At 44.3% G+C, this 72089-nt stretch overlaps 1 protein-coding gene across 1 annotated transcript; it reads right to left on the bottom strand.

Annotated features, from left to right (window-relative positions):
* Window positions 1–47134: 47134 nt before the first annotated feature.
* Window positions 47135–50603, bottom strand: LOC130358125 (gastrula zinc finger protein XlCGF26.1-like). Its single transcript, XM_056560954.1, has 2 exons — window positions 50532–50603; window positions 47135–48357 (listed from the first exon to the last, which is right to left on the bottom strand). The coding sequence occupies exons 1-2, from the start codon at window positions 50596–50598 to the stop codon at window positions 47135–47137; spliced, it is 1290 nt and encodes a 429-aa protein (XP_056416929.1). The 5' UTR covers window positions 50599–50603.
* Between the last annotated feature and the right edge of the window lie 21486 nt (window positions 50604–72089).

Below are 72089 nucleotides of genomic sequence, written 5' to 3'. Positions count from 1 at the left end.
GGTGGTGGCGCTGCTACCACCACCGCTCATCCGCTCATACTCCCGCCAGTGGTTGACTCGGAGATGCTGGGTCAGAGCTGTGGTACCCAGCCGAGCCAAAAACTTCCCTCTCCTCACCCTGGCACGACAAAGCTGGCAGATGGCTATGGTAGGATTGTCTGCTGCCAGGGTGAAGTAAGCCCAGACAGGTGACTTCAGCACCCCCTCCTATCAGATGGGGTGATGCTGACTTGCACCTGCTCGGGCTCGGTGCACACAGGTGGAGCTGGCTGCTGCTGCTGCTGACACCTCCTGCTGCCATCACCAGGGGAGACCCTGACGCTGGTCTCCCTGGTGACCTGGTGCACCGTTTCCCCAGGGTGCCTACCTTCCTCGTCACTGCTACTGTGAACTGATAAGGGAGGTGGCACCCATGTTGGGTCACCCTCCTCTTCGCCCCCAGATATGTCAGACCGAGGGCTAAACTGTGGTTTGCTGAGGGAAACAGCTGACATGGAGCCGCTAACCTGGCTCCGCTGTCCCCTCACTGACGCCTGGGTCTGACTAGATTTCTTGCCCAAAAACACCTGCACCACTTGGAAGGGATGTCTCTGGGGTACTGACAGCAGATACCCCTTCCTCCTCTTCCATTATCCCTTCCAAAAGGTCCTGAGCATCAGGACAGAACTGGATGTCTGCCTGATACAGGGCCTCCCCCAAGATTTCCCTCTCACTGTCGCTGTCAAACAGTAAGAGGCTTGACTCTTGGGGGCTGGGGGTAGGTCCTAAAGGCACCACTGGTGTACTGGTGGTGCTGCTGTGGGGGCTGCTGGGAGTCGGAACTGAGGACTCCGTGGCACTGCTGTGCCCCATAAACTCCACCACTATCGGAGCCTGAGATGCTAATATCGGGCGGCTGCCCGCGGAAAAAAAATCACGGATCAGGCGGACTCCCCTTCCACCTGATCCACTTGTAGGGGCACGAAAGCTACCCCGTGCTGGCAGTGACACAGCACTGGGAGTAACTCCCCTACCCCTGCTACCACGGCCACTTTTATTGCTCATACTTGCTGATGGGGGGGGTGAAACTTTATTGGGGGGGAATGTAAGATGTTTTTTATTTAAAAACAAAGACAAGCACGCAGACAAAGACGTAGACAAAGACTACTCAACTACAATAATTAATTTTTTTTTCATAAGGACAAAGACATAGACAAGGACACAGACAACTACTAAACTAGAAGAACAAAACTACTACAGCTTTTTTTTTTACACTAACTGATGCAGCCACGGACAATGACAACAAATACTAAACGATATGTAAACTACAACTAACTTTTTTTTTCACAAAGACAAGGACACAGACAACAACTACTAAACTGGAACTAAAACTAAACTAACAGCTAAAACTAAACTTTTTTTTGTTTTTTTAAGCTAACAGACAGACGCTGACACGGACGATGAAAACAAATACTAAACTAATATAAACTAAACAATAACTCTACTTACACAAACTAATCTATGACTAAACAAAACTAAACCTAATTTTTTTTCTTCTTTTTTTTTTTTTTTAACACAAAACACACAAACTAAACACACACTAAATTAACCTACCTTAAAGAGATTTACACCTAAACTAACTACACAGAAATCTAACACTAATCTACACTAACCTAGACAAAAAAACAAAGATATGTGCTTTGAAAAAAGCAGTTGGGGCTTTTTCTTTGAATAAAGCAGTTGGGTCTAAGTTGGGTCTATGAAGCACAAAGCTCAAAGCTCAAAGGACGCTGGAAAACTGACAGAGCAGGTGGAGGCTAATTAGACTTATTGGGCCAGGCACCAATCATTGGTGCACTGGCCCTTTAAATCTTAGAGAGCTGGCGCACGCACGCCCTAAGGACCGGGACAGGTGAGTGACTTGGGATGCGATTCGCGAGCGGGCGCGTCCCGCTATGCGAATCGCATCCCCACCGGCAGTGTCAGTGCAGCGCTCCCGGTCAGCGGGTCTGACCGGGGCGCTGCAGAGAGAGGAACGCCGCGAGCGCTCCGGGGAGGAGCAGGGACCCGGAGCGCTCGGCATAACAACTTGTTTTATTAGTAAAATACTTTGTCCATTCAGGACATGAAAATGGTTTCTCTCCTATGTGAATCATCTGATGTTTAAAAACATGTGATTTCAGCCTAAAACATTTGCACATTCCAAGCATGAACATGGCTTCTCTCCTGTGTGAGTTCTCTGATGAATAACAAGATGTGATTTTGTAGTAAAACAGTTAATTTACTCATAGACCAACTTAGAAGGTGGTCCAACAAAATCCTATTTTTCCCACACCACTTAAAATGTTTGTACTTTATTTTTAGTTTTGAACTAAAAAAGCCGGTATAGCCTTGGATATCTGAGTAACAATGGTTAGAAGTTAGACCTCCGCTCATTATATATGACAATATACACATTCAATAGTGTTTGCAGCTCGCCATGATTTGCATATATATGTATAGAAGATATCCTGCTTATTAAAAACTAACTGTTCAGGTCCCCCTCGACAGTTTAGTTACATGCATGGCTTTATTAAGAGGTCCCGGACCTCTTGATAAAGCCACGGACATGGCAAAACTGTCGAGGGGGGACCTGAACAGTTAGTTTTTAATAAGCAGGATAGCCTCTATACATATATATGCAAATCATGGCGAGCTGCAGACGCTATTGAATGTGTATATTGTCATACATAATGAGCGGAGGTCTAACTTCTAACCATTATGACTCAGATATCCTAGGCTATACCGGCTTTTTTAATCACTTGGTGTGTGAGTTCAAGACTAAAAATAAGGTACAAACATTTTAATTGATGTAGGAAAAATAGGATTTCGTTGGACCCCCTTCTAAGTTGGTCTATGAGTAAATGAATTTAAATTTACCCTCCACACATTGGTCTCATTATTGTGTATGTAGTAAAACAGTTACTGCATTCCAAGCAGAAAAAAATGGCTTCTCTCCTGTGTGAGTCTTCATATGATGTAAAAGATTTCTTTTGTCTGTAAAACTCTTCACACATTCCGGACATGAAAATGGCTTCTCCCCTGTGTGAGTTCTCATATGTTTTTCAAGATTTGTTTTGTGCGTAAAACACTTCACACATTCAGGACATGAAAATGGCTTCTCTCCTGTGTGAGTTCTCATATGTTCCATGAGACTTGATTTTTGACTAAAACACTTCACACATTCCGGACATGAAAATGGCTTCTCTCCTGTGTGAGTTCTCATATGATCCACAAGACTTGATTTATGACTAAAACACTTCACACATTCTGGACATGAAAATGGTTTCTCTCCTGTGTGAGTTCTCATATGTTCCACAAGATATGATTTTTGACTAAAACACTTCACACATTCTGGACATGAAAATGGCTTCTCTCCTGTGTGAGTTCTCTCATGAATTACAAGATGTGATTTCTTACTAAAATATTTTCCACATTCCGGACATGAAAATGTCTTCTCTCCTGTATGAGATCAATGTTAAAATCAATACAATGAGTAAAACACAATACAGTCAACACATGTAGATAACAGGATCACTTATTTCTAGGTACTTACAGAATATAAAGAAAACAAACTTTTCCGGTATCTTTCTTACACAAAGGGGAGTGAATCTCAGGCTCCGGGGGGTGAATATTATGGAGATTTACATTGACCTCGCATTCACACCCCCTGAGCTTATGATTCACACCCCTTCTAAAATAAATGTATTGCCCAGTTCATATTTGGAGGAAATGTGCAGATTTGTGGTAAGACAATAAAATCTCTATATCTCAGGACAGGTGACTACATTCAGCCCATTTCCCACACATATACATGTATTTACCAGAAGTGTAGTCTGATACAATTTTATGTCCTGGTAAAAACTCAAATAGATGAAGAAAATGGCCAATACTTGTCACTAGATGACTATGTTTGGGCTATTAAAGTGCATAGGGCCATGTCAATACGTGTATATATATATATATATATATATAGGCCTCTAAATTTGATAAGATACCAATGTATACAAGTTACATAAGGGCAAATAATGAAGTGAACAAGTCCTTACACATCCAGCACCCACCATGTATAGAGAAGACTCAGCTCCTAAGACCGCTCCATGCGTCCTTAATACCGCCATATCATTATAGTACTTGATGGGGTAGAAAGGGTTAATACCCCTCACTGTTTCTTATAGTCAGTTATTAACACATATCTTCCTATATTTTTAAACCCTTTCTATCTCACAGACTCAAAGACAACTAGAACGGCCCTGCTCATTGAATGTGATCAGATTGGATTGACAGGACCGATCCCTCATACACCAATACTGAGGTGTGTGATAAGGTTATTGTCACTGAGATACCTCAGGATAGAACCTCTTAGAAAACCTTCAAAGATTTTACCCAGAAGAGAGGTTACACCTAAAGGCCTATAGTGTCCAGACTTATATGTTTGATCCCCTCTTGAATACTAACACCATATTAGATACTTACAAGTCACATGGAACAGATTCTATATAAGAACAAGAAGATCCAGCAGAGATATAGGATGAAATCCAAGATTCTTTATTCCATTACATTAAAATGACAGAACACAGGTCAGGGAGATAAAGTGACGCATTTCAGGTGTTCATATCGCTCTTAGTCATACTAAAAACTATCAGGTCCTGGCCATGTATATATAAAGATCACATGATCTTCTTCCCGTAGGATTGAAGAAAATATTAACTCTTTAAATACGCAATCACAAGAGAAGAAAGGCACAAATAATACAGAGAATTGCAATACTCTCCAGACAGAAAAGCATACCAAAACATGTAAGGTACTACAGCTCCCAGCAAGCTGAGCAAAAGTAGCCAAGATAGCAATAAAAAAAAAAAGAAATGTTTACTTATACAATTATAATGCTATAATACTTTTCTCTTTTATGATCATGTATGTGAAGGGTAAACATGCTTTCCAATCCTATTTGTAGGAGATCATGTGATCTTTATTTACATATGGCTGCATCCAGATAGTTTATAGCGTGACTAAGGGCAATATGAATGCCTGAAACGCGTCACTTTATCTCCCTGACCTGTGTTCTTCCCTGCGCCCACTCCCTGTCTATGATGCGCGCTATCAATACAATATACATCTCCACCACTAAAAATCAGGAAGAAATATCTTAAGGAATCTCAGTCTGTAATTTATAATGACAGAATAAAACATAAGATGTATGAAAGGCTCTTACCATTCTCTGATATGGGGTTTTCTAGTCCGCTCATTGTTCCTCCAGAACTTTCATGCAAAGATTCCATATTATAGACCTGAGGAAAAAAAACATAAAGGAACCTTAGTTTATCTTCTATCCAGGTGAGCGTTACATCCCCCCTAGAAGGTATGAACCAATCTGCACAAGGATCTCCTCCAGCCCACAGACAATATACACACGGCATAAACAACAAATATGAAACAATTACAATATCTTATAATTCCTTCTACTTCCAGTCACCTCAGAGATGTTCTAGTCACCATACATGGACCCTCCACACACTCAGATCTCTATCTCCAGTCAGTGTCTCCAGTGTCCCAAGTATATTCTCCTGGTAAGTTCCCCCCATATGAACCATGCTGGGGTCTTTTATACCCTTTTCCCCATCAGATTGGCCTCCCCTCCCCCACCTACAATATGTAAAGTAAGAATGATGGGGCCAGAACCTGTCCAACCAGTTTTAGCGTTCTATGGCCTCCTGGGATCAGCCTTCATTTACACATTGTATTGTAGGGTGGAGACATATTGGTCACACCCCTATTTACATCTGTAAGAGATACCGGGGATACTCCAAGACCTTTTCATATGATAATCAGGGGGAACAATCAGCATTTTCCCTCAAGATGAGGAACATTCCCTCCAGACATGACACCATACACAGGACTTTCCATCTTTATCTCACATAGATGAAATCCTCCATATTATATCCCATACAACATATTAGGCCTCTTTCACACTGCCGTTATCATACTGTAAATGATCCCCGTCATGCTCTCCCATTCGAAACTCCTGATAACGGCCGTCAAAAGGGGCCAATGTTAGTTATTTTAACAGAATTTCCGTTAAAATAACATACATTGGCCATCCGTTAGGATCTGTTGGGATCAGTTATTTGATCCGTTAATTCATTATCTATTATTGCTGAATAACGGGTATCAGAAGGCGGGAACATGACGACAGTGTGAAAGTAGGTTTCTAAGGATTTTACTATTTAACCCCTTAACCCCGCATCACATCGCGTCGGTCCTGGCACTCATCAACGGCCGGGACCCGCGGCTAATACCACACATCGCCGATCGCGGCAATGTGCGGTATTAACCCTTTAGAAGCGGCGGTCAAAGCTGACCGCCGCTTCTAAAGCGAAAGTGAAAGTACCCCGGCTAGTCAGTCGGGCTGTTCGGGACCGCCGCGGTGAAATTGCGGCGTCCCGAACAGCTTACAGGACACCGGGAGGGCCCTTACCTGCCTCATCGGTGTCCGATCGACGAATGACTGCTCTGTGCCCGAGATCCAGGCAGGAGCAGTCAAGCGCCGATAACGCTGATCACAGGCGTGTTAATACATGCCAGTGATCAGCATAGGAGATCAGTGTGTGCAGTGTTATAGGTCCCTATGGGATAACAATGATCAGTATGAGAGATCAGTGTGTGCAGTGTTATAGGTCCCTATGGGATAATACTGATCAGTATAAGAGATCAATGTGTGCAGTGTTATAGGTCCCTATGGGATAACACTGATCAGTATAAGATATCAATGTGTGCAGTGTTATAGGTCCCTATGGGACCTATAACACTGCAAAAAAAAAGTTTTAAAAATTGTTAATAAAGGCCATTTAACCCCTTCCCTAATAAAAGTTTGAATCAAACCCCTTTCCCATAAAAAAAATAAAACAGTGTAAATAAAAATAAACATATGTGGTATCGCCGCGTGTGTAAATGTCCAAACTATAAAAATATATTGTTAATTAAACCGCACAGTCAATGGCGTGCGCGAAAAAAAATTCCAAATTCCCAAAAAGCGTATTTTGGTCACTTTTTTACCATAAAAATTTTTATAAAAAGTGATCAAAAAGTCCAATCAAAACAAACATTATAACGATAAAAACTTCAGATCACGGCGCAAAAAATGAGCCTTCAAACCGCCCTGTATGTGGAAAAATAAAAAAGTTATAGGGGTCAGAAGAGGACATTTTTAAACGTATAAATTTTCCTCCTTGTAGTTATGATTTTTTCCAGAAGTACGACAAAATGAAACCTATATAAGTAGGGTATCATTTTAACCATATGGACCTACAGAATAATGATAAGGTGTCATTTTTACCGAAATATGCACTGCGTAGAAACGGAATCCCCCAAAATTTACAAAATGGCGTTTTTTCTTCGATTTTGTCACACAATGATTTTTTTTTCCATTTTGTCGTGAATTTTGGGGTAAAATGACTGATGTCACTGCAAAGTAGAATTGGTGACGCAAAAAATAAGCCATAATATGGATTTTTAGGTGGAAAATTGAAAGGGTTATGATTTTTAAAAGGTAAGGAGGAAAAAACGAAAGTGCAAAAACGGAAAAACCCTGAGTCCTTAAGGGGTTAAGGGTCCATATTTCTTACACATATTTTTTATTTTATTTTAATAGTTTTATTTATTTCCATAATAAAATTATTTACAACATTACAATCCAATAAGTTATCACTCATCAACCCCTCCCTATGCCGCCCACCACCACCCCCCCCCACCATCTAGGTTGTCTCCTCCCATTTCCTCCATTCGTTTTCATTCTTCGGGCCATTTTTCTTCCCTTTATAATAGATAGCCGCACATCTTTTTATCTGTTCTATTTCATGCTTCCATTCTTTCACCTTTGGCCCTTCTGGGGCGAACCATTTCCTCAATATTAATATTCTTGCTATTTTATAGACCTTTAATACCACACTATTTCTTACCTCCTTCTTTAATCCTATCCCTAGAATGGCTGTTTTAACATCAAAGTTTATTCGTTTCCCAAATTTCTTCTCACTTATTTTATAGACCTCCTTCCAAAATTCATTTAACTTAGGGCAACCCCATACCATATGGATCAAGTCCGCCTCTTCAGTTTGGCATTGTGAGTCAATTCACTTTCCTATATTATATAAGAACCCAGGTGTATATGGAATCCTGTGGGCCAGTTTTATCATCGATATTATGTGATTCCTATTTAATGATGAATGCACAATATTCTTAGAAGCCACCCCCCATTCCTCAATCTCTATCTGTCCTATCTCTTGCAACCATTTTCCCTGCTCTTAGGGGGAGAATTAGACCCTTACTAATCCCCTATATACCTTGCCCAGCACTTTTGTTGACGTGGTCTCTAAACTAAATACAGGGCTGGCGTTAGGGCAGGGCAATCCAGGCAATTGCCCAGGGCCTCCATCCCCCAGGGGGCCCCCCGCCGGCTACTCAGTAGTAACTGTTTAAAGTGGCCGCATCGCCGGCTACTTGTTAAAGATCAGCAGCCATGCCGCGGCCACTTTAAAACACTGACCAGCGGCGGCTCCTGCGGGCCCAGACACTCCTCCTCCTGCTTTTTGTATTATTCATATTTCCTTACCTTGCCGCGCTCCGGCTCAGGTAATGTTGTCGGGTCTTGTGCGCCCGTCTATTCATTGCTCCTGGGCTTGTTTATTAGTGCAGAGTGTATAGGGGGAGATGGGGCACCGGGGCAGCTCAGCGCCTCCTGCCCAGCACCGACACGGAGTGTGATGTGAATAAGATAAGCTGTTTTTGGTAAATATGACATCTATCCTGTATATCAGTGTTTCCCAACCAGGGTGCCTCCAGATGTTGCAAAACTACAACTCCCAGCATTGGCTGTCTGGGCATGCCTCACGCCAGCTCCTTGGCACGGCAGACGTCACTCCTCATTCCCTGCAGTGCCGGCTGCTTGTAGCACTCCGGCGTGGCTCCAGGAAATGATGAGTGATGTCTGCCGTGCAGAGGAGCCGGTGTGAGGCAGGAGACAACACTCATCATATCACCACAGCCCACAAGACCGCATTACCTGAGCCGGAGCGTGGCCAGGTAAGGAAATATGAACAATACAAAAAGCAGGGGGAGAGGGGGGACCTAATGTGGGGGGAACTATACTGCCAAACTACTGTGGGGGAATATACTGCCAACCCAATGTGGGGGAACTTATTATGCACCTAATGTGGGGAACTATACTGACAACCTAATGTGGGGAGAATATACTGCCTACCTAATGTGGGGAACTATACCGTCTACCTAATGTGGGGGACTATACTGCCTAACTAATGTGGGGGAGCGACAATCTAATGTGGGGGAACTATACTGCCAACCTAATGTGGGGGACTATACTGCCAACCTAATGTGGGGGACTATACTGCCAACCTAATGAAGGGGACTATGCTGTCTACCTAATGTGGGGGACTATACTGCCAACCTAATGTGGGGGTCTATACTGCCAACCTAATATGGGGAACTATACTGCCAACCTAATGTGGGGGAACTGTACTGCCAACCTAATGTGGGGGAACTATACTGCCAACCTACTGTGGGGGAATATACTGCCAACCTAATGTGGGGGGACTTATAATGCACCTAATGTGGGGAACTATACTGCCAACCTAATGTTGAGGGAATATACTGCCAACCTAATGTGGGGGGACTATACTGCCAACCTAATGTGGGGAGACTATACTGCCAACCTAATGTTGGGGGGGATATACTGCCAGCCTTATGTTGGGGAATATACTGCCAACCTAATGTGGGGGAACTATACTGCCAACCTAATGTGGGGGGACTTATAATGCACCTTATGTGGGGGGAACAATACTGCCAACCTAATTTGGGGAAACAATACTGCCAACCAAATGTGGGGGAACTACAACCTAATGTGGGGGGAACTACAACTTAATGTGTGGGAACTATACTGCAAACCTAATGTGGGGGAACTACAACCTAATGTGGGGGGAACTACAATCTAATGTGTGGGAACTATACTGCAAACCTAATGTGGGGGAACGATATTGCCAACCTAATTTTGGGGATCTACAACCTAATGTGGGGGAACTATACTGCCAACCTAATGGGGGGGAACTACAACTTAATGTGGGGAAGCTATACTACCAACCTAATGTGGAGGGAACTGTACTGTCAACCTGATGTGGGGGGAACTATACTGGCAACCTACTGTGGGGGAACTATACTGCCAACCTAATGTAGGGGAACTATACTGCCAACCCAAAGTGGGGGAACTATACAAAAATATTAAATTGTACTATTTTGATCCCTATAACTTTTTTATTTTTCTGTATATGGGGATGTATGAGGGTCATTTTTTGCGACGTGATTTGTTGTTCTAATCGGTACCATTTTTGTTTGAATGGGACTTTTCAATTTTTTTTTTGATATTTTTTATGGTATTTGAAGTGACCAAAAATTTGCAAATCTGGTTAGTGCACTATTACATCTTTTGGGGCCCCTCTTTTCATTTTGCCTAGAACCACGCTAAGCCTAAAATCAGCCCTGACTAAATATAAAGTCCATTAGTTCATGTCTATTTATTACCCATCTCGGATTATTTTTTTTCCCTCTCAAAGGCACTTTTTATTTGCATGTAAAGAAAATGACTCCCCTGGTTAAGATTGAATTCCCCACACAGCGCTCTCCAGTTTTTGAGCTTAGTCTCTACTACTAAATCCTTCACTTTTCCAAATTCACATATTCTTTTAGTTTCAGGAATTCCGGAAAATTTCTATTACCCCATAATAGTTTATATTGCAAACTCCCTTTAACCCCCATTAGTCTTCTTGTGTATTTCCATACTCTATTTAGCATATTAAAAGGGGATATCTTCATCACAACCTCATGTGTACATCTTCCCCCTTAATTATTTCCAGTGCTGTGCCTCCCCCACTCCCCATTTTAAAGAAAACATTTTCAATATATCATCTTCTTTCACCATATATTCAATTTGTGCAGCTATATAATATAATTGTAAATGTGGTATTCCCAAGCCTCCTTTTGTCATAGGGGGGCTTAAGAATGTATGTTTCATACGTGTCTGTTTCCCATCCCATAAAAAACTATTAATCTCCCTCTGAATTTTCTTTAAGTGCTGATCCCTCAACCAGCTCGGAGCTGCCCTCAATACATGCAAAACCATTGGGAAAATAATCCTCTTTATTAGCAGGATCCTTACTGCCATATTCATACGCAGTTTTTTCCAAATCTGTATTTTAGACCTTACGTTCTGAATCAATTAACAAAGTTCAGCAAATGGGGCAAATTCCTCTACCTTCCTAGATATTTTAATTAGAGATGAGCGAATCGAACTTGACGAACCCGAATTCGTTATGAATTTCATGAAAAATTTGATTTGCAACGAATACGAATATCGCCGCGATTCTATCGCACAAAACGCTTCATTAAACTCCATTTTACAGCGTTCCAGGCTATTATAGAGCTAAGATGGTGGATCCACATGTGAGTACATGGGGCAGGGGATTATGGGAGGGCGGGAAACAGCGGCGGGAATGAAGGTAGGCGGGCTGACCCTGAACCACATGTGAGATGCAGCCTATCAGTGTTCACTGACCCCTGTGATGTCACAGCCCTATATAATCGGCGGCCATCTTGCCTCTCTTCATTTCATCTATGCACTCAGATGGAGAGGACGGGACTGTGTGTGTGTGAATAGCTCATACCACAACGTTACACTACAACTGCTAGTCACATCAGCATTAGGGAAAGGCAGGAGTGCAGAGTGCTATGCTGTTACACTGAGAAGGATCATTGATTGCTAAACCTCCTATTCACGTTATTGAGCATTGCAGCAGAGAGGGGCAGATAGCTGTCAGCTGCCTCATACAGATCAACAAGCTGCCTGAACTTTATCAACCATCTTATCTCCTCATTTTTCATCTCTATTGAGTTTTTTTGGATTTTTTTTTTTGTTGTGCTGCACTGTTGGGTCCTGCTGCTGTTCAGAAATAAGTTATATTAGTGTGGACTTTAGTGCCTTTTTACCATTTTTCACCTGTTACTCGGTCTCTGTGCTAAATTCAGTGTTATACCACACGTTATACACCTGCCGGTGTATTAACCCCTTAAGGACCAAGGACGTACCGGTACGTCCTTGGTCCTGCTCTTCTGATATAACGTGGGGTTACACAGTAACCCCGCGTCATATCATGGCGGGCCCGGCGTCACAGTGAAGCCGGGACCCGCCTCTAATAGCGCGCAGCGCCGATCGCGGCGCCGCGCGCTATTAACCCTTTAGCCGCGCGCTCAAAGCTGAGCCGCGCGGCTAAAAGTGAAAGTGAAAGTTCCCGGCTAGCTCAGTCGGGCTGTTCGGGATAGCCGCGGCTAATCGCGGCATCCCGAACAGCTGACAGGACAGCGGGAGGGCCCCTTCCTGCCTCCTCGCTGTCCGATCGCCGAATGACTGCTCAGTGCCTGAGATCCAGGCATGAGCAGTCATCCGGCAGAATCGTTGATCACTGGTTTCTTATGAGAAACCAGTGATCAACATAGAAGATCAGTGTGTGCAGTGTTATAGGTCCCTATGGGACCTATAACACTGCAAAAAAAAAGTGAAAAAAAAAAGTGAATAAAGATCATTTAACTCCTCCCCTATTAAAAGTTTGAATCACCCCCCTTTTCCAATAAAAAAAAAAACACAGTGTAAATAAAAATAAAAATAAACATATGTGGTATCACCGCGTGCGGAAATGTCCGAATTATAAAAATATATCATTAATTAAACCGCTCGGTCAATGGCGTGCGCGCAAAAAAATTCCAAAGTCCAAAATTGTGCATTTTTGGTCACTTTTTATATCATTTAAAAATGGATAAAAAGTGATTAATAAGTCCTATCAATGCAAAAATGGTACCGTTAAAAACTTCAGATCACGGCGCAATAAATGAGCCCTCATACCGCCCCATACACGGAAAAATAAAAAAGTTATAGGGGTCAGAAGATGACAATTTTAAACGTATTAATTTTCCTGCATGTAGTTATGATTTTTTCCAGAAGTCTGACAAAATCAAACCTATATAAGTAGGGTATCATTTTAATCGTATGGACCTACAGAATACATATCAGGTGTCATTTTTACCGAAAAATGTACTACGTAGAAACGGAAGCCCCCAAAAGTTACAAAACAGCGTTTTTTTTTCAATTTTGTCGCACAATGATTTTTTTTCCCGCTTCACCATAGATTTTTGGGCAAAATGACTGACGTCATTACAAAGTAGAATTGGTGGGGCAAAAAATAAGCCATCATATGGATTTTTAGGTGTAAATTTGAAAGAGTTATGATTTTTTAAAGGCAAGGAGCAAAAAACGAAAATGCAAAAACGGAAAAACCTCAGGTCCTTAAGGGGTTAAAGAAATTTTTTTTTTCCTGAGTACAAATACGCTTTTTCAGTGGCATTATCATTTCAAAGGGCCGACATACAAGAAAATAGTGTACCATATACTACCTTTTTTTTTGTCTCTGTGCTAAATTCAGTGTTATACCACAGGTTATACACCTGCCGGTGTGTTGAAGAAAAAATGTTTTTACCTGAGTACAAATACGCTTAAAGAAGTACTCCGGTGCACACTTTTTTCATTTTATCCCGTCCGGGCTGCAAAATAAAAGAAAACACACTTTATCTTACCTGCCAACGAGCCCCCGGAGCTCCGGTACAGGTGTTCGGTCCCCGGGCTGTATTCTTCTTACTTCCTGTTAGCCCGGCACGTCACTTATCATTGCAAAGGGCCTAAATACAAGCAAATAGCGTACCATATACTAGCTTTTTTTCGGTCTCTGTGCTAAATCAAGTGTTATACTACACGTTATATACCTGTCGGTGTATTAAAGAAAAAAAAGGTTTTCCTGCGTAAAAATACGCTTAACAGTGGCCTTATCATTGCAAAGGGCCTACATACAAGCAAATTGCGTACTATTTAGTACCTGTATTTCTGTTTTATACCACACGTTATACACCTGCCGGTGTATTAAAGAAAAAAAAGTTTTTCCTGCGTAAAAATACGCTTAACAGTGCGCTCATCATTGCAAAGGGCATACATACAACAAAGGAGTGTACTATTAAGTAACTGTTATTCTGCCTAGGGCCTATACACTTTGAAAGGAAAGCTGTAAGTAATCGCCTGCTGCTGTTCTGTACCCTCATAAATGCACTAAGTATGATAGGCAGAGAAGTGCCAGGACGTGCACAGAGAAGGGGCAGAGGCCTACAAACGTCAGGCAGAGTTGGCAGCAGACTTGGGGCTAGTGGCAGCAGGAGTCGCAGCAATAGGCCTGAGCTCCCGTTAACACCCAGCGGTCGTGTCGTCGACCCATCTCTCCTCATCAATTGGTTTGCACACTCGTCCCCATCATCACAAGCGACATCTGACAACCCCAGTCAAGAGTCGGTGGGTTCCTCAGACACAACCCTCAGTTGGCATGGCCCGGGAGCAGTCCCTGTAATCCCATTGCCTATGTCCTATGCTGTTCCCTCTCCCAAAGAAGTATCTCATGCTTTGGGTTCAGTTCCACTATTTAGCGAGGACGATGTAATAGAGGACAGTCAGCATCTAATGGGCAGTCAAGAATGTGAGGAGACATGCGTCCCTTGCTCCGCAAGGCGGCTAAATAGTGATGCGGAGAGTGACGTGGGAGGCGGTGTTTCAATTGCTCAGGGTCCTGAGGCAGACACTGTTGTGGAACACAAGGAGGACATCAGTGACGTGCACACATCTTTTGATGATGATGAAGCCGATCGCAATTGGGAGCCGGATGCAGAAGCCTGGGCTTCATCATCATCAGGACAAGATTGCTCTTTGTCTATGAGGCAGCAAGGCGGTAGCACGGTTGGCAATCAGCGTGGTGGTGGCAGTAGTGGAAATTCAGTAGCCAAACGTGCCAGCGGGAGACCACCTGCTTCACGGCAACCTACCATTCATGGAGGTAGTGGAACAGGGGTTCCTGGAGATGGCGCCAATAGCAGTGAAATAGTGCAAACTATGGGTGGGAAAATCAGCTACTCTGCAGTGTGGTTGTTCTTCATAAAGAATCCGGAGGACATTAGCGTAGTCACATGCAAAATCAGTGGGCAGAAAGTGAAGCGTGGCCAGGGTCCCAATCACGGCACCACGGCCCTCCGTCAACACATGTTTCGCCACCATAAAGCAGCCTGGGATAACCGTGGCTCCGAGGTAGTGGTCCAGCCTGCCGCATCACCCAGTGGCCATCCGCTCCCTCCGTCATCCAGCCAAGGCTCCACCACCTCAGCCGAAGGGAGCATTGTGTCAAACCATCCTTCTTGCGCTACTGCTTCCTCCGCTCGTAGTCAGCCATTCCGCCAACAATCGATCAGCGAAGCCATGTCGAAGAGACAACAGTATGCGCCCACTCATCCAACGGCGCAGAAGTTGAATGTGCTCCTGTCCAAGTTGCTGGTGTTGCAGTCCCTTCCTTTCCAACTGGTGGACTCTGCAGGTTTCAGAGAATTGATGGCTTCTGCCGAGCCGAGGTGGAGAGTCCCAAGCCGTCATTTCTTTGCGAAGAAGGCAGTACCAGCCCTGCATAAGTTTGTACAAGAGAAGGTGAGCCAGTCCTTGAGCCTGTCGGTGTGTTCAAAAGTGGATGGCAGCGCCGACGTGTGGAGCTGTAACTAAGGGCAGGGACAATACATGTCTTTTACGGCCCACTGGGTAAATGTTGTTCCTGCACAGCCACAGCAGCAACTTGGACAGGTCACACCGCTTCCTCCTCCATGCTCTCACTCCCAGGCAGTTGGTCCTTTTACAGTGTGCACCTCCTCCTCCCCCATGTCCTCGGTCTCCACTACACATCCAAATCTCGGTGGCCCTTCATCGTACCCCGTGTGTAGGGCCCAGCGGTGTCAAGCCGTCCTTCACATGGTTTGCCTTGGCGAACGGAGTCACACAGGGGAGGAACTGCTGAAGTTCATTAGGGAAGAAATCCGAGTATGGCTTACTCCACGAAATCTGGAAATGGGAACCATGGTGACCGACAATGGGAAGAACATTGTGGCCGCGCTGCGACAAGGAAGTGTGAACCATTCGCCCTGCATGGTACACGTGTTGAATCTGGTTGTCAAGAAGTTCATCAAGTCTTCACCCCATTGCAAGACGTCCTGACAATGGCAAGGAAACTGTGCATGCACTTCAGCCACTCGTACATTGCCAAGCACACTTTGCTTGAGCTGCAGCGTCAGAACGGTATCCCACAACATAGTCTCATTTGTGACGTTGCCACACGTTGGAATTCCACCCTCCATATGTTGGACAGACTATACGAACAAAGAAAAGCCATCACGGATTTTTTGATGATACAAGCAGATAGGAGTACTCCCCTGTGTAACTTCAATGTGAACGAGTGGCAGCTCATACGTGACACCTGCCGTTTGCTGAGGCCCTTTGAGGAAGCTACATTTTTTGTTAGTCGCTCGAATCACGCCATGAACGACGTAATTCCACTCCTACATTTACTCCAAAAAATGATTGAAAACATGGCTGGTCAAAGCAATGGAGATGTTGCGCCTGCATCAGAAGGCTACATGAGTCCTGTGGGGGATGAACTGGAGGAGGATGATGAGGGGCAGAGCGGAGCACAGTTTACGGTGGATGAGATGGCCGGTGTTTCTGGTCATTGGACAGGAGAGGAGAAGCAGGAGACGCCAGAGGAGGGTTATTATGAGGGAGGCGAGACAGAGGACCCAGACACACCGTGGCAGTCTTCAGTGGAGATAGAGGCAGGTAGTCCCAGTAAGTCACTGTCGCAAATGGCATGATGTATGCTGAGTTGCTTGCGTAGTGACACCCGAAATGTCAAAATTGGTCAGCGCGATGACTTCTGGATCTCCACCTTATTAGACCCTCGCTTCCGGCTCAGAATGGGGGCCTTTTTTACACCCACTGAGAGGGAGGACAAACTGACCTACTTAAGGGAGCTTCTACGTAGTCGGTCGGCCACATGGTTCATCCAATCGCATGTCTGACTTGGGGGGGGCCCTCTGCGCTCACCTTCCACTGCCACGGCTGCCGGGGAGTGGAGGCAGGAGCAGTACCGACTCAATCAGCAGCAGCCTGAGTCTACAGTCGCTGATGAGTAGCTTCCTTCGGCCACATAGTGAAGCTACTCATCAGCAGCAGGTGGTCATGGAGCAGGACCTGAACCAGCAGGTGATGGCTTACCTCGACATGACCCTGCCAACAACTGTTGAAGATCAGCTGGACTTCTGGGCAGCCAAACTCGATTTATGGCCGCAACTGGCGGAGTTTGGCCTGGAAAAGCTGTCCTGCGTACTCTGGGGGACAACTATGCTCCTAATCTGGGTGACATCTGTGCTGCCTAATCTGGGGGACAAGTATGCTCCTAATTTGGGGGACATCTATGCTGCCTACTCTGGGGGACATCTATGCTGCCTAATCTGGGGGACATCTATGCTGCCTAATCTGGGGGACAACTATGGTCCTAATCTGGGGGACATCTATGCTGCCTAATCTGGGGGACAACTATGCTCCTAATAGGGGGAAAACTGAAGCTTCTGGCCTTGGGCCTATAATATTTTGAAGTTTAGCAGTAGCTAAATACACGCTTAATGCAAATGTCAACATTGATCTTTAAATGTAAGGGGTTATGAAAACCTCTTGGGTACTGCGAATGACTGCTCCAGACTCATTCTGTGTCTTTCAGGAACTACTTGCCTCCCTGGTGCCTCTGTCCTTGGGCCTTAAATTTTTGGATGTTTAGCAGTAGCTAAATACATTCTTAATGCAAATTTCAACAATGATCGTTAAATTTTCGGCGCTCTGCCAGGGCCTTCTCCTATCCCGCCTGGGCCGATCCGAGGACCTCACTAACCAACTCAATAACTAATCCAATCGCTTATAGTGATGGACGGTGTGTACAAAGAGCAGGGACTTAATATATGCCAGCTTATGACCCTCACTTACTGGTAATTCCTCATTTTAAGATTAAATAATTGCAATCACAGATCCCTATCACAAACTGGTTTCAGTGTGCAACACGCACCTGTCCTTGAAATATAGAGAGATGCTAATCCGTTCAGTGGAGCGCTAGTGCGGCCCAGGACATCTGAGGCCATAACACACCTGTTATTGCTCGATCTCGCAATTGATCGGGCAAGGTAAGGGGTTATTAAAGCCTCTTGGGTACTGCTGAGGCCTACTCCTGACTGCTCCTGGTGCAATGTATAGGGTAATTAAACACTCTTGGGTAGTGTTATTGTTAAATTTACTGGTAATTTTATCAGTAATAAAATAGAATTTTGCAGAATGCTAACCGTTACACAACGGAACGCTTGTTGTGTGTGATATTTTAATGAAGAAAAATTATAAATAGATGGAGAGGGATTAACTCTGCTTAATCATTTTAGGCGAATAGAATCCTTTTGTCATCTGATTTTTTGGAGACAGATGCACTTACACACATGTAATAATTTTTTTAACCAAATTTCAAACATTGTGTGGTTTATTACTTTTGAGAAGAATGTCTTTGGGTGGTCCACCATCCTGCATTATAGAGTCCTCTGAACTGCTGTATATGCGCTTGTTTAAAAAAAAAAAAAAAAAAAGGTATTTTGTTCGACAATTTCGATAAAATTTTGCGTTTTTTTGGGGTGGATTGTGAAGCCCGGGTGACGGGTGTGTAGTGTGTACTCGTGCATCAGTCAACTCCAGTCTGTGTCCGTTAGGCAATATATGGGTTACTGATGCAGCAGAGGTGGGGCCTTGGTCTTGGAATTTCAATTATTTAAAAAAATTGAACATATTGTGTGGTTTATTATATTATAGAAGAATGTCTTTGGGTGGTCCACCATCCTGCATTGTAGAGTCCTCTGAACTGCTGTATATGCGCTTGTTTTAAAAAAAAAAGTTATTTTGTCCGACAATTTCGATAAAATTTTGCGGATTTTTGGGGTGGATTGTGAAGCCCGGGTGATGGGTGTGTAGTGTGTACTCGTGCATCAGTCAACTCCAGTCTGTGTCCGTTAGGCAATATATGGGTTACTGATGCAGCAGAGGTGGGGCCTTGGTCTTGGAATTTCAATTATTTAAAAAAAATTGAACATATTGTGTGGTTTATTATATTATAGAAGAATGTCTTTGGGTGGTCCACCGTCCTGCATTATAGAGTCCTCTGAACTGCTGTATATGCGCTTGTTTTAAAAAAAAAAAAAAAAAGGTATTTTGTCAGACAATTTCAATAAAATTTTGCGTTTTTTTGGGGTGGATTGTGAAGCCCGGGTGATGGGTGTGTAGTGTGTACTCGTGCATCAGTCAACTCCAGTCTGTGTCCGTTAGGCAATATATGGGTTACTGATGCAGCAGAGGTGGGGCCTTGGTCTTGGAATTTCAATTATTTAAAAAAATTTGAACATATTGTGTGGTTTATTATATTATAGAAGAATGTCTTTGGGTGGTCCACCGTCCTGCATTATAGAGTCTTCTGAACTGCTGTATATGCGCTTGTTTTAACAAAAAGGTATTTTGTCGGACAATTTCGAAAAAATGTTGCGTTTTTTTGGGGTGGATTGTGAAGCCCGGGTGACGGGTGTGTAGGGTGTACTCGTGCATCAGTCAACTCCAGTCTGTGTCCGTTAGGCAATATATGGGTTACTGATGCAGCAGAGGTGGGGCCTTGGTTTTGGAATTTCAATTATTTAAAAAAATTTAACATATTGTGTGGTTTATTATATTATAGAAGAATGTCTTTGGGTGGTCCACCGTCCTGCATTATAGAGTCTTCTGAACTGCTGTATATGCGCTTGTTTTAACAAAAAGGTATTTTGTCAGACAATTTAAAAAAAAATTGCGTTTTTTTTGGGTGGATTGTGAAGCCCGGGTGTGTACTCGTGCATCAGCCAACTCCAGGCTGTGTCTTTCAGGCAATCTATGGGTTACTGATGCAGCTGAGGTGGGGCCTGGGTCTAGGAATTTCAATTTTTTTTTTTTTATTCAACAATTGTGTGGTTCATTATTTTTGAGAAGAAAGTCTTTGGGTGGTCCACCGTCCTGCCTTATAGAGTCTTCTGAAATGTTGTATATGCACTTGTGCTTACACAAAGTTGTAAATTAAAAAAAAATGTATACAATTTTGTTAATTTTGGGGCGGATTGTGAAGCCCTGTGTGTACTGGTGCATCAGCCAACTCCAGGCTTTGTCCTTCAGGCAATAAATGGGTTCCTGATGCCGCAGAGTTGGGGCCTGGGTCTGGGAATTTAAAATTTTTGGATTGCGGATGCTACAAAAAAAGATGGACACACCCTAATCCGTTCAGTGGAGCGCGCCTGCGGCCCCGGACATTTGAGGGCATAACACACCTGTTATTGCTCGATCTCAGGAGAAGGGGGTTCATCATCGGGAGAAGAGAGTTGCAGGTTGCCCTTGAGTCAGCTAGCGGGTTACCAGCACCGGTCGATGAAAGATAGAGACACGCTAATCCGTTCAGTGGAGCGCACATGCGGCCCCGGAGATCAGAGGGCATAACACACCTGGTATTGCTCGATCTCGCAATTGATCGTGCAAAGGTAGGGGGTTATTAAAGCCTCTTGGGTACTGCTAAGGCCTACTCTTGACTGCTCCTGGTGCAATGTATGGGGTAATTAAACACTCTTGGGTAGTGTTTTTATTTTTATTTACTGATAATTTTATCAGTAATAAAATTGAATTTTCCAGAATGCTAATCATTACACAACGGAACGCTTGTTGCGTGTGATTTTTTTATGGAAATTTAAAAAAAATAAAAATAAATACGGACAGGGATTAACTCTGCTTCATCATTTTGGGCGAAAAAAGTCCTTTGGTGATCTGATCTTTTGGAGACAGATGCGCTTACACACATATTGAATTCGTTTTTGTAAGAAAAAATTAAAACATTGTGTGGTTTATTATTTTTGAGAAGAATGTCTTTGGGTGGTCCACCGTCCTGCATTATAGAGTCTTGTGACCTGTTGGATATGTGCTTGTTCTTAAACAAAGGTATTTCTTTAAAACATTTCTACAATGTTGTAGTTTTTTGGAGGGGATTGTGAAGCCCGGGTGTGTACTGGTGCATCAGCCAACTCCATGCTGTGTCCTTCAGGCAATATATGGGTTCCTGATGCCGCAGAGGTGGGGCCTGGGTCTGGAAATTTCAAATTTTTGGATAGCGGGTGCTACCAATGAGAAATCTTTGACAAAAATTTCATATATTGTGTTGTTTTTTTTTTTTTTTGGGGGGGGGGGATTGTGAAGCCCTGGTGTGTACTCTTGCATCAACCAACTCCAGGCTGTGTCCTACAGGCAATATATGGGTTACTGATGCCTCAGAGGTGGGGCCTGGGTCTGGAAATTTCTAATTTTTGGATAGCGGGTGCTGCCAATGAGAAATCTTTGTCAAAAATTTCACATTGTGTTGATTTTGGAGGGGGGATTGTGAAGCCCTGGTGTGTACTGGTGCATCAGCCAACTCGAGGTTGTGTCCTACAGGCAATATATGGGTTACTGATGCCGCAGAGGTGGCGCCTGGAAATTTCAAATTTTTGGATAGCGGGTGCTACCGATGAGAAATCTTTGAAAAAATGTCTCATTGTGTTGATTTTGGAGGGGGGATTGTGAAGCCCTGGTGCATCAGCCAACTCCAGGCTGTGTCCTACAGGCAATATATGGGTTACTGATGCCGCAGAGGTGGGGCCTGGAAATTTCTAATTTTTGGATAGCGGGTGCTACCAATGAGAAATCTTTGTAAAAAATGTCATATATTGTGCTCTGTCATTGTGCTGCTGTGCGGCAGTGATTCTAAGAGCGATGCCGGTAATCTGCATGCTGTTACGCCGAGCGCTCCGGGTCCTCGCTCCTCCCCGGAGCGCTCACGGCGTTCTCCTGTTCGCAGCGCCCCGGTCAGACCCGCTGACCGGGTGCGCTGCGATAATGTCCCCAGCCGGGATGCGAGTCGCGATGCGGGACGCGCCCACTCGCGGTGCGCATCCCAACCCGCTTACCAAACTCGTTCCCCGTCTGTGCTGTCCCGGCGCGCGCGGCCCCGCTCCCTAGGGCGCGCGCACGCCGGGTCTTTGCGATTTAAAGGGCCGGTGCACCACTGATTGGCGCATGGGTTTTAATTAGTGTCATCACCTGTGCACTTCCCTATAATACCTCACTTCCCTGCACTTCCTTGCCGGCTCTTGTTGCCATTGTGCCTGTGAAAGCCTTTCCTTGTGTGTTCCTAGCCTGTGTTCCAGACCTCTTGCCATTGCCCCTGACTACGATCCTTGCTGCCTGTCCTGACCTTCTGCTACGTCCGACCCTGCTCTTGTCTAATCCCTTGTACCGCGCCTATCTCAGCAGTCAGAGAGGTTGAGCCGTTGCCGGTGGATACGACCTGGTTGCTACCGCCGCTGCAAGTACATCCCGCTTTGCGGCGGGCTCTGGTGAAAACCAGTAGCAACTTAGAACCGGTCCACCGACACGGTCCACGCCAATCCCTCTCTGACACAGAGGATCCACCTCCAGCCTGCCGAATCCTGACACATGCTATTCTTAATAACAGTATTATTTCACTACCCCAGCACACTCCATATGCATTTTAGGACACAGCAAAGTGTTCTATACCCCTATAAAGGCTGTATGTAGGCTAGAAATAGCGTTTTTTAACATCAAATCAAATCGGCCGAATCGAATTTTTGAAAAGTTCGCTCATCTCTAGTTCTGACATAAACGCAAAAAAAAAAATACCCACATGTGACCCCATTTTGGAAACTACGCCCCTCACGTAACAAAGGGTATAGTGAGCCTTAACACCCCACAGGTGTTTGACGATTTTCGTTAAAGTTGGATGTGAAAATGAAAAAAAAAAAATGTCACTAAAATGCTGATGTTACCAATAATTTTCCATTTGCACAAGGGAAAATAAGAAAAAAGCCCCCCAAAATGTGTAACCCTATTTCTTCTGTGTAAGAACATACCCCATATGTGGATGTAAAGTTCTCTGCGGACGCACTACAATGCTCAGAAGAGAAGGAGCGCCATTGGGCTTTTGGAGAGAAAATTTGTCCGGAATTGAAGGCCACGTGTGTTAACAAAGCCCCCATGGGGCCCGAAAAATGGACCTCCCCCTTATGTGACCCCATTTTGGAAACTACACCCCTCACATAATGTAATAAGGTTTACAGTGAGCATTTACGCCCCACAGGTGTCTGAGAAATTTTTGAAACAGTGGTCTGTGAAAATGAAAATTTTTATTTTTCATTTGCACAGCCTACTGTCCCAAAGATCTGTAAAATGCCAGTGGGTGTAAATGTTCACTGCACCACTTATTAAATTCTATGAGGGGTGCAGTTTCCAAAATGAGTTCACATGTTGGGGGCAGTCCATTGTTGTGGCACCATGGGGGCTTTGTAAACGCACATGGCCCCTGACTTCCATTCCAAACAAATTCTCTCTCCAAAAGCTCAATGGCGCTCCTCCTCTTCTAAGCATTGTAGTGCGTCCGCAGAGAGCTTTACGTCCACATATGGGGTATGTTCATACTCAGAAGAAATAGGGTTACACATGTTGGGGGGGGGGCACTTTCTCCAATTACCCCTTGTAAAAATGTAAAATTTGGGGAAAAATCTGCATTTTGGTGAAAATTTTTTTTTTTTCCATCTACACATCCGACTTTAACAAAAAGTCCTCAAACACCTGTGGGGTGTTAAGGCTCACTGTACCCCTTGTTACGTTCCTTGAGGGGTGTAGTTTCCAAAATAGTATGCCGTGTGGGTTTATTTAGCTGTTTTGGCACCATCGGCGCTTCCTAAATGCGACATGACCCCCAAAAATCATTTCAGCAAAATTCACTCTCCAACATCCCATTGTCGGTCCTTCCCTTCTGAGCCCTCTAGTGCACCCACTGAGCACTTTACATCCACATATGAGGTACTTCCTTACTTGAGAGAAATTGGGTTACAAATTTTCTCTCCTTTGACCTCTTGTAAAAATAAAAAAATGGCTCTACCAAAAAAAAAAAAAAAATGGCTCTAGAACATGCGAGTGTAAAAAATGAAGATTTAGAATTTTCTTTTTCACTTTGCTGCTATTCCTGTGAAACACCTAAAGGCTTAACAAACTTTCTGAATGTCATTTTGAATCCTTTGAGTTCTGAAGTTTCTACAATTGGGTCATTTATGGTGTATTTCTCACATAAAAGCCCCTCAAATCCACTTCAAACTTAACAGAGTTTGAATTTTTCGTGAAAAATTTGAAAATTGCTGCTATACTTTGAGGCCCTCTAATGTCCTCAAAAAGTAAAAACAGGTCAACTTTATGATGCCAACATTTGTATTTGTGAATCAATATATAATGTATCTGGAATGTCCATTTTCCTTACAAGCAGAAAGTTTCAAAGTTATTAAAATGCAATATTTATTTTCAGGATATTTTGGGATTTTTCAATAAGAAAGGATGCAAGTAACGGCAAACATTTTCCATTATGTTAAAGTTGAATATGTCACAAAAAAACTATCTCGGAATCAGAATAAAAGGTAAAAAGCATCTCAGAGTTATGAATGCATAAAGTGACAATGGTCAGAATTGCAAAAAAGTGCTGAGTCCTTAAAGGGAAAATGGTCCCTAAAAGGTTAAAAAAAAAAAAAAAACTGTGGAGCATACAGCAGCTGATAAGTACTGGAAAGAATAAGATTTTAAATCTGTTTAACGTTCTGGCACCAGTTGATTTAACCTCTTAGGGACGCAGGGCGTACAAGTACGCCGTGCATCCCCAGACCTTAAGGACCCAAAGTGGGGACCGGACCGGGATGCCCACTGAAATCATTCAGCAGGCATCCCGGAACATTGCCGAGGGGGGTCCTGAGACCCCTTCATATTGAGACCGTCGATCTGCAGGGATTCCGGGTCATTTGGATCACATGTGACCCGATGACCCGGAAAAGGAGGATGTCCAGTGGTGTAGTATATACGACCAATCATCCTCCGTACTGTCCTGGGAGGTGGCAGTGTTGCAGTATGGGGAGGAACTCAGTTCTGCCCACCATTTTGTATTCTGGTGCTGTTTCTCCCCCCTCACAGTCTTAAAAGAATCTCCTAGCACCCTTTCTGTGCCCCTCAGCACATTAGATTGCAGAGATAGCTTGGTTTGCAGCATCTTTAGCTGCGTGACCTGTGCCCTACAGGGTGGCTGCGGTCTGACCCCAGCGTGTGGCCGACCCTCTTCCGTACAAAAGATTGGCCGGACACAGTTAGCTAAAGCCCACCCATCGCTGATCATTCCCGTAGTACTGATCAATGTTTTTTTTTGTGGTGCAGGTGCTTTTTTGGGGATTATAAGAGTCTTTTTTTTAATTTTATTTTTTTCACCAGTTAGGTGGTCCGTACCACCAGTAGCTGTCGGTGTCGGTGAATTATCACAGATCAGCTTATTTTTGTTCAGGTGGGTGCTTTTTTTTCCAGGTTTTTTGTGTGGGGGTCTGTGTATATGCCACCGGCCACTGTTCTTGGTTGAGTGGCCAGACCCCCCACTGACTCCTGTGCCCCCTGCCGCCACCAAGCACTAATCAGTGCACACACCATTTATTAGGTAAACCCTTTTTTTTCTTTGGAGCAGGGCTTTTTGCGCTAGAAGTCTTTTTATTTTTTTTAAAAAAAGCTTTTGTTTTCTTGGTTTTTGGTTAAGTTTTATTTTAAATTTTTATATTTTTGTTCAGTTAGGTGGTGGGTTAGGGAGGGTTAGGGCAGCTTAGGGTAGGGCAGATAGTCAAGCACCACACCACCTGCAGCACATACACCAATAAAGTTTTCCCCCATACATACACAACCCCCGCCCTATTAGAGTAGGGAAATGGCCCATGGGGCGTTTTACGGAGGAGGCATATGCCTTACTTGCCTCCTCATCATTTAGTGATGATGAGCCACCAAGGTGGAGGAGACGCCGCCATGCGAGGCTGCAAACCACCTCTGCTCCTGACCCTGTGCTCCATGCTACCCCTGGCACTCATACTAGTCAAACCCCTCAGGCAAGTTTACTGGTGCTTGGTACTGGTAAAATTGTCTGGACTGAGACCAACAGTTCATCGCCGCAAACCCAGGCTCCTTTTTTAGCTAGGCCCTGTTGCTGGTTCCCAGTCGATGCAGCCGAAAAGAGGACTTTTTGGCGCCTCATGCTGTATATGGGCCTAGTTAAAAAACCAAAGGTCAGGCAATACTGGAGTGGGGACGTCCACTACCAGACCCCGCCCTACAGTATGGCCATGACCCGTCCCCGGATCGAGGCCATTCGGAAATGTTTCCATTATGGTGATAATGCAGCATGTCCCCCATTACTTGGGGCCAAATTTTTGGGGCATATGTCCCTGGAAGGGAGGTCTCTATTGTTGACTCTCTGTTAAAATATTTAATATACAATTATAACTCATGTAAGGTATTGAGCTAAGGGTATGGTATTTTGTGATACAAGATGGATGCCGTGACCTTTAGGAAAGTTAAGCTATAGCTGAATACTATAGATAGAATTGCTGAGGTATGCATAACACACTATACTATTCTAAGTTAGTCACAGGCCTACCATATATGTGAAGGGTAGTAATGTCCAATCAGTATGCAAGTTAAGCATGACATAATGTATACACCCATTAGCTAAAGATATACTCAAACCAACCCACTGGGAAGAGATATAGAGAGACAAGTATATTTATGGATAAAAGACTTAGTATAACCACGCCCACATATGTAAAGAACACACCCATAAGTATGGCATTTAAGAAGACTGCGTCACCAGGGGGCCGCATCATTAAGGAGACCTCACTCATTCATGGAGGACGAGGGAAGGACATGAAGAACCAAGGATGAAGTAAGCCAAGCTAAGAGGAAGGAGGCGGAGCCAGACCTGTCTGATGAAGAAGGAAGCCATCTTAGATGAGCTTTCAATGATGAATCCAGCCCACACAAACCTCAGTTGGTGAGATTGTTCTCAGAACATGCCTGCACTTCCTATGGTTATTATTGTAATACTTAAGCAAGGACTGTTATTTACATAAGATTTACTAGTTTGTTCTGTCTGTCATATTTGTCAATGAACCTAATAATAAATGTTATTTTTGTTTACTTAAATGGAAGTAATGCGAGTAATTTATTCCAATGGTGACTGTGTCATTTAATATGACCAGTATAAGAATGTAACATTTTGGCGAGCCAGCCAGGAGTCTGACGACCATTGGAGAAGGCCAGGAAAAGAATTCAGCTGCGGGAAATTGCTAAAGGACGTTTCAGCAAAGCAGACTTGTAGAGTAGTGCAAAAAAGATTGGAAAAAAATGGTCTGCGGCGGCGCTGCCTTGTAGAGATAGGAATGAAGGTTCAGTCTTATAATTAAAATCTCATTTACTGTAACATAAACTGAGATATGGCCATGCAAAACGTATTTCGAGGGTAAGTTCCCCCTTTGTCAATTGCAGGAATTACAGTATAAAGTGCATACAGTGAGGCGCCATTTATACAAAAAAAAAAAGGTGCTAAAAACAAACCTCAGTACTGCCCACAAAGGGGCGTTACGAATAAAAATCACATAAACTGTTAGAATTGCATATGAGTAATTTCCTAAGCATATTATACAAAGACATGTATAAAAACAAAGATATGTATAAAAAATATGTAGTTAAGCAAAATCATGTTAATATTGTATAGATTTTTATAATCTTTTATGAGCGTACAATGTATTACAGTGTATAGGTCCAAAGAACAGGGTTGGACTCTGGATTAACCAAGACGAGGCTTGGAGTCGGATGTGTACGTCATACTTGGTGCTGGTACGCTAGTTAATTCACAAATCACAGTGACCAATCAGCGTGGAGCCGCTCATGACGTCACTATTGCTAGTAGCCAATGGAGCATGTTATCGGCTGGGGGAATGTACGCCGTAATAGTCGCTCTTTTGCATGTCCATATCTCAGTTTATGTCACAATAAATGAGATTTTAATTATAAGACTGAACCTTCATTCCGATCTCTACAAGGCAGCGCCAGCGCAGACCATTTTTTTTGCAATCTTTTTTGCACTACTCTACAAGTTTACTGCCGACCTCTCATCGAGTACCCGGCTGGATCTTGCAGGCTGCAGCCAGAGACCATCTGACCCCACACGGAGGTCTGATATGCACATATCGAGCCATACCCCAGGTAAGTACCACTAGCATTGGGGTTTTGGACCGGGATTATCCCACTGAATTATGCGAGGCGCTATCCTCTCCCTGTCTCTTTTTTCTCTTTTCTACATTTCAGCAAAGCAGACTAAGAGACAAGAGGCTATCTTGTGAGTATTGTTTCAATTACTCTATATTATGGCAGACAAATGTAAAATGCAGGTTTCAGACATGTCTAGTTTTAAGTCAGATGTATCTAAAGTAGACTTAAAACAGTTATGGTTTAACCCCTTAATGACGCAGGACATATATTTACGTCCTGCGCCGGCTCCCGCGATATGAAGCGGGATCGCGCCGCGATCCCGCATCATATCGCGTCGGTCCCGGCGCTAATCGACGGCCGGGACCTGCGGCTAATACCACACATCGCCGATCGCGGCGATGTGCGGTATTAACCCTTTAGAAGCGGCGGTCAAAGCTGACCGCCGCTTCTAAAGTGAAACTGAAAGTATCCCGGCTGCTCAGTCGGGCTGTTCGGGACTGCCGCGGTGAAATCGCGGCGTCCTGAACAGCTGATCGGACACCGGGAGGGCTCTTACCTGCCTCCTCGGTGTCCGATCGACGAATGACTGCTCCGTGCCTGAGTTCCAGGCAGGAGCAGTCAAGCGCCGATAATGCTGATCACAGGCGTGTTAATACACGCCGGTGATCAGGATAAGTGATCAGTGTGTGCAGTGTTATAGGTCCTTATGGGAGCTATAACACTGCAAAAAAAAGATAAAAAAAAGTGTTAATAAAGGTCATTTAACCCCTTCCCTAATAAAAGTTTGAATCACCCCCCTTTTCCCATAAAAAAAATAAAACAGTGTAAAAAAATAAATAAATAAACATATGTGGTATCGCCGCGTGCGTAAATGTCCAAACTATAAAAATATATCATTAATTAAGCCGTACGTTCAATGGCGTACGCGCAAAAAAATTCCAAAGTCCAAAAAAGCGTATTTTGGTCACTTTTTATAACATTAAAAAATGAATAAAAAGTAATCAAAAATTCCGATCAAAACAAAAATCATACCGATAAAAACTTCAGATCACGGCGCAAAAAATGAGTCCTCATACCGCCCCGTACGTGAAAAAATAATAAAGTTATAGGGGTCAGAAGATGACATTTTTAAACGTATAAATTTTCCTGCATGTAGTTATGATTTTTTTCCAGAAGTGCGACAAAATCAAACCTATATAAGTAGGGTATCATTTTAACCGTATGGACCTACAGAATAATGATAAGGTGTAATTTTTACCGAAATATGCACTGCGTAGAAACGGAAGCCCCCAAAAATTACAAAATGGCGTTTTTTTTTTCGATTTTGTCGCACAATGATTTTTTTTTCTGTTTCGCCGTGCATTTTTGGGTAAAATGACTAATGTCACTGCAAAGTAGAATTGGTGACGCAAAAAATAAGCCATAATATGGATTTTTAGGTGGAAAATTGAAAGGGTTATGATTTTTAAAAGGTAAGGAGGAAAAAACGAAAGTACAAAAACGGAAAAACCCTGAGTCCTTAAGGGGTTAAATTAGTAACAGAGTATGAAACTAAGAATAAGGAAATAGATGGTAAACTATTTGTAAATAAAGAGAAATGTAAGCTAGCAAATTTGGTACATATGTCACAAGTTTTCCATGATCATGTTCTGATACATGGGAGTGATAGTATTGTATCCAAAAAAGATATGGCTGTACAATGCAATGGTGACGTAACAAGTCAGAGTCAAAATGTGCTGACATCTGATCTGGATACAGAGTCACAAGGAATGTTTACTACTCAGTGTAGTGAAGACTTAAGGGAGTCAGCTGTTGGCATCTGTCAAAGTAACAGGTCAATGCATTTGTTAACAGAATTACATTATTTGAGTAAACTTAAAAAAGAAATCCCTACATTTAATTAGAAATTTCATGTAGCAAGTAGTTTAGAAGTTTTTGAGGTATATGTAGCCAAACTTGGCCTAACCAATAAACAAATAAATAAATTGCTAAGGATGTGGATTCCTGTGGATATTTGGAGAATTATAGAGTTATATCACAATGTACAGGGAGAAGAATGGTTGGAATGTGATGATGTTAATGTAGTTAGAGGGACTGGAAAGGGGGCAAGGAAAAGGAAGGCCACTTCTGCTTTTGATCTACCAAGTAAAATTGCCAAGTTGGGCGATGATGCGAGGGCCTCAGTATCAGAGATGGCAACCCTAGTGGATACTGGTCTCCCTAACAGCCGGGGGAACAGCTCAACTAGTAGTGTGGGGGATGGTAACGCAGGTAGGCCAAGACAGTTAGTTGTGGTAGGGGTTTCTATAATCAGGAAGACGGATAGAATAATTTGTCGCCAAGACCACCTCAACCGAATGGTTTGCTGTCTCCCTGGTGCCAGGGTTCGGCATGTGGTGGAAAGGGTGGACAAACTACTAGGGGGGGCTGGGGATGACCCAGCTGTTGTGGTCCATGTGGGAACCAACGACAGAATAGATGGTAGGTGGAGGTCCTTGAAGAATAATTACAAGGAACTAGGTGCCAAGCTCAAGGAAAGGACCTCTAACGTTGTGTTCTCGGGAATACTTCCTGTGCCATGCGCATCGCAGGAAAGACAGCGGGAGCTTAGGGAGTTAAATGCATGGCTTAAGTTGGAGTGTCCTTAAAAATGATTTCAGGGACTTAGGCCGCATGCTTAAGGCAAGGACCTCCAAGGTAGTATTTTCTGAAATACTACCAGTACCACGAGCCACACCAGAGAGGCAGCGGGAGATCAGGGAGGTAAACAAGTGGCTCAGAAGCTGGTGTAGGAAGGAAGGGTTTGGGTTCATGGAGAACTGGGCTGACTTCGCTGTCGGTTACCGGCTCTACCGTAGGGACGGGCTGCACCTCAATGGGGAGGGTGCAGCTTTGCTTGGGGAGAAGATGGCTAGAAGGGTGGAGGAGTGTTTAAACTAGGGACTTGGGGGGAGGGAACCTACAGCAAAGAGGGGGAAGATAGTGTAGATAGAGAGGTGGGAATTATAAATGTACCTGGGGGTGGAGCGGAGGGAGGGGTTAGAATAGTTAATAGGAATAGGCTTCATAGGAAAATAAAACTTACACCCTTGAATCCCATTAACCCCAATAACATAAAGGATGGAAATGTAAAGTGTATGTTCACAAATGCCAGAAGCCTAGCAAATAAAATGGGGGAGCTTGAGGCCTTGATACTGGAGGAACATATTGATATAGTTGGGGTCACTGAGACATGGTTGGTGATATAGTTGGGGTCACTGAGACATGGCTGGACTCCTCGCATGACTGGGCTGTCAATCTGCAGGGGTTTACATTGTTTCGCAAGGATAGAATGAACAGAAAAGGTGGTGGAGTCTGTCTGTATGTAAGAAGTGGTATGAAAGTCAGTGTGAACGATGCCATAGTGTGTGATGATTTTGAGGAGGTGGAATTACTGTGGGTAGAATTACAAAAGGAGGGAAATACTGAAAAAATAATATTTGGGGTAATCTACAGACCCCTAATATCACTGAAGAGATAGAAGTTCGGCTTCATAAACAAATAGAGAGGGCCGCCCGGGCAGGTACAGTGGTAATAATGGGAGATTTTAACTATCCAGATATAGATTGGGGTCCGGGGTTGGCTAAAACTACAAAGGGACGACAATTCCTAAATTTATTGCAGGATAATTTTATGGGCCAGTTTGTGGAGGACCCAACAAGAAGTGATGCCTTGTTGGATCTGATCATTTCCAACAACGCAGAGCTGGTTGGTAATGTAACTGTGCGGGAAAACCTTGGTAATAGCGACCACAATATAGTTACTTTTGACTTAAAATGTAGAAAACAAAGACAGACGGGGAGGGCAAAAACATATAACTTTAAAAAGGCAAATTTCCCTGGGCTGAGGGCTGCACTACAGGACATAGACTGGGGGGAGGGGTTCTCAAATACTGATACAGAAGGTAAATGGGACATCTTTAAATCAACTCTAAATAACTATACAGCTAAATATATACCAAAGGGGAACAAATATAAACGATTAAAACTAAATCTTACATGGTTGACAAATGATGTTAAAAGAGCAATAAACAACAAAAAAATAGCCTTCAAAAAATTCAAATCTGATGGGTCAGCTATAACATTTAAACAGTACAAGGAGCTTAATAAAATCTGTAAAAATGTAATAAAAACAGCAAAAATTCAAAATGAGAGACAGGTGGCCAAAGAAAGCAAAACTAATCCTAAATATTTTTTTAGATATATAAATACAAAAAACCAAGGACAGAGTATGTAGGACCCCTTAATAATGATAATGGGGAGGTTGTCACGGGCGAACAAGAGAAGGCGGAGCTACTGAATGGGTTCTTTAGTTCTGTATACACTATGGAAAAAGGAGCTGACATTGGCCAGGTCAGTGCTGGTAACACATCATGTAATGTACTGAACTGGCTTAATGTAGAGATGGTACAAGGTAAGTTAAGTAAAGTAAATGTAAGCAAATCTCCAGGGCAGGATGGACTACACCCAAGAGTTCTTAGAGAGGTAAGTTCAGTAATATCTGTACCCTTGTTCATGATATTTAGAGATTCTCTGGTGTCTGGTATTGTGCCAAGGGACTGGCGCAAGGCTAATGTGGTACCAATCTTCAAGAAGGGCTCTAGGTCTTCGCCAGGCAATTATAGACCGGTAAGTCTAACGTGCATTGTGGGTAAATTGTTTGAAGGACTTATAAGGGATTACATACAGGAATACATAGGGGATAACTGTATTATAAGTGATAGCCAGCATGGGTGTACTAAGGATAGAAGTTGTCAAACCAATCGAATTTGCTTTTATGAAGAGGTGAGTAGAAGCCTTGACAGAGGAATGGCTGTGGATATAGTGTTTCTGGATTTTGCCAAAGCGTTTGATACTGTCCCTCACAGACGTCTGACAGGTAAGTTAAGGTCTTTGGGAATGGAAACTTTAGTTTGTAACTGGATTGAACACTGACTCATGGATCGTACCCAGAGAGTGGTGGTCAATGATTCGTACTCTGATTGGTCCCCGGTAATTAGTGGTGTACCCCAAGGTTCAGTACTGGGCCCGCTGTTGTTTAATTTATTTATCAATGATATAGAGGATGGTATTAACAGCTCTGTTTCTATCTTTGCAGATGACACCAAGCTTTGTAGCACGGTACAGTCTATAGAGGATGTGCATAAGTTGCAAGATGACTTGGATAGACTAAGTGTCTCGGCATCCACTTGGCAAATGAGGTTCAATGTGGATAAATGTAAAGTTATGCATCTGGGTACTAAGAACATGCACTTGAGTCACTGGTAGAGAAGGATCTGGGTGTACTTGTAGATCACAGACTACAGAATAGCATGCAATGTCAGGCTGCTGCTTCCAAAGCCGGCAGGATATTGTCATGTATAAAAAGAGGCATGGACTCAAGGGACAGGGACATAATACTCCCCCTTTATAAAGCATTGGTACGGCCTCACCTGGAATATGCTGTTCAGTTTTGGTCGCCTGTTCATAAAAGGGACACTGTGGAGCTGGAAAGGGTGCAGAGACGCGCGACTAAACTAATATGGGGCATGGAACATCTTAGCTATGAGGAGCGATTAAAGGAGTTACAATTGTTTAGTCTTTAGAAGAGACGTTTAAGGGGGGATATGATAAACGTATATAAGTATATAAATGGCCCATACAAAAAATATGGAGAAAAACTGTTCCAGATTAAACCCCCCCCAAAGGACAAGTGGGCACTCCCTCCGTCTGGAGAAGAAAAGGTTTAGTCTAAAGGGGCGACACGCCTTCTTTACCGTGAGGACTGTGAATTTATGGAACGGTCTACCTCAGGAACTGGTCACAGCAGGAACAATTAACAGATTTAAAACAGGGTTAGATACATTCCTGGAACAAAAGAACATTAATGCTTATGCAGAATTATAAAACTACATCCCTTTCCCTTATCCCCTTACACTCTTCACTTCAATTCCCTGGATGGACGTATGTCTTTTTTTCAACCATACTAACTATGTAACTATGTAACTCTGTAACTATCATGAACGGGGTTCAGCGGTTTACCCGCACCTGTCGGTGAAAGATAGACACACGCTGGCTCAGTCAGGAAGTGACGGTGGCATGAGCTAGGGCCGCGTGCTCCGGGGCTCCGGCCCCACCCCCTGAGCCCTCGGGACGGACGTGGAGCGGATGCTGACCCCAGGATGCCGGGATACTCACAGAGCAACGCTGATAGTAATGCTTTCCTACCCGGACACCCTGTGAAGAGCTGTGGGGCGCTGGACTTGGCCCCGGGAGGAGGGAGGAGTGAGATGGTGGTGGCACGACCCGTTGTCGGACGGGAGGCGGAGGTGGCAGGGCGAATGTCTTCTTTTTTTCCCCTGTGTGCTGCGGAAGGAGACGCCGGAGAGGAGGTGAGAGAGAGGGAGGTGTGGTCTTTGCGGCCAGTTACTGAGAGGAGCTTCGGGCTTGTTCCGGAAGCCCATATATGGTGGCACCTGCCTCACAGCATGTTATAGCTGCGTGGAGGTGGTGAGGGGTACGTGTGGAGCTCCGCTACTCCTTGCTGGGACTTGCTTAGGCCGGACCAGACCCTTTCTTGTGGAAAGGAGAGAGGAATTGAGAAAACGATCGGATGCTACATGTGATAATTATCTCAACAGCGTTTAAGCCGGTGAGTTATCGCTTCCTTTTGGGGGGCAGGACATCTAAGTAAGCAGTCTCCCTGCATGGAGGAGTCTAACATGGGGATAAACTGCTATGTAACCTACTCACAGATTTCCTCTAATAGGTGAAACCAGTTATTAATACCTTGGCAATATTTTGAACAGCAGCAGCCCCCAGCACTGGTCCCATGTGGAATAGACAATATTGGACGCCAGACTCCCTACCTGGTCACTCCTCCTAGCGACTTGGTGAGTGATAGCCGTGGCAATGTATATGACCGGGTCCCCCCCCCCTCTTCCCCCTGCGATGGTTGGTAACTGTGGAGCAGCCATTGAGCTTGCTAAATGCCCTTATGAGGCAGACATGTATATTATCAGCTGATCCCCCCTCGGGGGCTACTTGGTTGCTACACATGGGAAGCGAGTTACAATACTCCTATCTACAGTGGTAGTGATGCTCCTGTCCTGTTTACCTAGACCGAGCCTTAATGGACAACTGGGGTCTTGGGGAACTGAATTTACTGAGCGTTGTGGGACTGGCGCCCCCCTCCCTCCTCCCTTTAGGCATCCTTTACTCTTAGCCATGGTGACTTTTTGCCCATAATGAAATCTGTAAGGACTTTGAGGAGTATGGATGGTATAATTATCGCCACGAAGATGTATCTATGGCCTGTCCTACTGTTAAAACCAATGTTTCTAGAGGACTTATCCCTCCCTCTCTCTCTTATACAGGAGAAACCTGGACTCACGGACTAAATTGAACAACTTGGCCTTAGCAGACCCCCTTTTTCATGGAACTGGACCCTCTCCCTGGACCCAATAAGATTAGTGACTCTGGGGGGAGATTGGACTGTCTATCAGGGGGAGCGTGAATACGCTAACGATTTCTTAGTTGCATATTAGTATCTTATATCTGGTGGTGGATACTTCTAGATCAGGCTGTGATACCCTCTGTTCAAAGTGCACCCCAGAGCCATGTGGGACTGCAAATCCTCACTTTTATATGTTGTAAATAATTGGATGTAAATTTCTGGGTGGGAGGGGCCTATGGTGCATGAAGTTGCTAAGATAATAGGTGACACCATGGTGGTGATACGTACACCCCACAAATATAAAGCGAAGAGAAAAAGCGGGAGAAATGGCCCCTAAGGTGAACCCCAGAAGATCAGGGGGTAGCTCGCCACAAAAAGATAAGGGGGCTATGGGCAAACTGGATAAAATATGGAAGTCTCCAGCTGTGGGTATTAAAACTAGAACCCAGAAGGATCTCTCCCCTAGTAAAACAGGCTCTAGGTACTCGGTCTTGGAAGTGGAAGAAACTGAGGATAGGCAGTCTGTGCCCCCTATGGGAACTCAGATGTTGGAGGAGATCTTGGGAGGGGTAAAAAAAATCTAATTGTGCAATTGAGGAGATAAATAAACAACTGGGTGTGGTATCTACCGAAGTATCTCTGATACGATATGACTAAAATGAGAGATAGGATTTCCAGACTGGAGGAAGAAGCCCCAAAAACAGAAAATAGGATTAAGGTTTTGGAGGAGGAGGTTAATGATTTGAAAAAGGATAAGATAAAGATAAGCTCACGGACCTTGAAGATAGATCTAGACGTTGTAATATAAGGATGGTGGGGTTTCCCGAAGGGGCGGAGGAGGGGGACTCTGCTATACAGTTTCTCAGTAGATGGCTGAAGGACGTGATAGGGGAAGGGCATTTTACCCCAATGTTTGGGATTGAACGAGCTCATCGGGTACCAAGGTGGATACCCCCTCCGGGGGGTCCCCTAGGACAATCCTAATTAAGTTATATACCTCCCAGGATAGGGACACTATCTTTAGGAGGGCAAGAGAGATGAGGGACCTACATTATAATGGGCAGAATATTTTTGTATATCCTGATTTCTCCTGGGAGACCCAGAGGAAAAGGGCATCCTTTCGGGAGATAAAAAGGCGGTTAAAGAATGCGGGGGTGCCCTTCTCTCTGTTGTTTCCAACTAGACTCCGGGTAGAGCATAAGGGAAAGGTAACAATATTTGGAACCCCGCAAGAAGTCTCAGATTGGATGGATAAAGAAGGCATGTAATATAAGATACTAGTGTGGCATTAGGGGTTGGAAGTAATAGCTGAGTATTAAATCTACGTCTCGGGGGGAGGGGTGGGGGGGACCTCTGGGGTGTCACTAGGATAGGAATGCACAGTAGAAGTACAGTGCATTATGGGGAGGGGGGGGGGGGGAAGGGCAGGGGGAAGGGGGAGGGATGGCACGGGAAGATGGAAAGAGGGGTTCTCTTTCTCTTTTTTTTTTTTTCCGTTTCTTAGGTAAATATGTCTATGCTTAAATTGTTAGTCTGGAACGTGCGAGGCATGTCGGATAGAATTAAAAAGTGTGCAATCTTTGATTATATTCGGAGGTGCCTTCCTGCGATCATATGTTTAGTCGAGACCCATAGGTCAAGAGATGAGCAGATACTACCAAGGAAGTGGGCCAAAGAAGAATACCATTCCAGACTCTCTTCTTACTCCGTGGGAGAATCAGTATATGTCCATAGCAAAGTACCATTCGAAACTAAAAATGCAAAGGTAGACAAGTATGATCGATACGTATTTCTCTATGGAATATGGGAAAATAGGGCCGTTATCTTGGCTTTTGTTTATATTCCTCCACCTTTTAGAGTGGATGTTCTGAGGGATCTCGTGAGTTATAGCGAAAGTAAGACACATGCGGCATTATGGATAGTTGGAGACTTGAATAATGTAATGGACCCTAGTATGGACAGATACAAATTAGGTAGAAATGTAGGGGGGGAATGAAACAGCATTGGCGAGATACTGTGGAGAGATGAATTGGGTTGATGGGTGGCGGAAATTAAACCCGAGAGTAAGACAGTACTCATGCTTTAGTACCTCATATAACACTGCTTCCCGAATTGACCTATGCCTTTGTGATAAGAATGCGATGACCTGGACCAGTAGGGTGCAGTATAAAGCTAAAACCCTATCGGACCATTGCCCAGTGGTGGTGGAAATTGGAGGTAAGGCAATGGGTGGGAAAAGGTTGGGCTTTCGGCTCAACCCCCACTGGATAGAATTAGTGGGAGACCAGGACTGGTTCAGACAGGAAATAGAGGCATTCTGGGAGATTAATCATAAGTCCGCAAACCCTCAGGTAGTATGGGATACCATGAAGGCATATTTGAGGGGCCTTTATATATGGCGAATTAATAAAAAGAAAAGGGAATTTTCACAGGAAGAATCAACACTGAAAAGTAAAGTGGCAACATTAGAAGCAGGGATAGAAGAGGATAGTGGGGGTGAACGGCTGTTAGAATTGAAGGCAGCTCAAGAGGAATATAAAGAATATCTACTTAAAAAGGCACAAAATAAACTATTCTTTAGTGGGCAATTTAACTTCTTTGAGAAAGGGAAACCAAATAAGACATTGTCAAGATTGCTTAAAAATCAAGGTGAGGAATGTGGTATTATGGCTCTGAGGAGGGAGGATGGCAGCATAACCACAGAAAGAGAAGAAATAGCCCAAATGGTTGGCTCTTTTTTCTCCAATCTCTATATAAGTAGCAATATTAATAGGGCTGATGTAGTGGAATTTTTGAGGGGAATTAATATACCAAGTCTGACAGAGAATGTCAGGGATTCCTTGGACGACCCAATCTCCCTCCAGGAGCTGGAGGAGGCATTGGCATCAATTCAAGGGAATACATCCCCCGGGTCCGATGGCATTCCATTCCAGATATATAGGATATACTCAACTCTGCTACTTCCAAAACTGTTGGGTATCATTAATGAATCCTGGAGGGGGGGGGGGTTCTCCCTAAATCAATGTGTGAGGCTAATATTAGACTCATTAGGAAAAAAGATAAAGATCCCTTGGATTTGAGTTCATATCGTCCTATCTCCTTGCTTAATACAGATATAAAGATAATAGCGAAAGTATTGGCAAGGAGATTGGATAAAGTGGTGGAGGTAGTGGTGGACAATGACCAGGGAGGATTCAGGTCGGGAAGAACGGTCCATGACAATATCCACCAGGTGTATGAGGCAATCCAGAGTGGATCCCGGGGCCCCCGCTCCATTCTGTCACTGGACGCTACTAAGGCTTTTGACAGGGTGGAGTGGGGATACCTCTGGGAAGTTTTGAAGAGGGTGGGGGTGGGCCCGAGATTCTTAAGCTATATTCAGTTATTGTATACTAACCCTGAGGCGAGTGTAGTGGTGGATGGAATTCTCTCCTACTCATTCAAACTAAGTAGAGGAACAAGGCAGGGCTGCCCCCTCTCACCCTCTTTATTTTTAATTTATATTGAACCCCTAGCGGCTTGGATAAGAGATAACAATGTCTATGAGGGATTTGGAGTAAATAGAGGGTTGAGTAAGATCTTATTATTTGCAGATGATATCCTCCTTTTTGTAACTAACCCACAAGAAAAAATACATCGTATCATTAAGCTGTTCGAGGCATTTGCCTCTCAATCTGAGTTGGAGATAAACTGGAGTAAATCTACTATTCTCCCCCTGGATGAAGATATGGGGAAGATGGTGGGAAGACTATCCGTGCTAAAAAAACGAATGTTTCCCCTATTTGGGAGTAAAAATAGCAGCCACAAATGATAGGTTCGTGATTAACAATATACGGCCCCTATTAAATAGTCTAGCGAAGAGAGTAGAAGTATGGATTAAAATGCCCTTCTCTATGTCAGAAAGGAAGGCGATAGTAAAAATGGTGGTCCTCCCACAGATCCTTTTCTTTCTTAGTGCCTCGCCAATGTGGATCGGCAAGTGCTGGTTCCGGAAGATAGAAGTGATACTGGGTAGATTGTTATGGGAAAGAAAAAGGGTTCGTCTGAAGTACAGATATTTTATGGCCCCTGGAGATAGGGGAGGATTGGATATGCCCAACTTTCTTGTTTATTACTTGGCCGCGCAGTTGGTACGAGTCGTGAATTGGAGGAATTCTAGATATCTGGAGAAGATTGTAGTAGATAAGGAGAAAGAGAACATATATGAGGTGTTGGAATTAGATGATTATGAGGAGAGCGGTTCAAACAACACGTTGCTACTGCATAAATACAGAAAAGTATGGGAAAGATTAAAGGAAGAATTACATATAGAAAATAGTTTGGAGTTCACACCCTTATGGGGTAACAACAAATTTAAAGAATTGGTGGATTGCGAGTCAACTTTTTGGGATAGTAAGGGGATAAAACGATTGGAACAAATATTTGATAGAGGACAACTTTTTTCATTTGAGCACATAAAAAGGGGGTATGACATTGGTGATAATGATTGACTGTACTATTGGCAAGTTAGTCATGCAGTCCATAACACGATAGATAAGGAGGTATATGTAGCACAGAAACACAATTTTATAGAAGCACTAACTCAAATAGAGCACTTAAAAAAAAAAAGGAATATCAATTTTGTATAAGAAATTGAATAAGGTTATTGGAGTAAGGGGGACCGATAGAATTAAAGAAAAATGGTCCGGGATAGTGGGTACTGTGTCCGAAGATGAGTGGGACATTATGGCCCAAAATATAAGTAAGGTCTCTCGTAATTGTTACGCCTAGCGCTCCGGGTCCCCGCTCCTCCCCGGAGCGCTCACGGCGTCTTTCTCCCTGCAGCTCCCCGGTCAGTCCCGCTGACCGGGAGCGCTGCACTGTCATGGCCGTTGGGGATGCGATTCGCACAGCGGGACGCGCCCGCTCGCGAATCGCATCCCAGGTCACTTACCCGTTCCCGTCCCCTGCTGTCATGTGCTGGCGCGCGCGGCTCCGCTCTCTAGGGCGCGCGCGCGCCAGCTCCCTGAGACTTAAAGGGCCAGTGCACCAATGATTGGTGCCTGGCCCAATCAGCTTAATTGGCTTCCACCTGGTCCCTGACTATATCTAACCTCCTCCCATGCACTTCCTTGCCGGATCTTGTTGCCCTTGTGCCTAGTGAAAGCGTATTGTGTGTCTAAAGCCTGTGTACCAGAACTTCTGCTATCCACCCTGACTACGAACCTTGCCGCCTGCCCCCGACCTTCTGCTACGTCCGACCTTGCTTCTGTCTACTCCCTTGTACCTCGCCTATCATCAGCAGTCAGAGAGGTGACCCGTTGCTAGTGGATACGACCTGGTCACTACCGCCGCAGCAAGACCATCCCGCTTTGCGGCGGGCTCTGGTGAAAACCAGTAGTGACTTAGAACCGGTCCACTAGCGCGGTCCTCGCCAATCCCTCTCTGGCACAGAGGATCCACTACCTGCCAGCCGGCATCGTGACAGTAGATCCGGCCATGGATCCCGCTGACGTCCCTCTGCCTTATATCTCTGATATCACCACGGTGGTCGCCCAGCAATCCCGACAGATCGCCCATCTAACCCACCAGCTGTCGGAAGTATTCACCATTGTGCAGCAACTTCAGTCGCAACTTCAGCAGCTATCATCTCCTCCGCCAGCTCCTGCACCCCTTCCGCAGCGAGTGGCCACTCCTAGCCTCCGCCTGTCCTTGCCGGACAAATTTAATGGGGACTCTAAGTTTTGCCGTGGCTTCCTTTCGCAATGTTCCCTGCACATGGAGATGATGTCGGACCAGTTTCCTACTGAAAGGTCTAAGGTGGCTTTCGTAGTCAGCCTTCTGTCTGGAAAAGCTCTGTCATGGGCCACACCGCTCTGGGACCGCAATGACCCCGTCACTGCCTCTGTACACTCCTTCTTCTCGGAAATTCGAAGTGTCTTTGAGGAACCTGCCCGAGCCTCTTCTGCTGAGACTGCCCTGCTGAACCTGGTCCAGGGTAATTCTTCCGTTGGCGAGTACGCCATACAATTCCGTACTCTTGCTTCTGAACTTTCCTGGAATAATGAGGCCCTCTGCGCGACCTTTAAAAAAGGCCTATCCAGCAACATTAAAGATGTTCTGGCCGCACGAGAAACTCCTGCTAATCTACATGAACTCATTCATCTAGCCACTCGCATTGACATGCGTTTTTCTGAGAGACATCAAGAGCTCCGCCAGGAAAAAGACTTAGATCTCTGGACACCTCTCCCACAGTCTCCACTGCAATCTGCGCCTAGGCCTCCCGCCGAGGAAGCCATGCAAGTGGATCGGTCTCGCCTGACCCTGGAAGAAAGGAATCGCCGTAAGGAAGAGAATCTTTGTCTGTACTGTGCCAGTACCGAACATTTTTTGGTGGATTGCCCTATCCGTCCTCCACGTCTGGGAAACGCACGCTCGCACCCAGCTCTCGTGGGTGTGGCGTCTCTGGATGCTAAGTCGGCTTCTCCACGTCTCACGGTGCCTGTACGGATTTCTTCTTCAGCCAGCTCTTCCCTCTCAGCCGTGGCCTGCCTGGACTCTGGTGCTTCTGGGAATTTTATTCGGGAGTCCTTGGTGAATAAATTCCGCATTCCGGTGACCTGTCTTGTCAAGCCACTCCACATTTCCGCGGTCAACGGAGCCAGGTTGGATTGCACCGTGCGTTACCGCACGGAGCCCCTCCTAATGTGCATCGGACCTCATCACGAGAAAATTGAATTTTTTGTCATTCCCAATTGCACTTCCGAAGTTCTCCTTGGACTACCCTGGCTTCTACACCATTCCCCAACCCTGGACTGGTCCACTGGGGGGATCAAGAGTTGGGGTCCCTCTTGTTCCAAGGACTGCCTTAAACCAGTTCCCAGTACTCCCTGCCGTGACCCTGTGGTTCCTCCTGTATCCGGTCCCCCTAAGGTCGTTAGGGACTCTGCCTGCCACAGAAAATGCCTCTCCCCCCCCTCCCAGTCCCTTCAGGCAAGCCTCTGTGTCCCCTCATGGCTCCCGTCCTTGTGTCTCCCTGCCCCGTGCCAAGCTTCACCCTCTGCCCTCCCTCCCCATTCCTACTCCTGCTGTACTGCCTGTCATTGAGGAAACCGTCCATTCCTTCCCGGTGTCCTCATCCCAGGGGAGGCAGTCACCGGACAAAAAAAAGGGGAGACCTAAGGGGGGGGGTACTGTTACGCCTAGCGCTCCGGGTCCCCGCTCCTCCCCGGAGCGCTCACGGCGTCTTTCTCCCTGCAGCTCCCCGGTCAGTCCCGCTGACCGGGAGCGCTGCACTGTCATGGCCGTTGGGGATGCGATTCGCACAGCGGGACGCGCCCGCTCGCGAATCGCATCCCAGGTCACTTACCCGTTCCCGTCCCCTGCTGTCATGTGCTGGCGCGCGCGGCTCCGCTCTCTAGGGCGCGCGCGCACCAGCTCCCTGAGACTTAAAGGGCCAGTGCACCAATGATTGGTGCCTGGCCCAATCAGCTTAATTGGCTTCCACCTGGTCCCTGACTATATCTAACCTCCTCCCATGCACTTCCTTGCCGGATCTTGTTGCCCTTGTGCCTAGTGAAAGCGTATTGTGTGTCTAAAGCCTGTGTACCAGAACTTCTGCTATCCACCCTGACTACGAACCTTGCCGCCTGCCCCCGACCTTCTGCTACGTCCGACCTTGCTTCTGTCTACTCCCTTGTACCTCGCCTATCATCAGCAGTCAGAGAGGTGACCCGTTGCTAGTGGATACGACCTGGTCACTACCGCCGCAGCAAGACCATCCCGCTTTGCGGCGGGCTCTGGTGAAAACCAGTAGTGACTTAGAACCGGTCCACTAGCGCGGTCCTCGCCAATCCCTCTCTGGCACAGAGGATCCACTACCTGCCAGCCGGCATCGTGACAGTAATATGGAACATAAAATCACACAATTTAAGATACTACACAGGACCCACTATTCCGCGCTTCATTTATATAGGATAGGGGTGAAGGTTACGTCACAGTGTGTTAAATGTGGTTTGGAAGAAGCGAATTATCTACATAGCTTCTGGTCGTGTGAGAAGATATCTGTTTTCTGGGAATCTGTAATAAAAGAGGTAGAAAGTAAAATCCCTGTGAAGGTACCTCGTACGATAGAGTTTATACTGCTGGGAGCTATTGGTAAGATGGGCAAATTTGAGTGCCTGCTGCACCGGATTTTGTTCTTCGCCAGACTGACCATATTAAGGAATTGGATATCCCCTAGAGAATTGCAGATAGAGGAATGGAAGGAAGGTTTAAAAATCATGAAAAATAAGTAGTTTAGATGGATGAGGGGTAAGAAGGGTCAAAGAGAATGTAGAAAAATTTGGAATGTATGGTAGACTTAAATATTTATTTATTTATTTATTTATTTTTTTCTCCTCTTTCCTTTTCTCGGTGCCAGTGGGTGGGGTGGGGGGTGGGATGGGGGAGGGGGGGTGTTAATAATGATTATACTTCTCAGATGTAAACAAGCATGGCTATTTGGCCTTTTTGTCTTTGTCTTTTCTTGATTGGTGACGTTGTTATATCTGAATTGTACAATGTATTTTTGTAAATTTTTATTATTTATTTATTTATAAAAAGAAAGATAGACACACGCTGGTCCGTTCAGTGTAGCGCGCGTGCAGCCTCGGATATCTGAGGGCATAACACACCTGTTATTGCTCGATCTCGCGATTGATCGTGCAATGTAAGGGGTTATGAAAGCCTCTTGGGTACTGCTTATGCCTACTCCTGACTGCTCCTGTGTCTTTCAGGAACTACTTGACTTCATGATGCTTCTGGGCTTGGGCCTTTAATTTTAGGATTTTTTAAATACATACAAACATGCTTAATTTAAATTTCAACACTTATGGTGCAATGTATGGGGTTATTAAACACTCTTGGGTAGTGTTTTTTTCAAATTTTCGGATAATTATCACAGTAATAAACTTGAATTTTCCAGAATAATAACCATTACATCATTGAACGCTTGTGATTTTTTAATTAAAATTTTCAAAAAAAAAATACGCAGAGGGATAAACTCTGCTTCTTTATTTCATAAAAAATTATTTTAGAGAAGAATGTCTTTTGGTGGTCCACCGTCCTGCATTATAGAGTCTTTTGGACTCTTGGATATGCGCTTGTTCTTAAACAAAGGTACAAAAACCAAAAATGTCCGGTCAGGGCTATGGAGATGTTGCGCCTACATCTTACGGCCACATGAGCCCTGTGGGTGCTTGTGAGATTAGGTCCTTTGTATCCACACGGCGGGGTCTGTGACACAAATTTTGATTTCAATTTCTAATAAAAAACAGACATTTCAATGGTCTCCTCATGCTGCAGCCAACTCTAGGCTGCGTCATTCAGGTAATATATAGAGAGCACCTGCTGTCCTAAATTTTCGTCAAAATTTTTCGGCAAAAAATTTTGGTCTTTTTATTTAGGGATTGTGAAGCTTTGGTGCATACTCATGCATCAGCCAACTCCAGCCTGTGTCATTCAGGCAATATATGGTTTACTGATGGCGCTGCTGTGTCTGGGTCTGGGAATTTCAAATTTTCTCATTGGTAGCACCCGCTATCTAAAAGTTTTCTTCATAAATTTCTACAATTGTTGTGTTTTAAGGGGGGGATTGTGAAGCCCTGCTGTGTACTCGTGCATCAGCCAACTCCAGGCTGTGTCATTCAGGCAATATATGGTTTAATGATGTTGCTGTGGGGGCTTGTTGGATTTGGTCCTTCGTACCCACATGCTGTGGTCCGGGACACTCAAAGTTTGTTTTAAATTTCAAATCAAAAAATGATGGCGCTGCTGGGCCTGGGTCTAGGAATTTCACATTTTCTGAGGTAGCACCCGCTATCCAAAATCTTTTTAAAAAATTTCTAAAATTGTGGTGTTTTTGGGGGGATTGTGAAAGACTGCTGTGCATCAGCCAACTCCAGGCTGTGTCATTCAGGCAATATATGATTTACTGATGCCGCTGCTGGGCCTGGGTCTGGGAATTTCAAATTTTCTCATAGGTAGCACTAGCTATCCAAAATCTTCGGTTTAAATTTCTTAATTCATCTTTTAATCTTAGGGATTGTGAAGGCCTAGTGCCTACTCATGCTGCTGGCAACTCCGGGCTGTGCCATTCATCCAATATAGGGTCTCCTCATGCTGCCAACACCTCCATGCTGTGTCATTCAGTCACTATATGGTGTCCTCATGCTGCCAACACCTCCACGCTGTGTCATTCAGCCACTATATGGTGCCCTCATGCTTCAGCCTCATCCAAGCTGTGTCATTCAGCCACTATATGGTGTCCTCATGCTGCCAACACCTCAACGCTGTGCCATTCAGCCACTAAATGATCTCCTCATGCTGCCAACACCTCCAAGCTGTGTCATTCAGCCACTATATGGTCTCCTCATGCTGCCAACACCTCCACGCTGTGTCATTCAGTCCCTATATGGTCTCCTCATGCTGCCAACACCTCCACGCTGTGTCATTCAGCCACTATATGGTGTCCTCATGCTTCAGCCTCATCCAAGCTGTGTCATTCAGCCACTATATGGTGTCCTCATGCTGCCAACACCTCAACGCTGTGCCATTCAGCCACTAAATGGTCTCCTCATGCTGCCAACACCTCCACGCTATGTCATTCAGTCACTATATGGTCTCCTGACACTGATGCTACCACCAGGCTCTGTCATTGTGCTGCTGTGCGGCAGTGATTCTAAAAGCGATGCCGGTAATCTGCATGTTATTCTGAATGACAATATTATTTCACTACCCCAGCACCCTCCATATGCGTTTTAGAACACAGCAAAGTGTTCTTTACCCCTATAGAGGCTGTAGAGCCTTTTTTTAATATTGATTTGCCGCGAAAAAAAATTCGTATCGAAAGGAACTTTTTCGGAAAATTCGGCGAATCGGCTGAATCGAATTTTTGAAAAGTTCGCTCATCTCTAACTATAACTTAGAAGACGTCCTGACACATCAGGTCGTACAATGTGCACCGGACACATTTCCTACATTCTGAACATTCTAATGACTTCTCTCCTCAGTCAGCTCTCACATCTTCCACAACACCAGATTTCTGGATAAAACATTTACAGGATACTGTACAGGACTATTTATTCTTCCCTGTGTGAGTTCTCAGATGCTTCACAAACCTTTCCCACATACATAGACTGAGATGATGAACAAGATTTTATTTCAGTCAAAAATATTTTACACATTTTAAACATGAAAATAACTTCTCCTTTGTCTGAGTTCTTAGATGATCCACAGATTTGATATTTGGTAACACATTAGCCACATACTATATATGACAATGGCTTCTCTCCTGTGTGACTTCTCAGATGTCCCTCAAGACTTGTTTTATTAGTAAAACACTTTGCCCATTCAGGACAGGAAAATTTTTCTATCCTGTGTGAATCATCTGATGTTTAAAAACATGTGATTTCATCCTAAAATATTTCCACATACCAAGCTTGAAAATGGCTTCTCTCCTGTGTGAATTCTCTGATGAATAACAAGATGTGATTTCGTAGTAAAACAGTTAGCACATTCCAAGCACAAAAATGGCTTCTCTCCTGTGTGAGTCTTCATATGTTGTAAAAGAGTTGCTTTCTGTGTAAAACACTTCACACATTCTGGACATGAAAATGGCTTCTCTCCTGTGTGAGTTCTCAAATGATGCACAAGATTTTCTTTTCGTGTAAAACACTTCACACATTCTGGACATGAAAATGGCTTCTCTCCTGTGTGAGTCTTCATATGATCCACAAGATTTGTTTTCTGTGTAAAACTCTTTACACATTCTGGACATGAAAATGGCTTCTCTCCTGTGTGAGTTCTCATATGTTCCACAAGACTTGATTTATGACTAAAATACTTCACACATTCTGGACATGAAAATGGCTTCTCTCCTGTGTGAGTTCTCATATGACCCACAAGATGTGATTTATGACTAAAACACTTTACACATTCCGGGCATGAAAAGGGCTTCTCTCCTGTGTGAGTTCTCATATGACCCAAAAGACTTGATTTATGACTAAAACACTTTACACATTCCGGACATGAAAATGGCTTCTCTCCTGTGTGAGTTCTCATATGATCCACAAGAGTTGCTTTCTGTGTAAAACTCTTCAAACATTCCGGACATGAAAATAGCATCTCCCCTGTGTGAGTTCTCATATGATGCACAAGATTTTCTTTTCGTGTAAAACACTTCACACATTCTGGACATGAAAATGGCTTCTTTCCTGTGTGAATCTTCATATGATCCACAAGATTTGATTTCTGTGTAAAACTCTTCACACATTCTGGACATGAAAATGGCTTCTCTCCTGTGTGAGTTCTCATATGTTCCACAAGACTTGATTTATGACTAAAACACTTCACGCATTCTGGACATGAAAATGGCTTCTCTCCTGTGTGAGTTCTCATATGTATTTCAAGACTTGGTTTTTGACTAAAAGTCTTTACACATTCTGGACATGAAAATGGCTTCTCTCCTGTGTGAGTTTTTATATGTTTTTTAAGATTTGATTTATGACTAAAACTCTTCACACATTCCGGACATGAAAATGGCTTCTCTCCTGTGTGAGTTCTCTCATGAATTACAAGATGTGAGTTCTGACTAAAATATTTTCCACATTCTGGACATGAAAATGGCTTCTCTCCTGTGTGAGATCAATGTTAAATCAATACAATGAGTAAAACACAATAGTCAACATATTTAGATCCAAGGTTCACTTATTTCTAGGTACTTACAGAATATAAAGAAAACAAACTTTTCCGGTATCTTTCTTATACAAGGGGGTGTGAATCTCAGGCTCCGGGGGGTGAATCTTATGGAGATTTACATTGACCTCACATTCACACCCCCTGAGCTTATGATTCACACCCCTTCTAAACTAAACTTATTGCCCGGTTGGTAGGAAATGGAGGAAATGTGAAGATTTGTGGTCAGATAATAAAATCTCTATATCTCAGGACAGGTGACTACATTCAGCCCATTTCCCACACATATACATGTATTTACCAGAAGTGTAGTCTGATACAATTTTATGTCCTGGTAAAAACTCATATACATGAAGAAAATGGCCAATACTTGGTCACTAGATGACTATGTTTGGGCTATTAAAGTGAATAGGGCCATGTCAGTACATGTATATATATATTGGCATCTGAATTTGATAAGATACCAATGTATACATGTTATATAAGGGCAAAGTGAACAAGTCCTTACACATCCAGCACCCACCATGTATAGAGAAGACTCAGCTCCTAAGTCCGCTCCATGCACCCTTAATACCACCATATTATTATAGTACATGATGGGATAGAAAGGGTTTAATACCCCTCACTGTTTCTTATAGTCAGTTATTAACACATATTTTCCTGTGTTTTTAAACCCTTTCTATCTCACAGACTCAAAGACAATTGGAACGGCCCTGCTCATTGAATGTGATCAGATTGGATTGACAGGACCGATCCCTCATACACCAATACTGATGTGTGTGATAAGGTTATTGTCACTGAGATACCTCAGGATAGAACCTCTTAGAAAACCTTCAAAGATTTTACCCAGAAGAGAGGTTACACCTAAAGGCCTATAGTGTCCAGACTTATATGTTTATCCCCTCTTGAATACTAACATCATATTAGATACTTACAAGTCACATGGAACAGATTCTATATAAGAACAAGAAGATCCAGCAGAGATATAGGATGAAATTCAAGATTCTTTATTCCATTACATTAAAATGACAGAACACAGGTCAGGGAGATAAAGTGACGCATTTCAGGTGTTCATATCGCCCTTAGTCATACTAAAAACTGTCTGGCCGCAGCCGTGTGTATATAAAGATCACATGATCTCCTACCAATAGGATTGGAAAGCATTTTTACCCTTCACATACATGATCATGAGAGAGGAAAGTATTATAGCATTATAACTGTAAACATTTTGGTCTTTTTTTAGTCATACTAAAATCTATCAGGTCCCGGTCATGTATGACTAAAGATCACATGGTCTTCTTCCCTCAGGACTGAATAAAATATTAACCCTTTACATACATGATCACAAGAGAAGAAAAGCACAAACAATACAGGGAATTGCAATACTCTCCAGACAGAAAAGCATACCAAAACATGTAAGGTACTACAGCTCCCAGCAAGCTGAGCAAAAATAGCCAAGATAACAATAAAAAATGACCAAAAGGTTTACTTATATAATTATAATGTTATAATACTTTCCTCTCTCATGATCACGTATTTAAATCCCATTGGTAGGAGATCATGTGATCTTTATATACACATAGCTGCGGCCAGATAGTTTTTAGTATGACTAAGGGCGATATGAACACCTGAAATGCGTCACTTTATCTCCCTGACCTGTGTTCTGCCCTGCGCCCACTCCCTGTCTATGATGAGCGCTATCAATACAATATACATCTCCACCACTAAAAAGCAGGAAGAAATATCTTAAAGGGTTACTCCAGCCCTGAGACATCTTATCCGCTATCCAAAGGATCATCACACCCCCTCCCATAGACTTGCATAGCGAGGGCGGGGGGGTGATGTCACCTGTTGTCGGAGTCGTGACGTCACGATACTCCGGCCCCTTGGTCGCCACCCGGCTGTTGGTGAGCTGGCACCGCGGCATGCAGCTCAAACAGGGGGGTGGCGAATGCAAGATTTCCCGGCGTCAGGATCCCCGCGGTGAGACATCTTTTCCCCTATCCTTTGGATAGGGGATAAGATGTCTCAGGGCTGGAGTAACCCTTTAAGGAATCTCAGTCTGCAATTTATAATGACAGAATAAAACATAAGATGTATGAAAGGCTCTTACCATTCTCTGATATGGGGTTTTCTAGTCCGCTCATTGTTCCTCCAGAACTTTCCGGCAAAGATTCCATATTATAGACCTGAGGAAAAAACATAAAGAAACCTTAGTTTATCTTCTATCCAGGTGAGCGTTACATCCCCCCTAGAAGGTATGAACCAATCTGCACAAGGATCTCCTCAAGTGGGGATCACATAGGATCTACAATCATCCCAGTCTCTTTCCTACAAGTATTGTGGGGTTCAGTGATGGCCGCAGACAGGGCCAGACTTGGACTAAAAAGCCGCCCTGGACACAACCCTACCAGCCCACATACAATATACACACGGCATAAACAACAAATATGAAACAATTACAATATTCTATAATTCCTTCTACTTCCAGTCACCTCAGAGATGTTCTAGTCACCATACATGGACCCTCCACACACTCAGGTCTCTATCTCCAGTCAGTGTCTCCAGTGTCCCAAGTATATTCTCCTGGTAAGTTCCCCCCATATGAGCCATGATGGGGTCTTTTATACCCTTTTCACCATCAGATTGGCCTCCCCCCCCCCCCCTACAATATGTAAAGTAAAAATGATGGGGCCAGAACCTGTCCAACCAGTTTTAGCATTCTATGGCCTCCTGGGATCAGCCTTCATTTACACATTGTATTGCAGGGTGGAGACATATTGGTCACACTCCTATTTACATCTGTAAGAGATACCGGGGAGACTCCGAGACCTTTTCATATGATAATCAGGGGAAACTATCAGCATTTTGCCTCCTGATGAGGAGCATTCCCTCCAGACATGACACCATACACAGGACTCTCCATCTTTATCTCACATAGATGAAATCCTCCCTATTATATCCCATACAACATATTAGGCCTCTTTCACACTGCCGTTATCATACTGTAAATGATCCCCGTCATGCTCTCCCATTCGAAACTCCTGATAATGGCCGCCAAAGGATCCCATTAATGTCAATGGGGTCTTTTGATCATCCGTTAACACCAGTTGAAGTCAGTAAATATTCTAGTCAGTTTTTTTGACGGGAGAAATACCGGTAAATGCACAAATTGTTCTTCCGTCAAAAATAACGGACATATAACGCCCATTAAAGATGTAACATTTTAGTCTATAGATGACGGATGTCCACTGATAGCATCTGTTAGAGTCTGTTATTTTTCAGATTGCGTTAGGATCTGAGCATGCTCAGTAAAGTCTCTTATCCAGGAATCCAAAAATAGGTTAAACTTAGCGGACAATAACAGATCCTAATGGATAAAATAACGGATCATAATGGATGTTCGTTATTTTAACAGAATTCCCGTTAAAATAACGAACATTGGCCATCCGTTATGATCCATTGTGATCAGTTATTTGATCCGATAATTCCTTATCCATTATCCATTATTGCTGAATAACGGGTATCAGAAGGCGGGAACATGACGGCAGTGTGAAAGTAGCTTTATAAGGATTTTACTATTTAAGGGTCCAAATTTCTTACGCAAATTAACATAGAAAGTGTTGTGATAATTGTACGCCCGAAATCAATCAATCACTGGGCCTGATGATCAAAACCATGGCATCCATTTTGTCTAAGTAGGCGGCCATGTCAGCAGGTCCAGGAAGGATCATGTAAAGTTGAGTTACAGATTTCTTCATGTGTATTTTTCTCTACACTGTGTCCTTCTCTAAGACAAATGCCCCTCTGGTCACTCAGTATTTACGATGAAATAATAAGGGGGGGGGGGGAAGAAGAAACTGAGAAACTAATATGGTTATTATAATCTTATGAACACTACTTATAAAACACTACATATAAAATAATACATAAGGACATATATGGTATTGCTGTGTACACATAATATTATTTTATATATCACACACTGCATATAACTATGCTATATATGCTTAAAGGGGTAATCCGCTGCCCCAGCGTTCGGAACATTTTGTTCTGAACGCTTGGGGCCATGCCCCCTCCCATAGACATGCATTGATGGGGTGTGGCGTGACATCATGAAGGGCGCGCCCGTGATGTCATGACCACCACTGCCCACACCCAGCATTCTAAATGAACACCGGGTGCTGCACAAAGATTGTGCGGGTCCCAGCTGCAGGACCCCCTCGCAATCAGACATCTTATCCCCTATCCTTTGGATATCTAGGGGTGGAGTAACCCTTTAATGTTATATTCTCAGTAATTGATTTATACAGCCTTGTATCTTTAAGACATAAGGACCTTGCATGATTCCTAATGTGAACTCTGACATAAGCTCCAAGCTGTGATGTGTGGATGTTATTCTAGCTCTATTAGTTTGGGTATGAACAATAGACTACACAGATGTATTGGGGAGATGTCTAAGCCCAGATATTAGGGAGGTAAGAAGTGTCTTATCTTATCTACAAGACTAAAGACAAGACGTGATACTTCATAGAGTTACAGCCCAACTGGTGCCAGCCTGTCTATGGTAAACCAGGTTTAATGGCTGGGAAGTGTCAGGCTTATCTCTTGTCTATTGATGGATGTCAAGACTATTAAGTTAGTCTTAAAAAGTTAACACTTAACTGGCTGATTGGTAACTGATTCAATTTACTTATGCAATAGTGCCCCCTAGGGGTGACGGCACATTGACATTATGCCAAAAGAAAAGTAAATATATGGCAAACAATGACTAAATACTTCTTTGCATCCGTGCCTACCCAGTCTACATTCATAGGACATTTTCCATTTAGAAGGTTTGTACGACTAATAATATTTCTGGTATCAATGCAGACCAGGTAGTCAGCTCACGGACTCCACCGCACGGCTGTCCCTCCAAGCAGATGTAGAAAGCAGACTTTATCCAGCGCCAACGGTAACTTCACTTTATTTCAGCGATAAAACGTGTGTACAAAAAGTGGCCTTATAAGGGTATGTTCACACTGAGGAATTGGAGAGGAATTTCCACGAGTAATTCTGCTCGCTTTTTCCTCTCCAAATCATTCAGCAGTGAAATCCCCCATAGAGCTGTGCAGAATTTCTGCCCCTCAGTTCACACTGAGGAATTTCCTCAAGCAGAATTCTGAGGAGGAAATCTGTTCCGCTTGAAGAAAGAACATGAAAGAAGTTCGTTCTCCCATAGAGATCAATGTTATTTTTTTTTCCAGTCAGAAGCATTTCCACGTGGAATTGGCGCGGAATTGGTGCAGAATTTCCGCATGAAAGAAAAAATTAAAATTTTATGAATAGAAATACTTGATACTCCTCCTCCGCATGAAACCTACATTTCCACGTGATTTCAGTCCCAATTCCGTGCGAAATTCCGCGCAAAATCTCTGAGTTCTTGTGGAAAAGTAACAATATTTTGAGGCAGAACATTTCTGTTTGATTTCCGCCCCAATTCCTCAGTGTGAAAATCCCCTAAGGCTAAGTCTTCACTTGGTTTTTTGCACTGCGTTTTTAGGGATTAAAAAAACACCTGAAAAATTGCCAGTGCAAGTGATGTCATCATGCGTTTTTTCTTGCGTTTTTTCTGGCGTTTTTTCCGGCTTTTTTTTATTTGTGTGGAAATTGCACCTTGGCGTTTTTTTTTTTTTTTGGTACCCAAAATTTCTTGGGTACCAAAAAAAAAAGGATGCAGCAGTGATGGAATTTTTTTTTATTATTAAACTCAATGTATATATTTTATAACCCAATTTTTATTATTTTTTAATAAAGTGTGTGTTTCACTTTTTTTTTAAAATACTTTTTAACATTTTTTATGTAGTACTACTACTCCCAGCATGGAACAGCATGCTGGGAGTGATAGTACCTGCACTATAGACATATATCGTCCATAATATAGCAGAGAAGCGAGCGTGTCTATACATCGCCCTCTCTGCACTATACTCCGGCCACTGATGTCAACAGAAATTCATATTTCCCACCCAGAGCTGTGATTGGCCGGATGGTTTCAGCCAATCACAGCTCTGAGGAAAAGATGAATGAATGAGTAGCCGGCCCGAAGTACAGTGCAGAGCAGGGATGCGAGCGATGTATACAGCTGCTCCATCTCTGCTATAGACAGGACGATCACAGAGGGTGTCAGTAGTGACATCCACTGTGATGTGTCCTTACGTAGGCACTACTACTCCCAACATGGAGCACACTCTGCCTCATGCTGGGAGCTGTAGTACCTGTTTTAATTGACAGGTCGCAGCGAGTGTAAATTAGGACACCCGCTTCGATCTGTCTATTAATGCAGGTACTACAGCTCCCAGCATGAGGCAGAGTGTACTCCATGTTGGGAGTCGTAGTACTTGTAGTAAAGGAAAGGTTACTGCGTGTATCACTCCTGACACCCGCTGTGATGCTCCTGTATAATGTATAGATGCAGCAGCTGCTCTCCTATGGTCCCCTGCACGGCCGTATATATACACATGTTCCTATTTCTCACAGAGAGCTGTGATTGGCTGGAACCATCTGGCCAATCACAGCTCTGCGGGAAATATGAATAAGTGTATATATACGTGAGTGCAGGGGACCATAGAAAAGCGCCGCCGCATCTATATATGATACAGAAAGATCGCAGCGGGCAATCTGTCTATTAGTACAGGTAGTACTACTCCCATCATGGAACAGTGTGTTCCATGCTGAGAGTAGTAACTAAAAAAAATGTAAAAAATAAAGCAAAAAAGTGAAAAACACACACACAATACATTTTTTATAATTGTCGGCTACATTTTTATTTCCCCGCACACATAAATTGATCCCTGTTTAAAAAGTAATAGTTTTTTTTTTTTTTCAATAATATACATTTGGTTAGATACAATTTTTTCCTTCACTAATGTATATTTTTGAAGAAAAAATTTTAATGGTACCCTACGAAATTTTATTAAAAACTGCTATCTACATCACTTTTTTGGATCGCTAAAGTCCAAAAAAGATTAAAAACCGCCTGCAAAAACGCCGAAGTTAAAATCCACATAGCGTTTTTCTTGGCATTTTCTCGCTCCCATAGACTTCTATTGGAGCAAAATGCCACAATTTTGACAAAAAACGCCGATTTGAGAGAACTACAGCGTTTTTTTCAAAACGCCAAAGAGCTGAAAAAATTGCAGAAAAAGTGAAAAAACGCCAAAAGGATTAAAAAAACGCCAAAGTGAAAAAACGCTAAGTGGAATTCGAAATTTGCGATTTCTCATTGACTTACAGCTAACATCTGGCCGCATCGTTTTTTGACCAAAAAGACGCCATGCGTCAGAATTGGCGTTTTTCTTTGCGTTGTGAAGACTTAGCCTAAGCAGTAGTCATCAGACATCCAGATAAGAACAAGGAACGCTAAACATGCATGACGCGTTTCTGGTCACATGACCCTTTCTCCAAAATTCTGGTATAACCATGTATAAGTTATGTAAAGAGATCATTTTTAGACAATTTTATCTTAAAGTGGCGGAGTGTAAGATATCATTCCCATTCCATATATAGAGTAGTCCTATAGAGGTTAGATGGCCCAATCTGATATCGGGGGGTTTTCTCTTTCAGAGTAATTTACCATTTTTTCTGTATGATACCTGATCTAACCTTTAGAGATGAGCGAATCGAAGTTGACGAACCGGAATTCGTTACAAATTTCCTGAAAAATTTGATTCTTAATGAATGCGAATATCGCCGCGAATCGCTTCATTAAACTTAATTTTACAGCGTTCCAGGCTATTGGAGAGTTAAGATGGCGGATCCACATGTCAGTACACGGGGCAGGGGATTATGGGAGGGCGGGAATGAAGGTAGGCGGGCTGACCCTGAATCACATGTGAGATGCAGCCTATCAGTGTTCACTGACCCCTGTGATGTCACAGCCCCTATATAATCGGCGGCCATCTTGCCTCTCTTCATTTCATCTATGCACTCAGATGGAGAGGACGGGACTGTGTGTGTGTGAATAGCTCATACCACAGCGTTACACTGCAACTGCTAGTCACATCAGCATTAGGGAAAGACAGGAGTGCAGAGTGCTGTGCTGTTACACTGAGAAGGATCATTGATTGCTAAACCTCCTATTCACGTTATTGAGCATTGCAGCAGAGAGGGGCAGATAGCTGTCAGCTGCCTCATACAGATCTCCAAGCTGCCGGAACTTTATCAACCATCTTATCTCCTCATTTTTCAGCCCAATTGAGTTTTTTTTTTGCTCCACAAATCATCTGCTGCTCAGAATTGTGTGATGGGGTGCAATTTAGGGTTTCATCCCTGTATTTTTTTTTGTGGTGCTGCACTGTTGGCCCTGCTGCTGTTCAGAAATAAGTCATATTAGTGTGGACTTTAGTGCCTTTTTTTACCATTTTTCACCTGTTACTCTGTCTCTGTGCTAAATTAAGTGTTATACCACACGTTATATACCTGCCGGTGTATTAAAGAAAAAAAAAGTTTTTCCTGCGTACAAATACGCTTAACACTGCGCTCATCATTGCAAAGGGCATACATACAACCAAGTAGTGTACTATTTAGTACCTGTATTTCTGTCTCGGTGCTAAATTCAGTGCTATTCCACACATTAGTATACACTGGCTGGTGTAATAAAAAAAAAAAGTGTTTTTTCTGCATAGAAATACGCATACCAGTGCGCTCATCATTGCAAAGGGCACACATACAACAAAGGAGTGTACTATTTAGTAACTGTTATTCTGTCTAGGGCCTATATACTTTGAAAGGACAGCTGTAAGTAATCGCCTGCTGCTGTTCTATACCCTCATAAATGCACTAAGTATGTCAGGCAGGGAAGTGCCAGGACGTGCACAGAGAAGGGGCAGAGGCCTACATACGTCAGGCAGAGTTGGCAGCAGACTTGGGGCGAGTGGCAGCAGGAGTCGCAGCAATAGGCCTGAGCTCCCGTTAACACCCAGCAGTCGTGTCGTCGACCCATTTCTCCTCGTCAATTGGTTTGCACACTCATCCCCATCATCACAAGCGACATCTGACAACCCCAGTCAAGAGTCGTTGGGTTCCTCAGACACAACCCTCAGTTGGCATGGCCCGGGAGCAGTCCCCGTAATCCCATTGCCTTTGTCCTATGCTGTTCCCTCTCCCAAAGAAGTATCTCATGCTTTGGGTTCAGCTCCACTCTTTAGTGAGGACGATGTAATAGAGGACAGTCAGCATCTAATGGGCAGCCAAGAATGTGAGGAGACATGCGTCCCTTGCTCCGCAAGGCAGCCAAGTAGTGATGCGGAGAGTGACGTGGGAGGCGGTGTTTCGATTGTTCAGAGTCCTGAGGCAGACGCTGTTGTGGAACACGAGGAGGACATCAGTGACGTGCGCACATCTTTTGATGATGATGAAGCCGATCGCAATTGGGAGCCGGGTGCAGAAGCCTGGGCTTCATCATCATCAGGAGAAGAGATTTGCTCTTTGTCTATGAGGCAGCAAGGCGGTAGCACGGTTGGCAATCAGGGTGGTGGTGGCAGTAGTGGAAATTCAGGAGCCAAACATGCCAGGGGGAGACCACTTGCTTCGCGGCAAGCTACCATTCAGGGAGGTTGTGGAACAGGGGTTCCTGGAGACGGCGCGAATAGCAGTGAAATAGTGCGAACTGCGGGTGGGAAAATCAGCTACTCTGCGGTGTGGTTGTTCTTCATAAAGAATCCAGAGGACCTTAGCGTAGTCACATTCAAAATCTGTCGGCAGAAAGTGAAGCGTGGCCAGGGTCCCAATCTCGGCACCACGGCCCTGCGTCAACACATGATTCACCACCATAAAGCGGCCTGGGATAACCGTGGCTCCGAGGTAGTGGTCCAGCCTGCCGCATCACCCAGTGGCCATCCGCTCCCTACGTCATCCAGCCAAGGCTCCACCACCTCAGCCGAAGGGAGCATTGTGTCAAACCCTCCTTCTTGTGCTCCTGCTTCTTCCGCTCGTAGTCAGCCATTCCGCCAACAATCGATCGGCGAAGCCATGTCCAAGAGACAACAGTATGCGCCCACTCATCCAACGGCGCAGTAGTTGAATGTGCTCCTGTCCACGTTCCTGGTGTTGCAGTCCCTCTCTTTCCAACTGGTGGACTCTGCAGCTTTCAGGGAATTGATGGCTTGTGCCGAGCCAAGGTGGAGAGTCCCAAGCCGTCATTTCTTTGCGAAGAAGGCAGTACCAGCCCTGCATAAGTTTGTACAAGAGAAAGTGGGCCTTGAGCCTGTCGGTGTGTTCAAAAGTGCACGGCAGCGCCGACGTGTGGAGCTGTAACTACGGGCAGGGACAATACATTACTTTTTTACGGCCCACTGGGTAAATGTTGCTCCTGCACAGCCACAACAGCAACTTGGACAGGTCACACCGCTTCCTCCTCCACGCTCTGGCTCCCAGGCAGTTGGTCCTTTTACAGTGTGCGCCTCCTCCTCCTCCCCCGTGTCCTCGGCCTCCACTGCACGTCCAAATCTCGGTGGCCCTTCATCGTACCACGTGTGTAGGGCACAGCGGTGTCAAGCCGTCCTTCACATGGTTTGCCTTGGCGAACGGAGTCACACAGAGGAGGAACTGCTAAAGTTCATTAGGGAAGAAATCTGGAAATGGGAACCATGGTGACCGACAATGGGAAGAACATTGTGGCCGCGCTGCGACAAGGAAGTGTGAACCATTCGTCCTGCATGGCACACATGTTGAATCTGTTTGTCAAGAAGTTCATCAAGTATTCACCCCATTTGCAAGACGTCGTGACAATGGCAAGGAAACTGTGCATGCACTTCAGCCACTCGTACACTGCCAAGCACACCTTCCTTGAGCTGCAGCGTCAGAACGGTATCCCACAACATAGTCTCATTTGTGACATTGCCACACGTTGGAATTCCACCCTTCATATGTTGGACAGACTATACGAACAAAGAAAAGCCATCATGGATTTTTTGATGATATAAGCAGATAGGAGTACTCCCCTGCGTAACTTCAATGTGAACGAGTGGCAGCTCATACGTGACACCTGCCATTTGCTGAGGCCCTTTGAGGAAGCCACATTTTTTGTTAATCGCTCGAATTACGCCATGAACGACGTAATTCCACTCCTACATTTACTCCAAAAAAATGATTAAAAACATGGCTGGTCATGGCAATGGAGACGTTGCGCTTACATCAGAAGGCTACATGAGTCCTGTGGGGGATGAACTGGAGGAGGATGATGAGAGGCAGAGCGGAGCACAGTTTACGGTGGATGAGATGGCCGGTGTTTCTGGTCATTGGACAGGAGAGGAGGAGCAGGAGCAGCCAGAGGAGCTGGAGGGTTATTACGAGGGAGGCAAGACAGAGGACCCAGACACACTGTGGCAGTATGCAGTGGAGATGGAGGCAGGTAGTCCCAGCGAGTCACTGTCACAAATGGCAAGATGCATGCTGAGTTGCTTGCGTAGTGACCCCAGAATTGTCAAAATTCGTCAGCGCGATGACTTCTGGATCTCCACCTTATTAGACCCTCGCTACCGGCCCAGAATGGGGGCCTTTTTTACACCCACTGAGAGGGAGGACAAACTGACCTACTTCAGGGAGCTTCTATGTAGTCGGTTGGCCGATGCCTATCGGCCACATGGTCCATCCACTCGCAGGTCTGACTCGGGGGGCCCTCTGCGTTCACCTTCCACTGCCACGGCTGCTGGGGAAGGGGGGGGGGTGGCAGGAGCAGTACCGGCTCAATCAGCAGCAGCCTGAGTCTACAGTCGCTGATGAGTAGCTTCCTTCAGCCGCATAGTGAAGCTACTCATCAGCAGCAGGTAGACATGGAGCAGGACCTGAACCAGCAGGTGGTGGCTTACCTCGCCATGACCCTGCCAACAACCTTTGAAGATCCACTGGACTTCTGGGCAGCCAAACTCGATTTATGGCTGCAACTAGCGGAGTTTGCCCTGGAAAAGCTGTCCTGCCCGGCCAGTAGTGTGCCATCAGAACGGGTGTTTAGTGCGGCCGGGGCCATAGTCACCCCAAGGCGAACTCGTCTGTCCACTAAAAATGTGGAGAGACTGACGTTTGTCAAGATGAATCAGGCATGGATCAGCCAGGATTTCCAGCCACCAATGACAGATGGGTCTGAGTAGATTGACCATGCTCCTACAACAAAATTTTCTCTATTGTGATTGGTTATAAAACCCTCTGGGGCAGACCTGGGCATTGTACGGCCTGCTTGCCACATACAGCCCTTTGATTGGCTCTGACCGGCCCGCGCTGATTGGGGGACAACTATGCTCCTAATCTGGGGGACATCTATGCTGCCTAATCTGGGGGCCATCTATGCTGCCTAATCTTGGTGACATCAATGCTGCCTAATCTGGGGGACAACTATGCTCCTTATCTGGGGGACAACTATGCTCCTAATCTGGGGGACATCTATGATGCCTAATCTGGGGGACAAGTATGCTCCTAATCTGGGGGACAACTATGCTGCCTACTCTGGGGGACAGCTATGCTCCTAATCTGGGGGACATCTATGCTGCCTAATCCGGGTGACATCTATGCTGCCTAATCTTGGGGACAACTATGCTCCTAATCTGGGGGACATCTATGCTGCCTAATCTGGGGGACAAGTATGCTCCTAATCTGGGTGACATCTATGCTGCCTACTCTGGGGGACAAGTATGCTCTTAATCTGGGGGACATCTATGCTGCCTAATCTGGGAAACAACTATGCTCCTCATCTGGGGGACAACTAAGATCCTAATCTGATGGACATCTATGCTGCCTAATCTGGGGGACATCTATGCGGCCTAATCTGGGTGACATCTCTGCTGCCTAATCTGGGGGACAACTATGCTCCTAATCTGGGGGACATCTATGCTGCCTACTCTGGGGGACAACTATGCTCCTAATCTGGGGACATCTATGCTGCCTAATCTGGGGGACAAGTATGCTCCTAATCTGGGGGACATCTATGCTGCCTACTCTGGGGGACAAGTATGCTCCTAATCTGGGGGACATCTATGCTGCCTAATCTGGGTGACATCTATGCTGCCTAATCTGGGGGACAAGTATGCTCCTAATCTGGGGGACATCTATGCTGCCTAATCTGGGGGACAACTATGCTCCTAATCTGGGGACATCTATGCTGCCTAATCTGGGGGACAAGTATGCTCCTAATCTTTGGGACATCTATGCTGCCTAATCTGGGGGACAACTATGCTCCTAATCTGGGGGACATCTATGCTGCCTAATCTGCTGGACAAGTATGCTCCTAATCTGGGGGGCATCTATACTGCCTACTCTGGGGGACAATCTATGCTGCCTAATCTGGGTGACATCTATGCTGCCTAATCTGGGGGACAACTATGCTCCTAATCTGGGGGACATCTATGCTGCCTAATCTGGGGGACAAGTATGCTCCTAATCTGGGTGACATCTATGCTGCCTACTCTGGGGGACAAGTATGCTCCTAATCTGGGGGACATCTATGCTGCCTAATCTGGGGGACAACTATGCTCCTCATCTGGAGGACAACTAAGATCCTAATCTGGGGGACATCTATGCTGCCTAATCAGGGGGACAACTATGCTCCTAATCTGGGGGACATCTATGCTGCCTAATCTGGGGGACAAGTATGCTCCTAATCTGGGGGACATCTATACTGCCTACTCTGGGGGACAACTATGATCCTAATCTGGGGGACATCTATGCTGCCTAATCTGGGGGACAAGTATGCTCCTAATCTGGGGGACATCTATGCTGCCTAATCTGGGGGACATCTATGCTGCCTAATCTGGGGGACAACTATGTTCCTAATATGGGGGAAACTGAAGCTTCTGGCCTTGGGCCTATAATTTTTGGAAGTTTAGCAGTAGCTAAATACATGCTTAATGCAAATGTCAACATTGATCTTTAAATGTAAGGGGTTATGAAACCCTCTTGGGTACTGCAAATGACTGCTTCAGACTCATTATGTGTCTTTCACAAACTACTTGCCTCCCTGGTGCCTCAGGCCTTGGGCCTATAATTTTTTGAAGTTTAGCAGTAGCTAAATACATGCTTAATGCAAATGTAAACATTGATCTTTAAATGTAAGGGGTTATGGAAACCTCTTGGGTACTGCAAATGCATGCTCCAGACTCATTCTGTGTCTTTCAAGAACTACTTGCCTCCCTGGTGCCTCTGGCCTTGGGCCTTAAATTTTTGGATGTTTAGCAGTAGCTAAATACATGCTTAATGCAAATTTCAACAATGATCGTTAAATTCTCGGCGCTCTGCCAGGGCCTTCTCCTACCCTGGGCCAATCCGAGGACCTCACTAACTAACTCACTAACTAATCCAATCGCTTATAGCGACGGGCGGTGTGTACAAAGGGCAGGGACTTAATAAACGCCAGCTTATGACCCTCACTTACTGGTAATTCCTCGTTTTAAGGTTAAATAATTGCAATCCCAGATCCCTATCACGAACTGGTTTCAGCGTGCAACACGCACCTATCCTTGAAAGATAGAGACACGCTAATCCGTTCAGTGGAGCGTGCCTGCGGCCCGGACATCTGAGGGCATAACACACCTGTTATTGCTCGATCTCGCAATTGATCGGGCAAGGTAAGGGGTTATTAAAGCCTCTTGGGTACTGCTGAGGTCTGCTCCTGGTGCAATGTATGGGGTAATTAAACACTCTTGGGTAGTGTTATTGTTAAATGTACTGGTAATTTTATCAGTAATAAAATTGAATTTTGCAGAATGCTAACCGTTACACAACGGAACGCTTGTTGCGTGTGGTTTTTTTATGAAAAAAAAAAATAGATGGAGAGGGATTAACACTGCTTAATAATTTTTGGCGATTAGAATCCTTTTGTTATCTGATTTTTTGGAGACAGATGCGCTTACACACTTTTAATGTATTAAAGCCCAATGGGCTGTATTTGTGGGAGGGGCTGGACACTATATAAACCCCGGGCTCCTGTACCTCGGGGCGGGTGCGGCGTTATTGCAGTTTTTCCTCGTGTGGCTGCAAGTGAGCTCACTCGTCTCGTCACTTCCTGTTTTCCTGCTTATGATGTTCGGCTCCTGTGTTCGCGTCAGTTGCGAGGCAGCGCGTGGAGGGTAAGTGCCGGCTTGCCGGCGTTTTTTAGTTGTTGGTTATGGGCCTTGTTAGGTAGGCACAGGGATCCGTGACCCGCTCCCTATGTGCCAGATATGCCATGCTTTTCTCTGCATTTTTACTCTGCGTAGTTCGTTCTGAGTCATGAGGTGTGGTACATGGCAGGTCGGGGGGTTATTTTATTAAAAGGTGGATATGGTAATAAATTGTTTTTTGGTTCACGTTTTCATTGCTTGTCACCGCATAGCTGCGGTTCATTTGCGCACTGCAATATAGGTGGGCCTTATTTAGGGGTTTTGCGCTACTGCCATATGAGAGATGGCTTTTTGCACCCGCAGCCGGGGTCATATAGCTATACTGGTATTATGTCATGACAAGCTGCTCTTGCTACAGCTCTTACATTGGGTCAAACAGGGGTTAATCTGTATAGGAATATCCACCAGGTCGGTATAAGCAGGCATGTGTTAGATTCTGCAGATTCAGTTTAGTACACTGTTGTAGGGGTTACTTGAGGACTATGGATTGCTTAAAGGCGGGGATAACGTTACTCTGCATTGTTACTGACACGTTCTTCAGAGCAAGCACATGTGTTTTTGTTTATTTCTGTTTGCTAATTCAGTTTGTGTGTATACATATAGTGTCGGTTGGTCCTGGATTCGGGTGCTACGTTGAGGTGGTTCATCCTTGTTGGTTCAGCTACAGGTTACCTCGGGTAGGTTTATATGGTTTATAGGTTAAATTTGGTATCTGTCGGGCTTACGTATTGTTGTTGCTGACACGTCTTCAGAGCAATCAATATATATTTATATAAAAAAATATATATACATATAATAATAATATGCTTGTGTGGGTGTATATGTATGGGTATACATAGGTGGGTGTATATGTATGTGCATGGGTCAGGCAGGTATATGCGTATATATATGTATATGTATGTATATATGTGTATGTGTGTATATATATATACATATATATATATAAAAAAAGAGGGAGATAAATAAAAATAAACATGTGAATATTAGGGCAAGTGTATATGTGTGTGCGTATGTATATGTTTATACCTACCCGGTCACCTGACTCTTCTTCAGGTTCGATACATTGTTTTCTGACTCGTTTTAGGTAAATTGGTTATATCTTGACAATGACCTGACACGTTTTTTTTGGGTCAGACGAAATCTCGCTTGGTGTATTCATGTCTGTATACCAGCAGTTATCCTTAGTAACTGCCACAAGTGATATGTCATTTCTGAGCTACGCACGTTATGTGTTTATGTAGTCAAATATTACAGTACCCTGTTGCCTGACTCGTTCCTTCAGCTTAAGGGGTGGTTTACTTGGTTTGTTGTTACCGACTCATCTTCAGAGCAACCTCCTTTCGGCATGTTTCTGGTTGGCGATCTGACACGTTTTTTCAGATCAATTACAATCTCTTTATTTATTAGCATTACGTTTTATGCATATTTCCATTTACGATTAGGTTTTCTCCTTAGTAATTGCAGGTCCAGTGTCGTTGGTGGTTACACAATTACATCAGCATCACCTAGGTGGGTTAAAAAAAAAAAGTGAGAGAAGTCCATGATACATGCTGGATTGGGTTTAATTGTTACATTTTATTTCCCACCGGTACCCTTTGGCCCGGACAGGTACCTACTCAAGCATGTCTCATGGGTCAGATATCGAGGAGTCTTTGTCCGTCTTGGATACCCCATCCAGGGCATCTGAGGGGGGCGACGCTCCCTCGTATCGAACATGGACCATCCCTAAGCTGATGAAGGAACTCAAGAAACGAGGGGTTCCTTTTCCTGCTTCCGCACAGAAAGCCGAATTATATAAGCTACTGATGGCTGACCCGTTGCCAGGGCCGAGTCTACACAGGACCCTGTAACAGCTTCCCTGGGACAGTTGCATGCCTTAATGGCGACTATGGTGGACTCTTTATCAACTGTGCAGGCTAGATTGGACAGTCTCGAGAGCAACAATGCTCAAAGGCCAGCAACAGGTGTCCTGGTGCCTGCCATAGTCCCTGATCTAGCTGCTGCCAGCATGCAGATGGCAGTGCCTGTACCAGAGTCCAGTTCTGATTCAGGTAGGGGGATGTTGCCACCTAGGGTGGCTCCAGCGTATTTCGTTCCTTCCAATGTGCGTAAGGACATTTTGGAGAGAAGGGATGTCAATTTGGCGTCATTGCTCATTGCCACGCAGGACATGATAGATACTAGAACCATTGCCTGTGGGGAATTGTCAGTGGTGCTGAGGAGCAAGGACACCAGGTTGAATAGGAAATTATCTTTTCCTGAATTCATTGTGGCGTTTAGCATGTTCAGGGATGTAATCTGCTCGGCAAAACCTCTAAGGAGGGAGGAATTGGATATTTACTTATTCAATATGGCAGACCTATGTAACAAATATGGAGGGACCTACTTTTACGATTATCACAAATCATTTTCGGCAAAGGCAGCGGCGGCATTTGCGCAACATGGTTACTCGTACGACTGGTCCAAACTGGACACGGAGCTGTTTTGCCGGCACTTTGCGGGTCTTAGGGCCCCGTCATGCGCTCTCTGTCAATCTATATCACATGCCACGGCATGGTGCTATTTAGCGCAGGAGGAGGCTTCAGCAGGTAAACCAGGTACTTCACATGCTGGTAATAGGGCCACAGAATCGGTTGACAAATTGGGCAGACCAGTGAGGTTTTTGGGTAAAAACCAAATTTGTAATAATTACAATTTAGCTACATGCAATTACAATCAGTGTAGACTGTTACATGTTTGTTAAGTGTTTTCGGGCTCATCCCCGTTCATTGTGCTCAATAAAAGGTGGTTAATCATATTTAGGTGTCATACAGATGCATGTCTTGAGGGGGTATCTTGAACTTCATCCCAACACAGAATGGGTAAATTGGCTCTTGGATGGTTTCAGCAGCGGTTTCCACACGGGACTAGTAGCACCACCGCAATCCACACATGAATGTAATAATTTATTATCAGCGGCCAATGACCCTATGTCAGTATCAGAGTTGCTGAATAAGGAAGTAGAAAAGGGTTATATGATTGGTCCTTTTCCAGTACCTCCATTTCAAGCTTGGCGGGTTAGCCCCATTGGTATTGTCTTAGGTAAGTTCAGTAACAAAAAACGGTTGATCTTCGATCTATCAGCACCTCACGAGTCTGTCATACCCAGCATTAATTATTTGATCCTGTCAGATGAGTTTGCTATGAAATATTCTTCCGTTGACCAAGCAATCCAGATGTTGCTAACATTGGGTACAGGTGCATGGTTGTCCAAGGTAGACATAATGGACGCTTTTAAGCTGTTGCCAGTTAAAAAGGATCTTTGGCAGTGGTATGGGGTGAAGTGGCAACAACTGTATTATTTTGCGGTAAAACTTACATTCGGTTCAAAATCCAGTCCCTGGTTGTTCGATCGGTTAGCTTGCGCTTTGCAGGGGATATTACAGCACTCTGTTGGCTGTAGCAACATTATTCATTATCTTGATGATTTTCTGTTGTTAGAGCCCCCTCAGCAAGTTCCGTGGCAGTTGGGGAAGACACTTGAGGTTTTCAGTCAGATAGGAGTTCCAGTTTCTCCCGCTAAGGTGGAAGGGCCGACCAAGGTTCTGACTTTTCTAGGGATAATTTTAGATTCCAACAAGATGGAGGCCCGGTTGCCTACAGATAAACTGTCACGTATCCGAGACATGGTTAATAAGTTCGTCAGGTCCCGGGTCACGAACAAAGCAGAGTTGCAGAGTCTTTTAGGTATGTTGGCTTTCGCCATGAGGGTAATTCCTCAGGGCAGGTCCTTCATTTCTAGGTTGTTAGAATTGGTGGCCGCTGCTCCACTTCAGGACAGCATAGTTCACCTGGGTCATTCAGCCATGTCGGATCTGCTCATGTGGCAGCAGTTTCTGGCAAACTAGAAGGGGGTGTCTCTCTTTGTGCCAGTTGTCGGTTCCGATTCTCCCCGCATATTCACAGACGCCTCATCCAGCGTGGGCTTTGCAGTTATATGGGGTACACGGTGGATAGCGAGCGGCTGGCCAGGGCAGGTTTATGTTATTCCTGGTTTCACGGACAGCTCCGCTACATTTGAAATCGTCCCCATAGTGGCAGCAGCTCAAGTTTGGGGGGAATACTGGTGCAATAGGTCGGTGATTTTTGTTTATGACAGCTCGGCCACTGTGGACATCATCAACAAAGGGCGATCTAAGTCGGTAGAAGTGATGAAGTTTTTAAGAAGTTTAGTTTGGATTGCTTTACAGTATAATTTCCATTTTCTGGCTGAACATATTGAAGGTAGTAGAAACATAGCAGCTGATGCGTTATCTAGGCTAAAATTTTATGTTTTCTTTCAAGTAATGCCGGGGGCAGATACGCAAGGGTGTCCGGTGCCACAATTCCAACTACTCAGCATGGATTAGGTTTATATAAACAACTGGCTCGTAAGCTAATGATGAGCTCGTTAGCACCTAGCACTGCTCGAGCATACAATCTTGCGTGGGACACGTATAACAAATTTGTAGCAGAGTTTTCTAATTCTTCGGAAGATTATGTTTCTAATTTAGTTTTTTTATTACATTTTGTCATTATGCCAAGAAGTTTTTGTTTAATACTATTAAAGTATACTTGGCGGGTATTCAGCACTTCCTGTCCATGAAATACCCAAGCAGGCCTTCACTTTTTTCTGTACATGCGATAAAGTGGGTGCTGCGCGGTATTCGCAACACCCCAACTGACAGGGCAGGGGTTAGGTGGCCCATTTCAGGTGAGATATTCCGTAGCCTATCGGATTTGTTGGACACAGCACCTTTTGGGTTTTTCACATAGTTTTTTTTATTAAAACGGCCATGTACTTGATTTTTTATGGTTTTCTCAGGCCAGGAGAAGTGACAGCTAGTTCAGCTAAGGGCAGGCCAGTTTTGAGACAACAGTTGTCTCGAGTTTGAGACAGATATGTTTTATCTCTTCTAAGTACCAAGACATCCAAATCGGAGGTTTTAATTACCTATTTTACCTCGGGCAACAAGTGGTGCCCAGTTAGGGTCTTGGATCATTTCATGGCTATCACATGCGGGGTGGGCCCTGAGGTGCCTTTGCTGGCGGTAGGTAGTTTGCCTCTGTCAACTAGTGTTTTCACTAGTTCTATTCGCTCTCTACTCACCATGCTAGGCCTAGATTCGCAGAAATTTTCTGGCCATTCCTTCAGGATAGGTGCAGCATGGGCCGCTTCGAAACATAAGGTGCCCGCCCATGTCATAAAGAGGTTGGGTAGATGGAAGTCGTCTTGTTACGCTCGATACATTCCGAACCCCGAGAAATAAATGTCAGATGTGTTTAAGTTGTTAGTTCTATGAATTAATAAAGGTCATTATATTCATCTATTCTGGCTTGTCTTTTGCCCTCTATAGGCGGGCCCTCATCTCATGCGGTTATGGCACACCTCAGACCGCTGTTAGTATAAGGTTAGGTAAGTTCATATCCACTATGGGAAGCCTTGACCACAAGTATTAAAGCCCAATGGGCTGTATTTGTGGGAGGGGCTGGACACTATATAAACCCCGGGCTCCTGTACCTTGGGGCGGGTGCAGCGTTATTCCCACCCAGCCCTTCCTCATTTATCATATTTCACAATAGTGTATGCCCTCTATAGGCGGGCCCTCATCTCATGCGGTTATGGCACACCTCAGACCGCTGTTAGTATAAGGTTAGGTAAGTTCATATCCACTATGGGAAGCCTTGACCACAACATTTTTTTAAACCAAATTTCAAACATTGTTATTATTTTTGAGAAGAATGTCTTTTGGTGGTTCACCATCCTGCATTATAGAGTCTTCTGAACTGCTGTATATGCACTTGTTTAAAAAAAAAAAAAAAAAAAAACAGTATTTTGTCAGACAATTTCAATAAAATTTTGCGTTTTTTTTGGGGTGGATTGTGAAGCCCGGGTGACGGGTGTGTAGTGTGTACTCGTGCATCAGTCAACTCCAGTCTGTGTCCGTTAGGCAATATATGGGTTACTGATGCACCAGAGGTGGGGCCTTGGTCTTGGAATTTCAATTTTTCTTAAACTTGAACATACTGTGTGGTTTATTATATTATAGAAGAATGTCTTTGGGTGGTCCACCGTCCTGCAATATAGAGTCTTCTGAAATGGTGTATATGCGCTTGTTTTTAAAAAAAAAAACTGGTATTTTGTCAGACAATTTCAATAAAATTTGGCATTTTTTTGGGGTGGATTGTGAAGCCCGGGTGTGTACTCGTGCTTCAGTCAACTCCAGGCTGTGTCTTTCAGGCAATCTATGGGTTCCTGATGCCGCAGAGGAGGGGCCTGGGTCTGGGAATTAAAAATTTTTGGATTGCGGGTGCTACCAAAAAAGATGGACACACCCTAATCCGTTCAGTGGAGCGCGCCTGCGGCCCCGGACATCTGAGGGCATAACACACCTGTTATTGCTCGATTTCAGGAGAAGAGAGGTTCATCGTCGGGAGAAGAGAGTTGTAGGTTACCCTTGAGTCAGCAAGGCGGTAGCACGGTTGGCAGTCAGTGTGGTGTGGCAGTAGTGGAAATTCTGGAGCCAAACGTGCCCGGTGGAGACCACCTGCTTTGCGGCAGGTTACCTTTCCGGGAGTTAGCGGGTTACCTGCACCGGTCGATGAAAGATAGAGACACACTAATCCGTTCAGGCGAGCGCGCCTGCGGCCCCGGAAATCAGAGGGCATAACACACCTGGTATTGCTCGATCTCGCAATTGATCGTGCAAAGGTAGGGGGTTATTAAAGCCTCTTGGGTACTGCTGAGGCCTACTTTTGACTGCTCCTGGTGCAATGTATGAGGTAATTAAACACTCTTGGGTAGTGTCTTTTTTTCAATTTACTGATAATTTTATCAGTAATAAAATTGAATTTTCCAGAATGCTAATCGTTACACAACGGAACGCTTGTTGTGTGTGATTTTTTTATGAAAAAAAAAAAACGGACAGGGATTAACTCTGCTTCATCATTTTGGTTGAAAAAAGTCCTTTGGTGATCTGATCTTTTGGAGACAGATGCGCTTACACACATATTGAATAAGTTTTTGTAAAAAAAAATTCAAACATTGTGTGGTTTATTATTTTTGAGAAGAATGTTTTTGGGTGGTCCACCGTCCTGCATTATAGAGTCTTGTGAACTGTTGGATATGCGCTTGTTCTTACACAAAGGTATTTCTTTAAAAAATTAAAAATGTTGTTTTTTGGAGGGGATTGTGAAGCCCGGGTGTGTACTGGTGCATCAGCCAACTCCAGGCTGTGTCCTTCAGGCAATATATGGTTTCCTGATGCCGCAGAGGTGGGGCCTGGGTCTGGAAATTTCTAATTTTTGGATAGCGGGTGCTTCTTATGAGAAATCTTTGTCAAAAATTTCATATATTGTGTTGTTTTTTTGGGGGGGGATTGTAAAGCCCTGGTGTGTACTCTTGCATCAGCCAACTCCAGGCTGTGTCATGCAGGCAATATATGGGTTACTGATGCCACAGGGGTGGGGCCTGGTTCTGGAAATTTCAAATTTTTGGATAGCGGGTGCTACCAATGAGAAATCTTTGACAAAAATTTCTCATTGTGTTGTTTTTGGAGGCGGGATTGTGAAGCCCTGGTGTGTACTGGTGCATCAGCCAACTCCAGGCTGTGTCCTTCAGGCAATATTTGGGTTACTGATGCCGCAGAGGAGGGGCCTGGGTCTGTTAATTTCAAATTTTTGGGGATAGCGGGTGCTACCAATGAGAAATCTTTGTCAAAAATTTCATATATTGTGTTGGTTTTTTGGGGGGATTGTGAAGCCCTGGTGTGTAGTGTACTAGTGCATCAGCCAACTCCACGATGTGTCATTCAGCCACTAAATGGTCTCCTCTTGCTGCCAACCTGTCCACGCTATGTCATTCAGTCACTATATGGTCTCCTGACACTGATGCCACCACCAGGCTCTGTCATTGTGCTGCTGTGCGGCAGTGATTCTAAGAGTGATGTCAGTAATCTGCATGCTATTCTGAATAACAGTATTATTTCACTACCCCAGCACACTCCATATGCGCTTTAGGACACAGCAAAGTGTTCTATACCTCTATAGAGGCTGTATGTAGGCTAGAAATAGCCTTTTTTAATATTGATTCGCCGCGAACAAATTCGGATCGAAACAAACTTTTCGGGAATATTCGGCGAATCGGAGGAATCGAATTTTTAAAAAGTTCACTCATCTCTACTCAGGAGAGAAGGAGTCATATTTGGCTTTTTGAGAGCAAATTTTGGTCGTGGGGCATGTTGCATTTAGGAAGCCCCTATGGTGCCAGAACAGCAAAAAAAAAAAAACACATGGCATACCATTTTGGAAACTAGACCCCTTGAGGAACAAGGAACAAGGAATAAAGTGAGCCTTAATACCCCACAAGTGTTTTTACGACTTTTGCATATGTAAAAAAAAAAATTTCACTAAAATGTGTGTTTCCCCCCAAATTTCACATTTTTGCAAGGGTTAATAGCAGAAAATACCCCCCAAAATTTGTAACCTCATCTCTTCTGAGTATGGAGATACCCCATAAGTTGACCTGA

This window comes from Hyla sarda, chromosome 2, assembly GCF_029499605.1.
Source record: "Hyla sarda isolate aHylSar1 chromosome 2, aHylSar1.hap1, whole genome shotgun sequence".
In the NCBI taxonomy this organism is placed as follows: Eukaryota; Metazoa; Chordata; class Amphibia; order Anura; family Hylidae; genus Hyla; species Hyla sarda.
Note: the sequence above shows the minus strand (reverse complement) of the source record. Positions and strands in the feature narration are given on the sequence as shown.

Coding starts and splice junctions, on each gene's coding strand:
- LOC130358125 (XM_056560954.1), bottom strand. CDS start 50,598: ATGGAATCTTTGCCGGAAAGTTCTGGAGGAACAATGAGCGGACTAGAA. Junction 48,358..50,531: donor AAACCCCATATCAGAGAATG/GTAAGAGCCTTT, acceptor GATCTCACACAG/GAGAGAAGCCATTTTCATGT.